The 70,980-nt window shown below is 35.0% G+C and overlaps 9 protein-coding genes across 12 annotated transcripts; 6 read left to right on the plus strand and 3 right to left on the minus strand.

Annotated features, from left to right (window-relative positions):
• The first annotated feature begins 805 nt into the window (after positions 1-805).
• Positions 806-3,018, plus strand: LOC139896331 (uncharacterized). The gene is made up of 2 exons (XM_071878958.1): positions 806-1,312; positions 2,288-3,018. The coding sequence occupies exons 1-2, from the start codon at positions 929-931 to the stop codon at positions 2,852-2,854; spliced, it is 951 nt and encodes a 316-aa protein (XP_071735059.1). The 5' UTR covers positions 806-928; the 3' UTR covers positions 2,855-3,018.
• A 22,473-nt stretch (positions 3,019-25,491) lies between these two features.
• LOC139896332 (probable galacturonosyltransferase 14) lies at positions 25,492-28,936 on the plus strand. Its single transcript, XM_071878959.1, has 6 exons — positions 25,492-26,096; positions 26,632-26,687; positions 26,774-26,929; positions 27,058-27,648; positions 27,739-28,041; positions 28,174-28,936. Exons 1-6 carry the CDS (start codon positions 25,886-25,888, stop codon positions 28,453-28,455), a joined length of 1,599 nt encoding a protein of 532 aa, XP_071735060.1. The 5' UTR covers positions 25,492-25,885; the 3' UTR covers positions 28,456-28,936.
• Positions 28,937-31,474: 2,538 nt separating this feature from the next.
• On the plus strand, positions 31,475-33,999 carry LOC139896333 (membrane-anchored ubiquitin-fold protein 2-like). Its single transcript, XM_071878960.1, has 5 exons — positions 31,475-31,603; positions 32,004-32,339; positions 32,846-33,010; positions 33,639-33,723; positions 33,820-33,999. Exons 2-4 carry the CDS (start codon positions 32,207-32,209, stop codon positions 33,692-33,694), a joined length of 354 nt encoding a protein of 117 aa, XP_071735061.1. The 5' UTR covers positions 31,475-31,603; positions 32,004-32,206; the 3' UTR covers positions 33,695-33,723; positions 33,820-33,999.
• Positions 34,000-35,778: 1,779 nt separating this feature from the next.
• Positions 35,779-38,020, plus strand: LOC139896334 (uncharacterized). The gene is made up of 6 exons (XM_071878961.1): positions 35,779-36,145; positions 36,299-36,448; positions 36,583-36,841; positions 36,937-37,155; positions 37,253-37,395; positions 37,488-38,020. The coding sequence occupies exons 1-6, from the start codon at positions 35,846-35,848 to the stop codon at positions 37,785-37,787; spliced, it is 1,371 nt and encodes a 456-aa protein (XP_071735062.1). The 5' UTR covers positions 35,779-35,845; the 3' UTR covers positions 37,788-38,020.
• A 1,827-nt stretch (positions 38,021-39,847) lies between these two features.
• Positions 39,848-43,505, plus strand: LOC139896335 (receptor-like protein EIX2). Of its 3 annotated transcripts, none has more exons than XM_071878962.1 (4): positions 39,848-39,985; positions 40,763-42,762; positions 42,876-43,236; positions 43,350-43,505. In XM_071878962.1, exons 2-4 carry the CDS (start codon positions 41,253-41,255, stop codon positions 43,354-43,356), a joined length of 1,878 nt encoding a protein of 625 aa, XP_071735063.1. In that variant the 5' UTR covers positions 39,848-39,985; positions 40,763-41,252; the 3' UTR covers positions 43,357-43,505. The 3 variants fall into 3 exon arrangements, 2 of the variants coding, with proteins under 2 accessions (XP_071735063.1, XP_071735064.1); XM_071878963.1 differs by having other exon boundaries at positions 39,877-39,985; positions 40,882-42,762; XR_011776211.1 differs by lacking the exon at positions 43,350-43,505 and having other exon boundaries at positions 40,763-42,962; positions 43,089-43,187.
• A 668-nt stretch (positions 43,506-44,173) lies between these two features.
• LOC139896336 (uncharacterized) lies at positions 44,174-45,552 on the minus strand. 2 transcript variants are annotated; one of them, XM_071878964.1, is made up of 6 exons: positions 45,457-45,552; positions 45,182-45,328; positions 45,013-45,086; positions 44,853-44,932; positions 44,599-44,750; positions 44,174-44,471 (listed from the first exon to the last, which is right to left on the minus strand). In XM_071878964.1, exons 1-6 carry the CDS (start codon positions 45,485-45,487, stop codon positions 44,398-44,400), a joined length of 558 nt encoding a protein of 185 aa, XP_071735065.1. In that variant the 5' UTR covers positions 45,488-45,552; the 3' UTR covers positions 44,174-44,397. The 2 variants fall into 2 exon arrangements, with proteins under 2 accessions (XP_071735065.1, XP_071735066.1); XM_071878965.1 differs by having other exon boundaries at positions 44,584-44,750.
• Positions 45,553-45,727: 175 nt separating this feature from the next.
• Positions 45,728-47,881, plus strand: LOC139900220 (pentatricopeptide repeat-containing protein At3g29290). Its single transcript, XM_071883012.1, has 2 exons — positions 45,728-47,361; positions 47,458-47,881. The coding sequence occupies exons 1-2, from the start codon at positions 45,907-45,909 to the stop codon at positions 47,620-47,622; spliced, it is 1,620 nt and encodes a 539-aa protein (XP_071739113.1). The 5' UTR covers positions 45,728-45,906; the 3' UTR covers positions 47,623-47,881.
• Positions 47,882-47,898: 17 nt separating this feature from the next.
• LOC139900219 (chaperone protein ClpB3, chloroplastic) lies at positions 47,899-56,092 on the minus strand. The gene is made up of 10 exons (XM_071883011.1): positions 55,600-56,092; positions 54,568-54,786; positions 54,230-54,467; positions 51,047-51,242; positions 50,874-50,928; positions 50,644-50,794; positions 50,213-50,521; positions 49,843-50,108; positions 48,821-49,747; positions 47,899-48,311 (listed from the first exon to the last, which is right to left on the minus strand). Exons 1-10 carry the CDS (start codon positions 55,846-55,848, stop codon positions 47,991-47,993), a joined length of 2,931 nt encoding a protein of 976 aa, XP_071739112.1. The 5' UTR covers positions 55,849-56,092; the 3' UTR covers positions 47,899-47,990.
• A 3,087-nt stretch (positions 56,093-59,179) lies between these two features.
• LOC139896337 (uncharacterized) lies at positions 59,180-60,377 on the minus strand. Its single transcript, XM_071878966.1, has one exon. It carries the CDS (start codon positions 60,271-60,273, stop codon positions 59,503-59,505), a length of 771 nt encoding a protein of 256 aa, XP_071735067.1. The 5' UTR covers positions 60,274-60,377; the 3' UTR covers positions 59,180-59,502.
• Positions 60,378-70,980: the final 10,603 nt, after the last annotated feature.

The following is a 70,980-nucleotide window of genomic DNA, read 5'->3' on the forward strand; positions in this document are numbered from 1 at the left end:
TTTTTTTGGAACTCATTTTTTTATGAAAGATGTGAGAAAAATGAATAAAAATGGATAAGTAATATGAAAGTTGTGTGTAAAATGGGGTTGAGATATGGAGTTTAAATAGAGTTAAAAAAGAAGGAAAAAAAAGAAAAGAAAGGAAAGTAGCCGTTTGAGATCCGTTGGAGGCAAAAGAGCCGTTGGAGGCAAATAACGGGAAAAAACACCCATTTTTTTTCGCCCACAAATATGCTCAGAATAGTAATGGAGCTGGACGATCGGGCCTGGGCGAGTGCTGGGCGAACCCTGGGCGGGTTTGGTGCCATCGGCGCCCAGCCTGGGCGAGTTTGGGCGGGTCTCCTGGACTAACCGTTGGGAGTGCTCTAATAACTTAGTTTAAATTGCAAATAATTTGTTGGGAACATTCAAGGATTAGAATTTACTTGTGTGGTTATTGTAAGACCACTCCCTACTCCCTCCAGTTCATTACCTGTTCATTACCCGTCATTACTCGTAACTAATTATAGGCACGAGCTAGCTACCCGTAGTAGTTATCCGCACTCACTATTAATTTAACGGAAGTGTTTAGGTTAGTTATAGGAATTGTAGGTCCTAATAACTTTTTATTGTTGGATTTGATGCTTTATTGCTTGTACGTTGTATATTAAGAGGAATATTGTTTTAGCTATGATATATATTATTTAGTTATGAATTAGTTGTAAGATATTAGTATTGATTGATGTGAAAGGTTAATATGATTAATAGTTTAGTTAGCACAGTAATAGGAGGGTCAAAGGACAACTTTTTGCGACTGATTATAGAAAAAGAAAATAAAATCCCAAATTCACAGAATCGTATCCGTCGTCGCCTTTTTTCCGTCGTCAAATCACCACCTACAACCACCGCCACCACCGTTCCAAATCTCAAAATTAGTCATTCTTAAACAATGCAACCACCAAACCCTTACTTATATAATCCCTACTCTTACCATCCTTCCCAACCGACCTCCCAATTCGGCTCTCATTCCCTTCCACAAAACCCTAACCCTAACCCTATCCCTAATTATCCCCCAATTCATTACGAATCACACTATCCCACAGCTCAAGTCGATCATAATCCACCGGGCGTTGACTCTTATTATCATTCTTCTTTGTATCATGTCAACCACGCCGGCGGTGTTTACATTGATCACCGTGCCGCTGCCCTGAGTTATTCTCACGCAGTTAGTGCCGTACCACCGTCTACATACGCTACGGACTCAGTGGTGTATGATTGGGCAGCAAAGGAGCCTGATCTGCGTTATGATTATTCAAACACTGTATATACAACAGTAAGGCATATGAATATGTAGTTACCTAAATTTTAATACTTTATTCTTTCTAAATTTTAATATGTATTATACAATAATTTTTTTATTATTATTATTATTATTATTATTATTATTATTATTATTATTATTATTATTATTATTATTATTATTATTATTATTATTATTATTATTGATGACAATTTTTTAGCTTATTGATTGGTTAGTGATATATGATCAATGTTAGTACTGCGATCCAGCGAAATGAGCTTCCTTTGATCGTACTTGTTGCTTTCGTTGCAAAGTAGATTGTTACAGATAGAACACCAAAGGATGACATTAGTTGCCATTCACATTTAAGTTCTGGTTTCATGGACATAATTAGAGGTTTCTAAAATCTGCTTAGTTTGATGTCTTTTTAGCTCCTCATATTATATGCTTTCTAGCAAAGTAGAATTTGTTGGTTGCAATAAAACTACCAAATTTAATTGTTAAAGACTTGCACACAGTAACTTCGGTGCAAAATTGAGATTCGGTTTTTTTTAGCTTATGAATTACAATGCAGACCCTTGTATGTATCATACAAACCGTTTTCAAGTTGCTTATTTATATTATCTTAAGAATCTGATATCTGATACTTTACTAATTTATATCATTCTCTGAATCAGATTATACCTTAAGATATAAATCTGTTTGTTTATGATAAATCTTGAGATGTTTATCTGTTTGGTGCCCGGACGAGTGAAGTTATAAAGGTAGCCTTTAATTTCTGTGTACAGACACTACCTGTTGTTCCTTTAGGCATAATGGAAAATTGTGTTGGGTTTTAGGTTTGCCATACCTTTTATATAAGTATAGTAGTTCTAGTCCTCTAGAGGCCTTCGAATAATGTCTTGGTCTTGCATAGGTCAACTTCCCATATTAAGTTTCACATAAGAGCTCACTAGAGACACACTGTGCATTTGATTGCTCAAGTAATATTCTTAATAACATTTGCAGGCTACAACGGTTTCTCAAGATGCATCACTACAGCATATACCTGCAATCGCCCACGTCCGTTGGATCGATCCAAATCCAAATCCAACTGTCCAACCTCGCATGGCATGGAAAAAGATTCCCAAAAAAGCAAAAATTTCTCAATCTGCGTGGTGTGAAGTTTGTAAACTTACGTGCAACTCTACAGACGTTCTTCTTAAACATAAAATGGGTAAGAAACACCTTAAAAATCTGGAAAGTTTAACCAAACCTACTTCCGTTGCTACCCCTTCCATTGCGACTACTTCCGTTACTACAAACTTTAATTTAGCTGTGCAAAGTAACAGAGTCATAGGACCGATGGAAAACCCGATGAAGGGTAATTTGGGGAAGAAAAAGAAGGTAGAGACTCCGCAAGACTTGGCCGCTAAGAAACGGAAGGTATTGGAAGGCGGGGCAGCTGCAAATCTTGTGAGAACTTGTCAAATTTGTAATGTTGTTTGCAACAGTGATACAGTTTACAGATTCCATATTGCAGGTCAAAAGCATGCGTCCATGTTTAAAAAATTACAGCAAGCTCCTGTGGTTTAAGTATGCGTATATATTTATTCTTTAATGTTTACCCTGGAGAGAATAAATATTTACCATATTTATATGCTTTTCTTCTAGGTTGCTATGATAGGGATATACAACATTGGAGGTCTTCTTGTTATAATTAAAATTGTATGTCAATTATCATCAGGTTAGTATATAAGTATATGTCCTTTTTATAATATAATAATAAAAATAAATAATGATATGGAATGTAGAATATTTCAAATGTATACTAATGAAATCCATTTTTATAAAATACTCCGTATCTTGTTTTGCCTTTCGATGCTTCATGCTACCTTGTGTACTCAAACCTTAACGAGAACACTTGTTTATATAGGAACAAGATACATTCCTTGTATTAAAGAAACAAGAATAACAAGAGAAGTATAGACGAGTAATACTCCGTAATACTTTTGTCTTATTATAAATTTTTTGTTGGTATTTTTTAGTTGTTTCAATATACTCCGCAAATGTCTATACCTATTTTATAAGAGTAATGAAATTAAAAACTCGTTTCTGTACATTTTTAAATATAAGTGATGCAAAGAAGAATTGAAAAAGGTTGTTTATATCATCGGATCTTCCAATATATATAGATTTGATTTAATAGTCAAGCGTGTAAAACATTTTTTTTAATAAAAACAGTTTATAGGAAAGGAACTTTTTAATATTTATAAATCATCAACAACGACACATGAACAATCTGAAAAGTGGATGTCTGATTCTGAATTGGCCTTTTGTTGTTTTGATATATCTAAGTTTCCGACTTACTGTACGAGCCGATTAATTTAAGTGCGACTTCTGAAGTCATCGTGGATGAAGCTCCATAATCATGAGGGGATTTATTTTTTCAATTTCATGGATTCGAACACATGACCTAAACTTTATAAAAATAGGCCCTAACGAATCCGCCATCACCTCGCGGTTGAATTAGACTTTTGTTATTTTATAGAAAAATTTATCTATCCATTTATTTTATATCTTTTATTAAATAACACACAAGGTAAAAGGTAGAAGATTTTTCATGTTTTGGACTATCTAGGAGGGAGAGTAATCCGACTATATACTCTGATGCACGCAGCCCATCAGGATTACTCTATGACTATTTTCAACTCATCACTGACCACCACTAAATATTCGTTATAGATAGGTTTGAACATGAAACCTCTTGCAAAGAACTCATGACCCATCTATCGGGCTATCTTGTGATGGTCCTATCTATATAGTCATATAAAGCTTTAAAATGATGATGTCATCATTAATCTAATTACCTTTTAATTTTCATAATGATGATGTCATAATTATATACTAATTTAATTAAAAAATATTACGAAATCTTTTATAAAAGGAAATATTAATCTCTCATAAATTGTGAAACAACCCAACCCGTATTCCATACGATAATTTTTTTTATTTTATAATACACATCTATGCGCCAATTAAATATGTAAACCATTCCACAAGTTCCATTTAAACGTACATCAATTTAAATGTTTACAAGAGGTACGAAAGCCATTAATTAAGTTTTATACAAGTTTGACCCACTACAATATTAGTTTATAATCCAAACGACACTCGAGCACGGTTTGGGGCTAAACTACCCAAAACGTTAGGCCAAACTTCAAAAGCTATGCCAAAAGCACCCCCTGTCAACATAAACGGGAGACAACTAATCCAACCGTATGCCCTTACCCTTGTCCAAGCCGGAACCTATAAAATGATAAACAACGAGAGGGTAAACAATGCTTAGTGAGTGCAACAATTATACATACATATATATAACCTATCCATTTGCAATCACAATACCAAATACCTCATACGAACTTGTAACTCAAATAGCATGTCAACATACCCGTAACACTAACAAGTCGTACATTATCACACCACTTCAATAGCATATACTCAACTCAGTATATATATAATATGCTAAACAAAACAACAATCTCAATATGGTTAACCAATAACGCTATGGTGCTACCGGCTCGTGGTTCACACCATACGCTTTTGAGTCATACTCGTGTATAGTGCTACCGGCTCGTGGTTCACACTCGATGCTACCGGCTCGTGTGTAACGTCCTCCCAATAGGGTCTGGAAGGAACGTCACTAATATCAAAACATACCAACATATTATAATAAACGAGAACAATACTAAATGATGAATTTAACTTTAATGAGTACGCAGCGGAAAATGAAATGTCTTTACAATGACAGGAATAACAATAACGTAAATGTTCACATGCAGAGGTAATAAATGCGATATCTCTTGATCCTATGTCCAAGTAGCATCACATAAGCAGTAAGTATAAGAGCTTGAATCAAACAGCACCTGAGACAAAACATGCTAAAGTGTCAACCAAAAAGGTTGAGTGAAGTTCATAGGTTTAACAAAAAGTTTGTCGTTGTTTTAGACCACAAGATTTAGTTTGTAAAGTTGATCTCCCGCAGGATCAAAAAGTTATGCCAAAGCGTGATATTTAGACTAAACGTTCAAGTTTGCCCCATGACAAGTTGTGTCTGTCCTTGTCGGTTTAATTTCATTAGCAAGTAATACAAAGACTTAGTCAAATGTATCGGGGACGTTACTCCCGATAGGCCTACCCCCAATAATTAAGCATGCAGCAGCAATTGAAAATATCACTGTAGGGACTTAGTCGGACATAGCCGGGTATAACATAGTTTAACAGTTTGGTACTTGTGTCTAAAATGTAAAAAGTAAAAACAGCATGTGTCTCACCCCAAGTAAAGTAAGTAAGTTTGCTAGCAATAAAGAGGGGCTATGAATTCACCTTAGTAAGTAGAGAGAGAGTTATTCCTCGGAATAAAGAGTTGAACGAGTGAGCAGGAAAGTCAACCTATTGACATTTAAGAGTAGTTAAGTGTTTTGCCCATGTTTAAGTTTAAGTATGTGTTTGTTTTACTAAGTTTCTATTCCTAGTAAGTTACTATTTTTATAAAGTTTTCATTTTTAGAAAGTTTCTTATTTTACTAAGTTTCTATGACTAGAGAGTTTCTACTTTTATCAGTGTTTTCCATTTTAGGATACTTGCCGTATTAGATAAGCTTCCAATCACCCCTTTCCCTTCGAATGGCTAATTTAGATCTAGGGGCTTGAGCCATAGGACCCTTTAAATCGGAAATCCAAACCCTCTGTCTAGAATCTCATAGAAATCATTCGTCAAGAAAGTTCGAAGATCTATACATCTCTAATACATATCCCAAAATGTTTTTATGTTACAATATAAGTAGTAGGTTATAGGTGCTAGTAATAGTAATAGTGTATACATGTTATTTATTTTATTTTTAATTGCATATAATTTATAACATTATTTACATGTTTCGGTAAAAATAATAACCGAAGTAAAAAGTAAAATGTAAAATGTAAAAAGTAAAAAGTAAAAAGTAAAAAAAAAGTAAGAAAAGAATACTTACTAGTAGTAATTCTTCAAAGAGAGAATGAGAGAAATTTTGGTGTGAGTTTGAATGAGAAATGAGGGGTATTTATACCTGAAAAAATTAGGTAAAAAGAATAAAATAATTAAAAGAAAAAGAAATATTTTAATTCTTAATGGGATTTTAAAATTAAAAAGTATTAAATGTTAGGTCATGGAATAATGCACAAAATAAAATAATAAAAGTAGTTTTTCCATTACAATTTTTAATTAAAAAGTAATTTATTTATTTATTTATATTTTTTTTTATTTTAAGGATTTTTTATATAAATAAACAAATTGATTTAATGTTTTTCCAAGAATATTTGTCAATAATATTTTATTTTATTTTATTTTATTTTTATATTTTTTTATTTAATTAATAAATACAAATTTTGCATAAAAATAATAAATAATTCGGTATTTTGTATTTTTAATAATAATTATGATTTTAATTATTAAACTATAGTTTTAGTAAGTTTTTAAATATTATTACATTTATATATAATTGGATTTATTATATAGTTAAATATATAATACATTAACTAAATAATAAAAGTGATACAAAGTTTATATACTTAGTTAAATTATGTCAAACTATATAAATTAATAATATATTATTTATTTAAGCGTACATTGTTGACTAAAAATTACTATTCGGTCAATATTTAATTGTATATAACAACCCTTAATACATATAGTCAGACATATAACCCTAGGGTTAATTCAGTAATTTAGAAGTCGAAAAGTGAGGGTTGTTACAGTACCTCCCCGTTAATAAAAACTTCATCCCGAAGTTTTAGGTAGACTTCTCGGATGCATCAGCGGTTGAGAAGAGATGGGGATATTTCTGTTTAATTTGGTCTTCACGTTCCCAGGTATACTCGGGGCCACGTCGTGAATTCCAACGGATCTTAACAATAGGTATGGTGCTTTGTTTTAAGCGTTTAGCAGATCGGTCCATGACTTCTACGGGTTCCTCTATGAAGTGCATTTTATCATCAATGCGAATGTCATATAAAGGAATAACGAGAGTGTCATCAGCGAGACACTTTTTAAGATTCGAGACATGAAATACGTCGTGTACGCTGCTAAGTTCAGCAGGTAATTCTAATCGATAAGCCACGGGTCCGATCCTTTCAGTAATCTTGAAGGGTCCAACAAAACGCGGACTTAGTTTGCTTCGTTTACCAAAACGAACGACGCCTTTCCAAGGGGATACTTTCAACATGACTTTGTCACCAACTTGGAATTCCAAATCTTTCCGACCTTTATTAGCATATCTCTTCTGTCGGCTGCGGGCAGTTTCTATTCGTTTCTTAATCTGAACTATCTTTTCGGTTGTCTCGTGTATGATTTCAGGACCAGTTAACTGTCTGTCCTCTAATTCATCCCAACACAGTGGGGATCTACATTTTCGTCCGTATAAGGCCTCAAAAGGTGCAGCCTTAATACTTGAGTGGTAACTATTATTGTAAGAGATTTCAACCAAAGGCAAATGTCTATCCCAGCCTTTGCCGAAGTCGATAACACAAGCGCGAAGCATATCTTCCAATGTTTGAATGGTTCGTTCACTTTGACCATCGGTTTGCGGATGATAAGCAGTACTCATGTCGAGTTGAGTTCCAAGAGCAGTTTGTAAGGATTTCCAGAATCTGGAAGTGAATCTACTGTCGCGATCGGATATGATTGATATAGGAACACCATGACAAGAGACAATTTCTTTGATATACAGTTGTGACAATCTCTCCATCTTGTCGGTCTCCTTGATCGGTAAGAAATGAGCAGATTTAGTAAGACGATCTACTATGACCCATTTAGTATCATTGCCACTAGAAGTCTTGGGCAATTTAGTAATAAAGTCCATAGCGATACATTCCCACTTCCACTGCGGAATATCGGGTTGTGTCAATAGACCAGAAGGCTTTTGATGTTCAGCCTTGACTTTCAAACAAGTGAGACACTTACTAACATAAGTAGGAATGTCGGCTTTCATATTAGGCCACCAGTAGAATTCTTTCACATCGTGGTACATCTTACTGGAACCCGAATGAATAGAATACCTAGTCTTATGCGCTTCATCCAAGACTAGTTCACAGAGATTACCGAAGCGAGGAACCCAAATTCTGTTGCCAAATTACCGTGTACCATTAGCTTTCACTTGGAGTTGGTTCTCAAAACCGATAGGTCCTTCACCTTCGATAAGTGTTGGTTTAATAGCTTCCAGTTGAGCTTCGCAGATTCATGATATAAGATTTGATTTGATTTTCAGGTTTAAGGCACGAACACGTTTAACATCGTCTTTTCGACTGAGGGCATCGGTAACTACGTTTGCCTTGCCAGGATGATATTCCATCTTACAGTCATAATCGTTCAATAACTCGAGCCATCAGCTTTGCCTCATATTCAGCTATTTTTGATCAAAGATGTGTCGAAGACTTTTATGGTTAGTGTACACCGTAAACTGGGTACCATATAGATAATGTCTCCATATCTTTAATGCAAATACCACGGCACCTAACTCAAGGTCGTGTGTGGTATAGTTCTCCTCGTGTTTCTTCAACTGTCTAGATGCGTAGGCAATAACCTTTTCACGTTGCATTAAAACACAACCAAAGCCTTGCTTTGAGGCATCGCAGTAAACAACAAAATCGTCAGTACCTTCCGGTAAAGATAGAATCGGGGCTGTGGTCAACTTCTCTTTCAGAATCTTGAAAGCAGATTCCTGTTCTTCGGACCACTCAAACTTCTTCCCTTTTTGAGTTAGCTTCGTAAGAGGTTTGGCAAGAAGGGAAAAATCCTTTATGAATCTCCGATAATAACCGGCAAGTCCTAAAAATTGACGAATATGCTTCGCAGTCTTTGGTATCTCCCAGTTCTGGATAGCAGTAATCTTAGCTGGATCGACATGTATTCCATTACTATCAACAACGTGTCCGAGGAATTGTACGGTTTTGAGCCAAAACTCGCACTTAGAAAACTTAGCGTAGAGTTGTTCCTTTCGTAAGAGTTCAAGAATCACGCGCAGATGTTGCTCATGTTCCTTCTTACTCTTGGAGTAGATCAAAATGTCATCAATGAAAACAATGACGAATTTATCGAGATAAGGTTTGCAGACACGGTTTATGAGATCCATGAAAACGACAGGAGCATTGGTCAAACTAAAAGGCATGACACAGAATTCATAGTGCCCATAACGAGTGCGAAAAGCAGTCTTAGGAATATCAGATTCCTTGACTCTAAGTTGGTGATATCCGGACCTCAAATCAATCTTTGAATAAACAATTGACCCTTGAAGTTGGTTGAATAGATCATCAATACGTGGCAACGGATAATGGTTCTTGATAGTAAGCTTGTTAAGTTCGCGGTAATCAATGTACATCCTTAACGTACCATCCTTCTTTTTAACAAATAGAATAGGAGCTCCCCATGGGGACGAGCTTGGACGAATGAAACCTTTATCCAATAGTTCTTGGAGCTTGTTGGAAAGTTCCTTCATTTCAGAAGGTGCTAAACGGTATGGTGCTTTAGCAATAGGAGCAGCACCGGGAGCTAAATCAATTTGAAATTCAACTTGTCGAGGAGGTGGAAGACCAGGAAGATCTTCGGGAAACACATCGGGAAAGTCTTTAACCACTGGTACATCTTCAATACACTTCTCTTTCGATTCGATCATCTTAACGTGGGCTAGAATAGCTGGATAACCTTTCATAAGGTGTTTGCGGGTTTTAATACAGGAGATAATATTGAGATTGGAACCACTCTTTTCACCTTGGATGATAAGAGTCTCTCCATTTCCCAATGGAACATGAATGGTTTTACCGTAACACATAATGGCAGCTCTCAATGGACGTAACCAGTCCATTCCAACTACGACGTCAAAACTTCCGAGCTCGACCGGTAAAAGGTCTATCTTAAATTCTTTATCGGCTAAGATTAGGTTGCAGTTTTTATAGATTTTATCGACTTGCATGACCTTTCCATTGGCTACTTCTACTAATCTTTTAGTTTCTAAGGGTTGAGGCTTTTCAGCAAATAGGGTACAAAAATCACTAGACACGTAACTTCTGTCGGCACCAGTATCGAATAAAATAGTTGCATAGAAATTATTGACAAGATACGTACCCGTGATAACTTCATCTTCATCTCGGGCTTCAGCAGCAGTAATAACAAACGCACGACCCTTCGCAGCAGTAGCATTAGCTCCAGTAGCGGGATTATCTTTCTTCTTAGGACAATTCGGACTAATATGTCCCTTCTCTCCACAAGTATAGCATGTAGGAGGAGCTTTGGCCGGAACAATAGCCTTATCCTTCGAAGGAGTCTTACACGTCTTAGCAACGTGTCCCACTTTCTTACACAACGCACAAACCGCAGTACACTTCCCCTGGTGATGCCTCTCACAACGAATACAGAAAGGATAAGTACCCTTATAATTCGACCTTGTACCATCCGCAGGCTTCTTATTATCATTCTGAGCCGAACCTTGAGATGGCTCAAACTTCCTCTTACCATCATTACCCTTGGTTTCAACTTGCTTATTGGTCGACGCCCTTCTTCTCTTGGCCAACATGAGATTTTGTGCCATGAGAATCACAACATCCAAAGTAACCTTCTCAGCAGCAATAACATTCCCTTAAACATCCTCGGGAAGACCTTCAATATACCGCTCAATTCTTCTAGCCTCAGTAGGAAACATTTCAGGACATAGAGTAGAAAGCTCCAGATAACGATTGGTATATTTCTCAATGTCAGTACCCTTGACCTTGAGTTCCCAGAACTCAGCTTCAAGTTTCTGAACTTGACTTTGAGGACAGAATTTGTTGATCATTATGCTTTTGAGTTCATCCCATGGAATTGCATTAGCATTATCAATTCCTACGGACTTGGCATGAGCATTATCAATTCCTTAAAATAAATGATTTTTTTTAAATAAATAAATTACTTTTTAATTAAAAATTATAATGGAAAACTACTTTTATTATTTTATTTTGTGCATTATCCCATGACCTAACATTTAATACTTTTGAATTTTAAAATCCCATTAAAAATTAAAATATTTCTTTTTCTTTTAATTATTTTATTCTTTTTACCTAATTTTTTCAAGTATAAATACCCCTCATTTCTCATTCAAACTCACACCAAAATTTCTCTCATTCTCTCTTTGAAGAATTACTACTAGTAAGTATTCTTTTCTTACTTTTTACTTTTTACTTTTTACTATTTACTTCGGTTTATTTTTTTTACCGAAACATGTAAATAATGTTATAAATTATATGCAATTAAAATTAAAATAAATAACATGTTATAATTAGTAATATATGTTACTAAAAATTATAAAAGTATTTTTATGAATTAATATATAGGAGTTATAATTAAAATCGAATTAATGAATATATATGTATATACGCACCTAACGTGAAGGTTATAATTAAAGATAGCGTACAAAGACTACAAACATCACCGCTACTTGTGGCCTAGGGTGATCCTTGTTACCATTATGGGACGCTTGTGGATCTCGAATGCCAAGACTTAGATTCTGGTCAAGAGATCCTGGGCCGCTCGGTAACAATAGATCATTCGAGTGACTTGCATGTTAGCGATGAAGTTTGGGCGAGATTGTACAACATCTTTGTTAAGAATTATAACCCGAACATTCTTAAACTAGAAGCTTACTATAAGTGGAAGTTTTTCATAAATAGTAGGTTTCCAAAAATAGAAACTTTTGAGAAATATGAACTTTTCTCGAAAACCGTCACTGTCAATATAGTTGCTATATTAATAAACATACTTTATGTCAAGTTAGACATTAACTAATCAAACGTTATACCTCAAGGTTGATATCCAGATCACTTACTTGCTTTACTTTCCTTCTTGCGTAGAATACTTCAACTGCTATTTAAGGTGAGTTTTCATAGCTCCCTTTTTGTCTATATTTTTGAGCTGAGAATACATGCGCTACTTTTATAACTGTTTTTATTAAATGAATACAAATACTAAAACTGATTTTTCGTGAGTTTCATATGCTCCCTTTTACTCTTTACATTTTTGGGCTGAGAATACATGCGCTACTGTTTTTATGAAATGAATACAAATACTAAAACTGATTTTTCGTAAGTTTCATACGATCCCTTTTACTCTTTACATTTTTGGGCTGAGAATACATGCGCAACTTTTATAACTGTTTTACACGTATCAACTATTAAACTGTGATATGTTGGGCTATGACCAGCAAGTCCCTAACCGACAAGTATAAATGATAACTTGTTATGGGGCAAACTTGAAAGTCTAGTCTAAACACAAGTACCAACTATTAAACTGTGATATGTTGGGCTATGACCAGCAAGTCCCCAACCGAAAAGTATAAATGATAACTTGTACGGGGCAAACTTGAAAGTCTAGTCTAAATATCAGTACCAACTGTTAAAACTATGCTATACCCGGCTATGTCCGACTAAGTCCCTACAGTGATATTTTTAATTGCTGCGGCATTCGTAATTATTGGGGATAGGCCTATCGGGAGTAACGTCCCCGATACATTTGACTAAGTCTTTGTATTACTTGATAATGAAATTAAACGACAAGGACAGAACAACTTGTCACGGGGCAAACAACGTTTAGTCTAAATATCATGCACTGGCATAACTTTTTGATCCTGCGGGAGATCAACTTGACTGGATCTGAGTGATCTACTTATGAAAACAAATCTTGTGGTCTAACACTATTACTGAAATCATTATTTATGACAAACCTATGAACTCACTCAATCTCGTGTTGACTTTTTAAGCATGTTTATTCTCAGGTACTTAAGCATTGCTTCCGCTATATATCTACTGCTTTGATGATGATTGCTTGCTATGCTTAGAGTCTTCATTACATATCATATCAATTAAAGACATTTATCTTCCGCTGCAAAACTCAACAAAACGTCTCATGTAGAGTCGTTCTCGTTTATACAACTGTGATTTGATATAATTAGTCACAAATACCCCAGGCCCTATTTGGGGGTGTCAAAGATTGGTATCAGAGCAGGTTGTTGTAGAGAACCAGGATTGCATTTTATGTGTGCCTTATACAATTAGGTACCTTAGCAATGTAGGACTACAACTTTTCTTGACCATAGTGCCTTTAATTGTTGCCTTTAATTGTTAAATGCTACACTATGCTTTAGGAAATTTATTTATCTTAGAATGCCGAGCCAATCTAAGAACTCTCCTAATTCCCCTAAGTATTATCCAATTACGCCACCGCATTTAAATGCGACACCATGATTTCTGAAATTCTTGACATTCCTATGTCATATATTATGGTTTTGTGTATTACATATGTATTACATGAAATATTATCCATGATTTTTGAAACTCCTATAATTGTTACTATTCATACTCAAACGTATATAACTCCCTGTTATATCACGTACCTATATGCCTTATACCTTTATGCATCGGTTTGCGAACCGGAAAATGTCATTGGGTTATCACAGTATATGAATTAAAAGTCTTTAATCGAAAGATTATTAGATTACATACTTATCATTTTATAATCTCGACACGTCATACTGCCATTATTGGAGTATAGACAAATCATATCTTATCATATCTATCCCAATAGACCTTGTCTACCACTTTTCCTAAATTTCCTCCGTAAATTACGAAAATCTTTTTGCTATAAATACGTATTCAAGGAGACGAATATATCATTCAGTATTCAATACCCATTTCATATCAAACCCTATTCCAAACACATAATATGGATTTCTCACCCGATTCTTCAAATTCCTCTAGTTCCGAAGACAGCATGATGGGGACCCACCAACCGATCAACTATCGTGATTTCTTTAGAAGATGGGGATGGGTTCGTGAAATACTCACCCTATGGAGAAACTAAGAAGGTGCTCCTTATCATGAGCCAAACTTACCACCAAACGTCGGAGTACTCGATCCACTTACCGGCGAACCTATTCGTAATACCGTTTACACTCTTTTCGCAAGGATTTTCCGCCTCGAAGGCTGACTCGATGTAGCCCAAGACAGTATTCGTCCTCTACTCCCAAATTCTAATCAGATAGGATTACCAGAAGAAGTTAGAAGACTTCGAACTAAATATCAAGAATTGACAAACCTTACGAAGGAATGGGTAGAACAAATCCATAGACTCGAGCGTAAAGTAGAAACCCTGTAGGAAACGGTGCACGATTTGGAAGCTAGGCTCACACCTACTACCCAAGTACCACAAGCAACACCAGCAACACCACTAGTACCGTCAGTACCACCAACATTACCAACACCACAAGAATTGTAAGCACCATCAGCATCACCACCAACAGCATCAGCTTCATCAACAACAACATCCGCATCTCACGCCTCAACATCACACTCAGTACCTCAAACATCAACATCATACGTCCATAGATACCAAGGAATATTAGTAATAATGAGTTAAGATGTATTGACTCATTCTTCGCGAAGAATTATATATGTATACTTTATATATATATATATATATATATATATATATATATATATATATATATATATATATATATATATATATATATATATATATATATATATATATATATATGATTTGGAACAATAATAAATCTTGTCGTACTAAGCAATTACGTGTGAATCTCAACTAGTATGTACTATTTGGTTAATTCATATCACTAATATGCTATGATGTACACCCTTCGTTAATGACTTAACAATTGTTAATCACTGCTTTAACACAATAAACTCCATTTCATAATAAATCAAGTGTAACGATGAATGTATTGATTCATAACTTCATTAGCGAAATATTTCACGACAATTATGAAATCTCTAAAGGTTTTGGAGATTATTCATTCTCGTTTCAACCGTAAATCAAATGAGTTTAATATTATATTAAATCCATGATTATATCTGAAGAATACATATATAAATGTATATCTTCATAAAGATTGTAAATTCTGTTGTACAAACTGTTAATTGTGAAAATATTTAACGGGTAGGTAATACCCGAGAAATATTTACATCTCACATTAATACACTGTACATTCTTCAATTTCGATTCATAAATCATTAATTATACACACTACCTTCACAATGATACACAATCATCTTCATACAAAATCAATTACACATTCTGAAATTAACATATCGAAATTCAAGTAAAGCTTTAGCAGGTGTTATCTTCCTAAAGATTACTACATTCATTCATTCGTATTCTGCAATGAATTATCACATCAAACCACCGAAATTATGACTCATCACTTTTAAAATCAATAACGTCTATTCGTTAACCATTAGATTCATTGACGATTACAATCAGCGTTTAATCATCTAAAAAAAAAATTCTTGAAACCATCTCGGATTGATAACCAATGATTCCGATATGGTAGCATTAAATGCAGAGGAAACAGAAGAATTTTCCTCGTCATTGGATCTTAGAAATTCTAAGATATCACCGTATCTTTCGTTATAAATATCCTCTATATTTCTGAAGATATCTTCATAACGATTCTTGACCGCAATTAATTATCTCCTTGCGATATCTTTATCACATCATAAAGGAAACTGTTTTAGTTTCTATATTCTGTAAAATTGAAGTTTAAATTTTGAATGATTTGAAGTAGTGTTGGGAATTGAAGCATGAGTTAGCATAATATAATGACGTCAGGCCAACGTGATTATATTACAGTAAGTCATGCTAAATTTTTAATGGAAGATGATGATTCATAAACTTTATAATCATCATTTGTCATGTTACACGACTCTTACATTCTATTTAACCTCTAAACATATCAAGAAAATATTTTTCTTGATGATTCGGTCTTTTCCAGATATTCTGATAATTTGACAAATCAAATCGTGCTATTACTTTTCCTTCTGCTTTGTATATTATGTTCATTCGAAACTTCATACCTACAAATTCTGGACCATTACTCGCTTTACTTAGAGTTGAGAGGAGAATAAAAAGGCAAAGAGCTCCGACATATAAGGGAAAATATAAAGCCCGATAACAACACTGAAATTACAAACCGTGTATATCAATGCATATAGCAATATAAAGACACGGGAGAACTAAAAATACAATAAATCCTAGAGCATAATAGAAGTAAACAGACTCCTCTGGTAGGAGTTGGAAAAGAAGGAAGATTGTGGCGATAACCAATATAAGGTCAAGAACAAGAACTGGATTGAGCATATTAACAAATCTTTTGGAAATATGAATTGAGGAAAGAAAATATAGAAGTGGTGAAGATAATGAAACGGAAGAAGCTAATTTATAGCGAAATTCCAGACACAACAATCGAGGCAATTCACCGCATTTAATTAAAGAAAATCCTAATTTCCTTAATTACCGGAGAATCAAATCCTATAGACTACGAAGATTTCCTCTAATTCCTTGAATCCCGGAAATCAATCGTGACTACGTCAAAAGTTAAGACGAACATTTAATTTCCTCATTTCAATCTTTTACGATAGCTTCGTTTATACTCTTTCTATAATCGAATTACTTTATCCATATTATTAAATGTCGATAAAACTCTAATTTTCAACTCATATTCATCATTCTTGTTGTAAAGAATGACGATCTCTATCAAATTTCATGACTATGATTTTCATGAACTCTTCTCTGTTTTATCTACCCTAATATTGTGGCATAAACGCTCAAGGTTTATATAAGCTCACTATTATTCATCACATATTTCATGTATATTGAAATGCTTGTATAACGTCATCATCTCTTTCTGAGGAAAACCTAATCAATGACACTCTTGTTAAATCTTTTAGATAACCTCCGCATTAATAATAAAATGCACTTCGTAGAATTTATGGATCGTAAGATTTAAACGCTAGAAACAAAATAATATCCTATTAGTTGGAATTCATGAAAGGCCCCGAGCATACCTGGGAACGTGAAGACCAAATAAAATGAAAATATCCTCACCTGTTTACAAACAACGCCGACTGATGGCAACAACTAAATTTCCGGACGAAATTTCTATTAACAGGGGGATACTGTGACAACCCGTAAATTTCCGGCAAAATTTAAACAAAAATCTTTATATGATTTCATTTAACCTCGACTAATTCCGACGATTCACGAACAATTATTTGTAAATAATTACGCATTAATTTGATATATTAATATTATAATTATTAATATCCTTTTTAAATAAGATATCAATAATTAATATCTTTATTATCAGTATTGTTATTATGAATAAAAAAAAATATTGAAAAATATTCTCGGAAAATAGTAAATCAATTTGTTTATTTTAAAAAATATATATAAAAAAATCCTTAAAATAAATGATTTTTTTAAATAAATAAATTACTTTTTAATTAAAAATTATAATGGAAAACTACTTTTATTATTTTATTTTGTGCATTATCCCATGACCTAACATTTAATACTTTTGAATTTTAAAATCCCATTAAAAATTAAAATATTTCTTTTTCTTTTAATTATTTTATTCTTTTTACCTAATTTTTTCAAGTATAAATACCCCTCATTTCTCATTCAAACTCACACCAAAATTTCTCTCATTCTCTCTTTGAAGAATTACTACTAGTAAGTATTCTTTTCTTACTTTACTTTTTACTTTTTACTTTTTACTTTTTACTATTTACTATTTACTTCGGTTTATTTTTTTTACCGAAACATGTAAATAATGTTATAAATTATATGCAATTAAAATTAAAATAAATAACATGTTATAATTAGTAATATATGTTACTAAAAATTATAAAAGTATTTTTATGAATTAATATATAGGAGTTATAATTAAAATCGAATTAATGAATATATATGTATATACGCACCTAACGTGAAGGTTATAATTAAAGATAGCGTACAAAGACTACAAACATCACCGCTACTTGTGGCCTAGGGTGATCCTTGTTACCATTATGGGACGCTTGTGGATCTCGAATGCCAAGACTTAGATTCTGGTCAAGAGATCCTGGGCCGCTCGGTAACAATAGATCATTCGAGTGACTTGCATGTTAGCGACGAAGTTTGGGCGAGATTGTACAACATCTTTGTTAAGAATTATAACCCGAACATTCTTAAACTAGATGCTTACTATAAGTGGAAGTTTTTCATAAATAGTAGGTTTCCAAAAATAGAAACTTTTGAGAAATATGAACTTTTCTCGAAAACCGTCACTGTCAATATAGTTGCTATATTAATAAACATACTTTATGTCAAGTTAGACATTAACTAATCAAACGTTATACCTCAAGGTTGATATCCAGATCACTTACTTGCTTTACTTTCCTTCTTGCGTAGAATACTTCAACTGCTATTTAAGGTGAGTTTTCATAGCTCCCTTTTTATCTATATTTTTGGGCTGAGAATACATGCGCTACTTTTATAACTGTTTTTATGAAATGAATACAAATACTAAAACTGATTTTTCGTGAGTTTCATATGCTCCCTTTTACTCTTTACATTTTTGGGCTGAGAATACATGCGCTACTGTTTTTATGAAATGAATACAAATACTAAAACTGATTTTTCGTGAGTTTCATATGATCCCTTTTACTCTTTACATTTTTGGGCTGAGAATACATGCGCAACTTTTATAACTGTTTTACACGTATCAACTATTAAACTGTGATATGTTGGGCTATGACCAGCAAGTCCCCAACCGACAAGTATAAACGATAACTTGTTATGGGGCAAACTTGAAAGTCTAGTCTAAACACAAGTACCAACTATTAAACTGTGATATGTTGGGCTATGACCAGCAAGTCCCCAACCGACAAGTATAAATGATAACTTGTACGGGGCAAACTTGAAAGTCTAGTCTAAATATCAGTACCAACTGTTAAAACTATGCTATACCCGGCTATGTCCGACTAAGTCCCTACAGTGATATTTTTAATTGCTGCGGCATTCTTAATTATTGGGGATAGGCCTATTGGGAGTAACGTCCCCAATACATTTGACTAAGTCTTTGTATTACTTGATAATGAAATTAAACGACAAGGACAGAACAACTTGTCACGGGGCAAACAACGTTTAGTCTAAAAATCACGCACTGGCATAACTTTTTGATCCTGCGGGAGATCAACTTGGCTGGATCTGAGTGATCTACTTATGAAAACAAATCTTGTGGTCTAACATTATTACTGAAATCATTATTTATGACAAACCTATGAACTCACTCAATCTCGTGTTGACTTTTTAAGCATGTTTATTCTCAGGTACTTAAGTATTGCTTCCGCTATATATCTACTGCTTTGATGATGATTGTTTGCTATGCTTGGAGTCTTCATTACATATCATATCAATTAAAGACATTTATCTTCCGCTGCAAAACTCAACAAAACATCTCATGTAGAGTCGTTCTCGTTTATACAGCTGTGATTTGATATAATTAGTCACAAATACCCCAGGCCCTATTTGGGGGTGTCAAAATTTCTGTGGAAGACCTTTCAGTATCTTTTTCGGTTAGCTTGAAAAGATTCATTTTGGTCGTTTGATGATAATTAGACATCCTAACATTAGAAAGGATATTTTGATTAGAATCTTTAAGTCAAGTTTATTAAAGCATAATCGTTAAGATTATGGGGAAATCCTAAGTGCTTTAATTCTAAGGCAGGAAATGTTATAGTTCCCTAGATTGCTAAGGCACCCTAGCTAACAAGTAAGGCACACATAAAAATGCAATCCTAGTTCTCTATAACAGCCTGGTTATGCTCTGATACCAATCTGTAACGTCCTCCCAATATGGTCTGGAAGGAACGTCACTAATATCAAAACATACCAACATATTATAATAAACGAGAACAATACTAAATGATGAATTTAACTTTAATGAGTACGCAGCAGAAAATGAAATGTCTTTACAATGACAGGAATAACAATAACGTAAATGTTCACATGCAGAGGTAATAAATGCGATATCTCTTGATCCTATGTCCAAGTAGCATCACATAAGCAGTAAGTATAAGAGCTTGAATCAAACAGCACCTGAGACAAAACATGCTAAATTGTCAACCAAAAAGGTTGAGTGAAGTTCATAGGTTTAACAAAAAGTTTGTCGTTGTTTTAGACCACAAGATTTAGTTTGTAAAGTTGATCTCTCACAGGATCAAAAAGTTATGCCAAAGCGTGATATTTAGACTAAACGTTCAAGTTTGCCCCATGACAAGTTGTGTCTGTCCTTGTCAGTTTAATTTCATTATCAAGTAATACAAAGACTTAGTCAAACGTATCGGGGACGTTACTCCCAATAGGCCTACCCCCAATAATTAAGCATGCAGCAGCAATTGAAAATATCACTGTAGGGACTTAGTCGGACATAGCCGGGTATAGCATAGTTTAACAGATTGGTACTTGTGTCTAAAATGTAAAAAGTAAAAACAGCATGTGTCTCACCCCAAGTAAAGTAAGTATGTTTGCTAGCAATAAAGAGGGGCTATGAATTCACCTTAGTAAGTAGAGAGAGAGTTATTCCTCGGAATAAAGAGTTGAACGAGTGAGCAGGAAAGTCAACCTATTGACATTTAAGAGTAGTTAAGTGTTCTGCCCATGTTTAAGTTTAAGTATGTGTTTGTTTTACTAAGTTTCTATTCCTAGTAAGTTACTATTTTTATAAAGTTTTCATTTTTAGAAAGTTTCTTATTTTACTAAGTTTCTATGACTAGAGAGTTTCTACTTTTATCAGTGTTTTCCATTTTAGGATACTTGCCGTATTAGATAAGCTTCCAATCACCCATTTCCCTTCGAATGGCTAATTTAGATCTAGGGGCTTGAGCCATAGGACCCTTTAAATCGGAAATCCAAACCCTCTGCCTAGAATCTCATAGAAATCATTCGTCAAGAAAGTTCGAAGATCTATACATCTCTAATACATATCCCAAAATGTTTTTATGTTACAATATAAGTAGTAGGTTATAGGTGCTAGTAATAGTAATAGTGTATACATGTTATTTTATTTTATTTTATTTTTATATTTTTTTATTTAATTAATAAATACAAATTTTGCATAAAAATAATAAATAATTCGGTATTTTGTATTTTTAATAATAATTATGATTTTAATTATTAAACTATAGTTTTAGTAAGTTTGTAAATATTATTACATTTATATATAATTGAATTTATTATATGGTTAAATATATAATACATTAACTAAATAATAAAAGTGATACAAAGTTTATATACTTAGTTAAATTATGTCAAACTATATAAATTAATAATATATTATTTATTTAAGCGTACATTGTTGACTAAAAATTACTATTCGGTCAATATTTAATTGTATATAACAACCCTTAATAAATATAGTCAGACATATAACCCTAGGGTTAATTCAGTAATTTAGAAGTCGAAAAGTAAGGGTTGTTACATCGTGGTTCACATCTTATTTTATAGTGCTACCGGCTCGTGGTTCACACTCCATCCCACACATGTTATGGCACTACCGGCACGTGGTTCATACCATAACATTCACAAATAAACATGCCATATACATGAGCGCATAATAATTCCACTCACCTTGTCACAAGGATGATGATTTAGCGCTTCCGAGCTTCAACGCAATGTACCTAAATCATTAAGTGTACATTCAATTTCACAACTAGTGGGATTAACCACAATACTCCCACTTGAGCATTTAATGACCCAATTTGCATTAAATGACTCAACTACCCACAACCGTCCATAAATGGCCAAGACTCGACTTTAATCACTAAGACTAGTGAATTAAAGTCTATTAACTTCAATTAACACAAAACTTAGGGTAATCCATACTCATTTCATCTAATTAGTTCAACTAGTACATTTTGACCCATTTTATTACTTAGACTCACAATCAAGTCAAACTTACACATTAACACTTCTTTCATTAATCTTAAAGTGCATTAGTGACTAACAACACCAATTAACACTTACAACCTCAAATCATAATGCCAAAACCCTAGATTGTGGCTATTAGGGTTTCATTACAACAACATAACCCAAACTCACCCATTTTACCACCAAATGGGTCTTACAAATCTCTAGTAACCAAAACCCTAGCCATTATCCAATTAAAACTCAAAACTTAAAGTTAGAACTTACCGAGACTATCAACGCGTAGCTAGAGACACAAGGAACAACTTTAATTCTTGCTCCAAAGATCAACCCTCAATCCTTCACTCTCAAATCACACTTTTAATCCAAATGGGTTTTAAGTTTTGGGAGAGAAAATGGAGAGAAAAGAGAAAAAGAAATGAATTAAATGGATATGTGGTGAAGAGTTAATGCTCCCATCAGATTCACATGCCAATTTACCATTTTGCCCCTTAAAATCCCTTAAATTGAGCTAAGTCCGACACCAGTTCAGCAGAACTGTCGCGGCGCAGCCTTAGTCGTCGCGGCGCGACACATAAAGGGAAAATAGGCCCTTCTTAACCCAATCCCTGATCCAGGTTTGCTTTGTTTGTCGCGGCGCGGTCACGCCCGTCGCGGCGCGGCGTTTGCCTGAGCCTGGTCACTTCGACCATTTAACACAAAACGATGGTTCAAACAACTAGCACACCTCATTCACACTACCTATGCACACCTAAGCTTTAACCTTAAGTCTCGCACGACTCAACTCCATCGCGACACATTATATATACTCATACGCACGCATTCACGTATATGTATAATTATACATTTACTCATAAACTAACACTTTGGCTCATTTAATCACATAAACGAACATGTATAATCGTGCTAATAATTTAGTTTGTACCTTTAAATATGTACGGAAAAAAACGGGATGTTACAAATTGTAATTTTAATTTTCTAAAAAATTTAAAAGACATTTATTATTACTAATAATAATTATTATTATTAAAAATATAGATACTTAACTTTGAGCGAACTTTATTATTATTATTATTTTTAATATAATAGTTTTAATTATAATTATAATTATAATTATTATATTATTAATATTCAAATATGGATTCCTTTTACGAAATTAATTACGTTATATATCTATGCGAAAATAAATGTCTCTATATATTTGTAAAAACAACGACAAGTTTCTTAGTAAAACGGATCATTAAAATAAATGAATTTAGCATTTACATTCACTTAATACCTAAAACATGTCATTAAATTGTTTCATTTAAACAAATCCGTGTTTTCACGGGTCATTTCACTAGTTAAATAATACACAGCTAAACAGATAACGACTTCGTAGACTCGTAGTTATCATGTCTCTTTTTGTAAAGGCAAATTCAGACACATCACTACATGAATTAACCACGAAATACATATACAAATTTACCTAAGTAAGTCTCGAACCCTCAACCTCTTGATTAAAAGGGCCATCTCGATATCGCCGGGCCATTGACCCTTTGGTCTCGTAGTTATCATGTCTATTTTAATGATTTCAAATTTCTTTCTTAATGTCATCTTCAAGTAACTTTGTAACATAAAAAACACATTAAGTTGATTATTTCCTAAAAATTAAACATATTATAAAACGATCCTTAATGTTTATAGTATCACATTTTAATTATATTTGTGACAAATTTTCCAGATTTTAGCGTTGGCGATACTAAAATTTCCGTATTTGTATAGAGCTCAAAACACCACTATGAAAAGGCCCAAAATAAACATATACCGACATAAGAGATTCTACTCCTAGGGTTGGGGTCCTTTGACCCGTTACTTTAAAAACATTATACAATGTATTGTTCAAATTATATGAAATCTCGTATAGTAATTGATATACAGAGTAGTATATGTAAAATATTAAGAGTATATGTTTGTGCACTATTTGTAATATCCAACTATTTGAAAATCTCATGTCGACGTTACGCATCTTATAGTTTACTAAAAACAATCATCACCTTTAGAAGTCAAACACAATAATCATTTTATGTTTTTTCTTTGAGGACCACTCACCATTTCTATAGTGAATACAACCTTGAGCTTCTTAACTACTCGTATTCCACTTTAACATCAAATTGATATTATGACCTAATGACTGATTCAAAATTGAACATTACCCATCGTAAGGCTTGCCTGAGTGGTCACCGAGTTGCCCAATGAAGCACACCACCCGGGTTCAATTCCTGACTATGCCAAATTGTTCAAAAAGGGAGTGTGACTAGAGGGTGCGCATAATGCGCAATTCACCTGGTACCAGGTCTCGCACTCGGGGGGGCTTGATTACCCGAGGTTTTACCTTCTATGAGGAGCTAATGTGCTTGTTCATAGGAGGTTTTCCTTGCATATCCAAAAAAAAAAAACACAAACAGGCGAACCACATAACACACAAATACATGAGACCTGATTTTCTTAATAAGAACAAAAAGCTCGAAGACATAGTGAAATCGAGACCGTGCATGTGATAACAAAGAGCTCGATGACATAGTGAAAGACGATACCATGTATGTGACAAGATCTTGATGACTAGGAGTGTGAATGAACAAAGTCGAGTTTAAGCTCAATTCGTTTCAAACTTAATAAATATATGTATATGTATACATATTACATAATCATATACTCCATATATTTATATTACATTCATATACAAATTAAAGTTAATTAATGTATGTATAAATAAAAGAGTTGTTTAATTTCAAGCATTTTCAAGCTTAATATAAGAAACTTGAGATGACTTATCGAATGAATTTTAAATTTTATATTTTAAAATATATTAAAGCTCGAGCTTAAACTAGTTTAAGAAAAGTTCGAATTAAGCTTTTAAGGAGTCAAATGCAAATAATTTTTTAGTAGCTCGTCCCCTCGGCTGGTTTATTTTTGTGCATGATGATGATCAAGAAGGTTTACATTATATAATATCATAATCTTTATAGATACATGTAGTTCACATGTTTTATGTGACACTCCCTTTTTTTTTTTTTTTAGAAACTTAAATTTTCACTTTCATAAAAGATGGACATTATTGGCTAAAATTAGCATTACCGTCTTTAATGCATTATCATTTATTTTAAAATGAAAATTTTTTTAGTAGTTGAATACGAGTAATATATATTCTTTTTAATTTTTAATTTTAGTTATGTTATTTAGAATCTCCAGCCTGATTCTGAACGCGCTTTTGACTAAAAGAATCATCACTGTAACTCAATTTTTTTTTTAATTAGTACAAGAAGAAAATAGATCGGACCGTTTAACGAATTTAGAACCATTTTTTTGCAACTCAAAATAAATTAAAAATAAATATAATATTATTAAAAATAAAAAAAATAATCTCCCTCCCTTTCTCTCTCCATCTTTATCTTTGATTTTGATAAAATCAATATCCCTAATTTTTTTCTTGTTTAAATTCTACATTCGTATACATTAATTTCCCAGATATATATATTTTTTCGTTTGTGTTCAAAACCCTAGTTTCACAAATATATCGTGTTAAAATCAAATCAAATCAAATCAAATGAATTCAATCCAAGGCATTGACGATTGTTGATTGAAATCGAATCAGTGTGGATCTGTTTATGATGAGATTCAGACCTGTGAGGTTTTTGTTTGCAATTTTAAGATTTAATTTGGCGGAATTTGTCGTCGGTGGTGGTGATATTGATATTAGGGCAAATATATATTATATATGTATATTAATAATAAGAGGAAATTAATTAGGGGATCATTATGCAGCTACACTTCTCACCTAGCATGAGAAGTGTAACAATATCGAGCAGCAATGGATTTATTGATTTGATGAAGATCAAAATCGCAGCTCGTCATGTTTCATACCGTACACTTTTTCATACAATTCTTATTCTTGCTTTCTTGTTGCCATTTGTTTTCATACTCACCGCTCTTGTTACTCTTGAAGGTGTCAATAAGTGCTCATCATTTGGTAACTATTTGCCTCCTGATCTACTTATATCTGTGTTATGTATTTCTCTTATGTATATATTATATATATGTATATATATGTAATGTAATGTATAGATGTGTGTTATGTGAGATTTGGATTGCATTGTTAGATCTTGCCAATGTTATATTGTTGCTGATGTTGTTGTTTTTGGTTACATCAACTACTGGTTCTAGATCTTGATCTGATCATTTGACACTATTGAAATTTGGACTCTTTTCAAGTTTAGCAAAGCAATCTGATTTGTCTCCTGATCTTGCTTATTGAAGTTATGGATCTTGTAACGTATGTCATTAATAGTAATTTGTACTTTTGTAGTGATTGCCAAGTTGGTTTTAGTTACACGTTACTTAGTTTAACAAGCAATCTGATTTTCGTCTGGATCTTTCTAGTTTCTTCTCTAGGTTTCTTAGTTTGGTTATATGTTTTAACAAGTTTAAATTATTTGTGATAATCTGATTCTTTGTTGCATATAGTTTATAGTTTAATAATAGTTATTCAAATTTAAATGATTCAGATTGCTTAGGCAGACGTTTGGGTCCGAAGCTTCTTGGAAGGGGTGATGATTCAGGGGTAAATATACTATTCTATTGTTTCTTTCATCTTTTAGCTTTTACGTTTATTTCAAGAAACTCAAATGCTGTTCTTTGGTGGAACAGAGGTTTGTTCAAGACTTCTATAGTATCCTTAATCAAGTGAGCACCAAAGAAGTTCCTGTTGACCTAAAGATCCCTGATAACTTTACACATCTTGTTTCTGAAATGAAAAGCAACACTTACAGTGCAAAGGATTTTGCTACTATATTGAAAGGAATGGTATGTTACCTCACCATGTTTGTGCTTTACACGTGTCTTAACCTGATTGGATTCCTTATAAATTTGTAATATTATTATTATGCATCTACATCGTATGGAGCTAAGCTCTGATTTAATGAAAATGACAGATGGAGAGGTCCGAGAGGGAGATTAGAGAATCTAAACTTCAAGAACTAATGAACAAACACTTTGCAGCTAGTTCAATACCAAAAGGAATCCATTGTTTATCTTTGCGATTAACCGATGAATACTCATCTAATGCTCATGCCAGGCGGCAGCTGCCATCACCTGAATTACTCCCAGTTCTTTCTGACAACTCATATTACCATTTTATCCTTTCAACCGACAATATCTTGGCGGCTTCAGTTGTGGTCACTTCTGCAGTCCAATCATCTCTGACCCCCGAAAAGATTGTCTTTCACGTGATAACTGATAAAAAAACTTATGCAGGCATGCACTCATGGTTTGCCTTAAATCCCATCTCCCCTGCCATTATTGAAGTTAAAGGTGTTCATCAGTTTGACTGGTTGACCCGTGAGAACGTTCCAGTTCTTGAAGCTGTGGAAAATCATCTCGGTATCCGAAATTACTACCATGGTAATCATATATCAGGGGCTAATCTTGTTGATACTACTCCAAGATCATTTGCTTCCAAATTGCAAGCTAGAAGCCCAAAATACATATCACTACTCAATCATCTTCGCATATATCTCCCAGAGGTAACCTAACTATAACTAAATTGCTTGCACATGTCCTTTTTAGTCATATCACATCTCAAATTGCTGAAGTTTTATGCTTTATTTACACAGCTTTTTCCGAACCTTGATAAAGTAGTATTCTTAGATGATGATGTTGTTATTCAACATGATTTGTCTCCACTTTGGGAGATTGACCTCAATGGAAAGGTTAATGGAGCTGTTGAAACATGTAATGGTGAAGATTCATGGGTTATGTCTAAACGGTTCAGAAACTACTTTAACTTTTCTCACCCACTGGTGGCTAAAAGTTTAGACCCAATGGAGTGTGCATGGGCCTACGGGATGAATGTCTTTGACTTACGTGCGTGGAGAAAGACTAACATAAGAGAAACATATCATGCATGGCTGAAAGAGGTAAACACTCAAAACCATCATATTATATACTTACAATAATTTTTGTGTTTTCTTATAATATCTATATGTAAATGTAATATGTATGTGTATATATGTATGTATTTATTTGGATGATGGGTGCAATTTTTGTAGAATTTGAGGTCAAATTTGACATTATGGAAGCTTGGAACTTTACCACCAGCCTTGATTGCATTTAGGGGACATGTTCATCCTATCGAACCTTCATGGCATATGTTGGGGTTGGGTTACCAGAAGAATACAAGCATTGAGAATGTAAAGAAGGCTGCTGTAATACATTACAATGGGCAGTCGAAACCATGGTTACAAATTGGTTTTGAGCATCTTCGCCCTTTTTGGTCAAAATACGTGAACTACTCCAATGATTTTGTCAAGAATTGTCACATCTTGGAGTAATGATTGCTCGTATACATACAACTGCATGAACAAAAGGATGTGACAATGATATGAGACCAAAAGTATTTTTGTCAATACATTCCATTAAATATAGAAGCAAGTTTTCAGCCAGAAAGACAATGAACGCTTTGAATGGGCTCATCTGCCGATCAAGGCATTATGCATCACAGGCACAAGTGTAAGAAGAAATATTCTTTTGGTATGTAATACAACACTTTATTATTTGTATAATTTCAACTTTTCCCCAAAAGGGGATGCGTATATTTTAGCCAATAGGAATTGTGCGCGGGCTGAAGAACTGTCGTCCTTTAGGATGTCCAAGTGGTATGACTGTAAAAGGCTTCCAAATATTTTGGCGCCTTCAAAATCATTAATAGTAGTAGAGTTATATTCAAGCAGGTATAAATTTGTTTGTCCTACTTCTAGTACCCTGTGTATGTGTTTGTGACTCGTTTTCATGTTAGAATGGATGAAGCTTACATTCAAACTTTGAAGCTATCGATACGTTAACCTAATATTTGCATCAGTAAGTAGAAAACTGAATATAGTTAATGTGGCTGGTCATAGAAACTCAAAAAAAATCCAAATTGATCTTTCAATTGTTGATTTTCCGGTACATTTATAATGAACTTCTCTTCACATACACATATTTATTGAAAAAAATTTACTCCCGTATATATTACTACAAACTACATGTACATTGGATAATTGATGTGATCCCGGTAGTGTAAGCATGTCCATGGAGTTTCCAAAAAAGATATTTGTTGCTCGAACTAGATCGTTGACCAAAAAAGAAGTCACTTTTGTCATACTTTTATCGGTATTGTAAGTCCTAATACAATCATTCCCTCTCTTCTTGAGATGACTTTAAAAATATCATCAATACTCCTCGAATCAATCTATTTTATCGAAGAAGAATCTCGATTGTAGGCAAGCCCCAAACCAAATATATTTTAGTTAAACAACTAGCAATTTTAATGTATGCATTACTCCGTATTATAAATGGAGCATTATATATAACATGTATACGTCGTAATATACCAACAGAAATTGTCACTAGTTTATCTCTCAAACAAATTAAATTGGCTAAAGGTGTGCGTTTATGAGCCCATGCTAAAGTTTCGATCAATTCCTGCCAATATCCACACCAGTATATTAAGAAGATAAATCGAGTAACTCGAAGAAGATATTCAAATAAAAACATTCATTTCCACTGATAATAAACTATTCATATGAAAAGGAATAATAATAATATTTTCAATAATAAGTTGTGAAGAGTTTAACCATAGTTAATGTTACAACGTATCAAATAAGTGAAAGATTCATTAATTAAATTGCGAAACATATAATACGGGGTATTTGATTTTTTTTTTCTTTCTAAAATACGGAGTAATAAATTTCTTTTCCTTTTCTTTTGTCTTTGTTTATTTTATTTTATTTGTTTTTAATCATTTGACACCACTGAAAATTGATTCTTTTGTTATTCGGGCCCATTATATGCATTGATGTGATCATGTTTAAGTCTTTTGACATGAAATATTAATTTAAACGTAATATCTTAAAAATGTGGATGTAGAAAAGCCAAGTTTCATGTGTATTTTTTATACGCAATCTATTTTATACTTTATACATTTTTAACATATGCATTCATATTACTCCTATAAAATTAGATCTATAAATTTGATCACGCCATTTAACCTGATAGTTTCGCACTGTACGACTTTCTTTCAATATCTTCGATCAAGCCATTATCAAACTAATGAGCGGATTCATTTTGAAGTTACAGTCCTTTACTCAACATTATAGCCCTTCTTATTAAGGCTTCAACCCTATTACAACTCCTAGCTAAAGTTCTAAAAAAGCAAAAAAAAAAACTACCACACTTTGATTAAATGAAGCGTTTTACCAGTGAGAATCTAGCTTCGCTAACGTTTGTTTAAGTCTTGAACTTTCGCACTAAGCGTTCACTTTCTCAGTAATAGAATGCTTATAGGATTTCTCACGAAGTTAAATTTGAAGTTTAAGAACTCCCATCAAGTTGCTCGATTTTTTCTGGCAAAAATAAATATATATAAATAGATCATAAAGATCAGGCAGCAGAACACAAATTACACAGTTGATCGATGATCTGAGGTTATTAATCGAACCCAATACATACAAACATTGACAATGCACAACTACATTAAATTGTGAGCAAACATTCCCCAAAAATAATAAAAACCATGAACTTCCATAACTCGGCCCATCTGCATTCCTGTCAAAATCCAAACCTATCAATATACAACCCCCGAGCCCGACCATGCTCGGGAAAGACCACCGGATTGAAGGATATTTTGGAAGATTCATTAAATTCAAGGGTACATGGTTGTTTCATTCGTGGTGCTTGTGGTCTAGGTTAAATGCCATTGTTGCTTTTGTTAGTCTATTTGGCTGTTTGTGAGCCTTCAAAGTGTCGCTTGGAGTTTTTATTTTTTTTATATCCATTTTTATTACTTTTAATAGAATTCATTAGGTACTTGTTAACAAAAAATATAGAAAATGCAATCTTCAATAGTTCTCCATACGAACAATAGAAATTGCTTGAGTGGTATACAATGAACGGTCTATTTATCTTCTAGGCACATTCTGATTCCAAGGGTCATGATCTAATTGATACGGCTAGCAATTAGCTCTTCGAAGGAATTTTTTCTCAACATTTAACTGTACTGACAGGATTATTGAGGATTGAGTTTTCTTCTAACGCGTGTGTGAGTGACATATAATCCGTTAATCACTTCGAAAGTAGCTTGGTTGATGCCGTTACTTCCATCAAAAAAGATGATAACTCATTCATGATAAAGTAGTTAAGTAGGTTTTTATTTTAGATATTTCTTGAAAAATAAATAAATAAAGGTGAAGGCAAAAGTTCGGCACAACTAATTTAGCCACCCCTTTGCAAGACTTTCCCAAACATCCTATTTTCAATTAAATCTTTATCTCCTTTATCCTTTAATTTTTTCTTTCGTAAGATTGACTTCAATTGTTTAATTAATCATCCCACCAAATTTTTTGTTGTTTTTATTGGTAAGTAATTAAGATTCCTACAGTCTTTATTCTTTATTGAAGTTCAAGGGTTTGAGAGACAACCCCAGATCATTTCCTGAAAAAAGTTAGGTTTTTTCTTTTCTCAATATTCTAATCATCATACATGTTAAATAAAGTTTTAATCTTGATTGTATTTTATTTATAATGATGCCCACTTGAAGATTTGAGTAAAAGTTTCATACTTTGGTGTTTGTTGACTTTAATTTAATCAATTTCTGTTATCTGTTGAAATGTTTTAACTTTTTAGTGTTTGTGCTATCATTTTTATATTTTAATTGAAATTTGTATTCAGTAAATTTATTTGATCAATTTCGAGATTCTTGCTTTAAAAAAAAAAAGGTTTTTTTTTTTGTTTTGAAGCTAGTAGGATACTGTGTCTAGTATTCAATTTGCATTCAATAGATTTGATTTATTCATGCTTTAAATTATTATTTTCAGTTTGTTTGTGTTTATTTGATTGCCAGGTGATTGGAAATCAATTAAGAGAGTATTCAATTTCAAAGATTGAGGGTTTCAGAGTACAGAACATGTACCATCTTTGATGGTCTTGATTTTAATCAGGACCATCTTTATATAGCTTCTGGGGGTCACAAGATTAGTTTGTAAAGATTGTTTTTTTTGGGTAAATAGTAATCACCCATAAAGTTGAAGACTTTGGGTGTGGAAGATGTCTGGGGTTCAAGATTCAGTTGAGATTAAATTTCGTTTGATCGATGGATCAGATATCGATCCAAAAAGCTTTCCAGCAGCTGCAAGTGTTGCAACATTGAAAGAAAGCATATTATCTCAATGGCCTAAAGGTCAGTTAATAGTATTGCCTTTTTGATTTTTTGAATACTTTCTTTTATGTGACATATTGAGAGTATAATGTATTGTCGAAATGTTTCCTGTGAGTTACCTTCTGGAATTGAAAAGTTGTCGATTTTGGCTGAAAAAAAGAAACTTTAATCCAATGTTCTGGTTGTTGTTCTTATCAAGCCAGTATCTAATTGATTTTGTTATCTCAAACTGTAGCTATTATGTATTCATATTCATCATAATCATTCACACATTACTAAGTTCTTGAGATTGGTTGTTGTAGCGAATATATTCTGTTTAAGTACGGAAAACTTAATACCTAGGTGCAAAGCCCAATGATGTATAGATGAAACGTCTTTATGACGATCATTGATAAATTACATGTTTATGGAGTATTTTTATTTTCTTGAAGTATACCGTATATGCTAAGATATTGTATTGATTATCTGTATAAGATATTTGTTATAAAGTTTTTAGCTTTTTTTCCCTTACTTTATTGGTGTAACAGATAAGGCTAATGGTCCAAGAACAGTTAAAGATATAAAGATAATTAGTGCTGGAAAAATATTGGAGAACAATAAAACAGTAGGAGAATGCAGGAGTGCTTTATGTGATGTCCCTGGTGGAATTACAACTATGCATGTCGTTGTTAGTCAACCTCCTCAAGATAAAGGTATCACTAAATTTCTTACAATTATTGCATAAGAGACTAATCATTAAGCACAAACATTTTTTTGTAAATATATTTTATTCGCACGTTACGGTAAATTTAGAAGATTCTTAGTTGTATCAGGATCATAGATAATCAACAAATGCTCAACTACTAAGTAGAACTCTGTAAAACACTCCGAGTCTCGGTTTTAAGATCGGTCCAAGTACTCGGTTCAATTACTCGGTCAAACTCCGTCAACCTTGGTCAAACTTGATCAACCTCAGTCAGAAGCGGTCAAAAATTGGGATTACAAGGTCAAACTAGGTCAAACCTCGGTCAAAACCCGGCCAAAACTGGGGATTACTCAGAAACTTAGTCAAAATGGATCAGAGTCAAACTTGGTCAACATCCGAGTGCTCCCCAAAAAGTGTCAACCGAGTACTTCCCGAGTTGCGAGTTCTCCAATCTTGAGATCGACTTAAATTTGTATCATTAATAGTTGGTTTACCAACGGTGACTACTCAGGAATAGAAATCTTGATATTTCATGAGACATGGAGAATATATGAAGAACTAAACTATATATGCGAGTTTGATAATATATTCTTGTTCTAACATTACACAACCTTCTTATTTTGGCCATTTACCAGAAAAGAAAGCGACAAATGAACTGAAACAAAACAAATGCATGTGTGTTATATTATGAGAAGCAGCCTCGGGTGATGCCGTTTGCAGGTTGGTTATCTTTGATTTCTTCATTTCTTTCGACAAAAAAAGAAAATAACTTATCTTACTTGAAATCATGTATTAATTAGTGTAACCATGTTGCAGATATAATAGTTGATGTAGTTTCAGCGTCGCTTGGCTTGAGGGTGTATGATTGTAGAAGGCCTCCAAAAACCTCCAAATTTGTTATTAATACAAGAATATTAGTGGGCAAAAGTTACAGTTCAATATATGTTGTTTGACGAAACCTTTAGTTGTCACATTAAAAATACTTTAATACTACGTACTATTTTCTTAGTTTGCATTGTGTTTGTGACCCGTTTCATTACTTCGTATTAGACTCAACTTTTTGTCAAATAGGCTAAAATCTTACACTTGCATATCCAAATTATAGATCAGATGAAATCACATCACAATTATATATACAGCAATGTATATTTGAGTGGCTTATGTGTGCTAATATTAGGTTGAGAACACGATATATTCCACAATCTTTATACGTCTTCTTTCTATCACTAACGTCGTCTCACGATCTCTCAAATTAGGTGGTGGTAGACTTATAAAAACTGAGTTTTTTTTAAGTAATTTTTTTTTATGAACGAGCACATTGACTGTAAATTCGTAATTAGACTTAAGATGACATTGTCAAGGATTGAACTCGAGATCTACAACTTCATTAGGAGTCCTGGAGGTCACTTGAGCACGGTGAGTTTCTATCACACTATTTCTCCATTCCCTTAGAGCATTCCAACCATGCACACCTTTCTTCATATTAACAAACTGTCACATCAGCGCCATATCACCGTTTCATTTCAATCACTAACCCATCATATTTTACTCTCAACGATAACATATACACTAAATTAATTAATAAAATCAATTTACAATTACTAATGCAACATGTACAAGTAAACCAAACAAACACTTCGTGGTTCAAAATGATAAATATGGACAAATTGGTTGGCTAAAAGGAATTGGCATGTAATTAACAATGCATTTCCAATGTTAGCATATGATCGACAATCTATTGGCACAAGATTGGCGGGAGTCCTCTTATAAGAGTATTCCCATCGTTGTTGTCAATCTAATGCCAATCCAAAGCCAATCTCATGTCAATCACATGCTATCCTTGGTGGTGGTTTGCCAAAGTTTAGCCAATCTTCATTGGTCTTCAATTTCGTTAATTTTGAGCATTTGTTATCACAAATGTAATTATAATAAACACTTGTATATTTTGTTTTAAGATTTGTATTGTGATTTAATTAATTAATTTAGAGTGGTTGAGGAATGTTGTGATGAGTTAGTAATGAGAAGGAAATAGTGATGTGACGCTAATGTAACATTGTATGAATATGAAGAAGGGTGTTATGATTGAAAATGGTCTAAGTGTTCACATTTTTATTTTGAATTGTCTCATTTCAAGTATTAACATTGTGATTGGTACGAAATGAACTTTGTAGAATTCTAAAGTTTCATGCAATTTTAAAGTTCACACTTCTAATGTACGGATGCATAGTTAAAATTTGATCGTGCACTAGCCATAAAAATTATATTTTCACTGGATAATAAAGTCAAAAGAACCACCTTTTTTTATACTCCGTATTTAAAATTTGCCACTAAACCAAGTACATTTCCCTTCACGAAATATATCAACAAAACAATTTTCATTGACCTCAATTCATTAAGAATCTTATAAATCACTAAAAACCTTAATCATATAGACAAAGTACATTTTAAAGATTCTTTTATGAAAGTCAATACTTGATAATCAATAATGGTTGCAATTGTAAACTTGCAACTAGTATTTCCAACCAGCACAAATACACAAATAGTTGACCCATATCATTTGTCTGCTCACGGGTAAAAGAACTACTCTCTCAATATGAAACCTACACCACAACAAGTAGCTCATATTTGCATTTTATTAACTACATCATATATTTATTTATATATTTTATTGACACAAAAACATGAAAAAATATGACACAAAAATCCAAGTGGGAAAATCCACCATATGGTCCTCCACGTGTCAAAACCTTAACCTTACCTTTCAAAAGTTTTTTCTTTTTCCTTCCGGAATCAAGTTTCAGTCTTTGATTACCAGACTAGATTTCAAGAAAAGTTAACAAAAATGGCGGCAGCCATTTCTGTTCTTTCACCTAAATCAACCATTACCCTTCAAAGCTCAGACCTTTTCAATAAACAAACCAATTCAAAGTTCCTTAACGGGTATCCATCAGACTGTTCTTATTTTAATTTAAAATCAATTGGTAGTAGTACTAAAGCTAGGGTTTTGCCTAATTTAGTGGTCTCTGCGTCTAACAGAACCACCACGACCACCAGTGCCGGCGCCGGTACCTTTTATTTCAACATTACTGGTTTCCCTTTTCCTCTTGGCCCTTTTCTCAATAGGCAGACTACCAGGACTGAGGTAAAATTTTTTTTTTTTTTTTTTTTTTTTTTAATTTTGTTGTTGTCTGCAATAAAGTTTTCACCTTTCTTTCAAAGTCATGTAATATTGCATCTGGGGTGTATTTGTTTATTTTGGAGTATGATTTTTTAATTATTTTTATCATGATTTTAGGCTGTAAAAGACTGCATATGGCTGTTTGAGCAAGAACAAGCATTAGGATTCAGCAGTGTGTCAACAAACATCAGGATGACTGTCATTAAATTAAAATCAGGTGGATTGTGGGTCCATGCTCCAATTGCTCCAACTGAAGAATGCATTCAGGTCTTATCTTTTAGTATTTGTTTGTCAATTTCCTGTGACCTTTGAATATATTTAAATCTTGATTTTCCATGATAAGTGTTTGTGTTCATTTGTGTTACCTTTTTTATTTATCTATATTTTTGGATTTTTTTCAGCTTGTGAAAGAGTTAGGAGCTCCAGTAGAGTACATTGTTCTGCCCACATTTGCTTATGAGCATAAAATATTTGTTGGTCCCTTTTCCAGAAAGTTCCCACAAGCTCAAATATGGGTGGCACCAAGACAATGGAGTTGGCCTTTAAATTTACCGCTTGAATTTTTCGGGATATTTCGTGCCAAAACATTAGAAAACGAAGACCTTTCGACCCCATGGGCTGCAGAAATAGAACAAAAGGTTCTAAGCTCTCCCGAAGTTGGTAATACAGACTTTACACACCATATTATCTAACTTTTTTTATTTTAGAATCAGCCCATTTTCAAAATTTAGGTAAGTTATTGGTGTTAATTGTAGGAATTGGACCATACGTCGAGGTTGCCTTTTTTCATAAGCGTTCAAAGACACTACTTGTGACCGATGCTGTAATATTTGTCCCGAAACAGCCTCCTGAGTGTATAAGCAATGAGTCATTGTTGGCATCTGCTAAAAACGGTTTGGCTGTAAAACTTCTTAGCAAAGGGAAGGAAGTTTCTCAAGAACCAGTCGTTGATAACATTGTAAATAGACAAAAAGGTCTGTTACTGTTTAAAGAAAATAAAGCTACTAGCTTTTTTACTTTTTCATTGTAATCGTTTTATGAATCTGATTCGTTGACGACCTTTTGTTTCAGGGTGGGAAAGAATGGTTCTTCAAATTCTATTTCTTGGTCCATCGAATCTTTTGGAGCCAAAAGCTAGTTTCTCACAGATGTCACAAAAGTTAATTGTTTCGCCCATTATTAAAACATTGGTCTTCAGTAAAGTTCCTGAAAAGGCACGTTCTTGAAACAGTTACTGTATTATGTATTGCTTATGTTTAAATCTGTTGTATTTTGACTTTTGAGGTCAAACTATTGTCTTTTTCAGGTAAGGGATTGGATTGACAGCATTGCAAGAGACTGGAAGTTTAAAAGGATCATCCCGGCACACTTTGCGGCTCCCGTAAACGCCAACGGGTCTGATTTTATTGCAGCATTTGGTTTTCTTGACGATCTTTTAGGCGAGCGTTATGTTACTCGCCCGTCACTTCAACTTCTGTTTACATCCATAATGGGAAAGGCGGCGAGTTACTTCCCTCCAGATGACATGAAAACTTTATCATCACTTGATCAGTTTTTAGTATCGGTTGGAGCAGTAAAGAAGACTGTTTCCGGTCGAAAACAGTGATAAAATGTAGATAAAAGAAGAGAGCATTATAAAGAAAGATGCTGGTGTGAATAGTGTAGTTATAATCTATATCTATATATAAATGGTATACACAAATTCCTGTTGCCCTGCTAAATGGGTTTCTTGTTCTCTGTAAAAAGTAGCATCTTGAAGTTGCACATAAATGACAATGGTAACTGTATAAGTGTATGAAAGAGCTTTGTTTAACAACCTGTGATAACTCTTATCTAGGGATGACTTCACTTGGCAATACACTTGCTCTTTTGTTTATGTGTATAGTCATAGCAAAAATGGGTCAATGGATAAGGTTTAACATGTTCAGGCTACCCGGGTAGGGGATTATCTATACTCAGATATATGCGGCTTTACCAGGTCACCTCGTGACCATTTTTGACCTTGTCTCGGTCACCTCAAAATATGCTTTTAGTGAACTTTGATCTTGAGATTTCACACTGTGAGGATATCGGGATTTCAACTACTGTGTTATCTTGACATGGTTGGTCGTATATATAGTCATAAAATATGTCAGTCACATGTTCTCTTAAGAAATGGTATAGATATATAAACTAGTTTAATACCTGCAAATTCACGGGATTATGACAGTAAAATTACAATTTCGATGTAATATAATTGGTTGATGTACTAAACTCGAGTTATAAATCATTTGTAAGTTAAAACTAACGTGTATTCACATGTAAGTATACAAGTGAATGATCGAGTTTAAGGTAATTTATGGAGATTTAAAAAAGGGATAGAAAGCAACGACATAATTAAATCATTACCGTATAAATAAACAGTTTATTTCAACCTACTAGATAGATTATTGACCTACTAGATCCAACCTTGTACAAAATGCCTGCTTGTGTTATGAGTTAGTTGCTACATGGATCACGTGACGGCCTAAAATACAGTGTCTTATATGCTTCCACATATTGCATGTGTCAATGACGCATAGTACATTAAAAAATAAAAAAAAAAATTAAAAAAAAAAAAAAATAAATAAAACTCTAGAAATAAAGCTCAAGTTTTCTGAACATATAAAATAAATGTTTTTACAAGCCCTTGTACTAATAAATATTATTGATATTGATTGGAATTGGAATGTTGTGTACTATCGATTAATTTCCACTGATCCTTGTGAGGGTGATTCATAATCCTAACTGTTCCACTTGGTATGTTTATTAGACCACAAATAACACTGACTCTGATGTGAGTCGGTTTGTGTACTTTTTGGTAAAAAAATGAGTTTTTGATTGTGACGTGACTATGTCATGAAGTAAGAGTAAGTTAAATAATGGTGAGTGTTAAATTTAAGTAGGTGAAAAGGTTTTGAATGATGTGATAAAATATGATTGAAATTTGGGTATAAAAGAAATAAATGAATAATATATATACACTCGTGTTAAATTCTGAAAGGTCTGAAAATATCTAACGCCTAAAAGATCTTCCGTCAGCACAGGAGGCCTGGAAGGGGAGTAAAGTGATCGACCGCTCAGAGCCCAAAGTTCTCAGGGGCCCAATTTTTTATATATACAGATACAATCAGAGATTTGAGAAACACGGGAACTAGAGAAACACAATTGAAACAACGAAGGTTAAGCATAATAGGCTCAAAACAACAATCAAAGGCCAAAAAAAAAAGAGAAATCAAAGTTCACCCGCATTCCTTCAGCCTTTTCTTAAATAGCTTATATTATTTGTTATGACCTAAAGGCCTTTTTAAATAGCTTATATTATTCGTTAAGACCTAAGGCCTTTCTTTTCACGTCGCTCTAGGCACTTATATTCTTGGGACCGGCCCGTCAGTCACCTGAGATCTCACGCCGCATTAGGGGCATCAGAGGGCGGAAAATACCCCTGGTGACGCTGTGTTATTTTCGGTCTTAGTGAAAAGCCATTCAATTTAACTTTGGTGTGAGAAAGGTAGTTATAGAATGATGAGGGACTTAAATTGACAAATTAAACAAACTACTGTGGCTGGCGATAAAATGGATTAAAACACGTAATATCATCCCATAATTCTCATTTCATCATATAACACGTGAAAGTAGCAAGTGTATTTTAAAAATGAAGAAGAAAAAAAAAAGGAAGGAAAGCTAAATTCGTGAAATTTTAAACAATTGATAGCGAATATTGATGCCAAAGTAAACAGAGAACACATCAACGATTGAAAATTTGTCAATCATAATAAACTCGAGGTATGATCTAACATAATTAATTATGAGTATTGATTTTTTTTTTTTTTTTTTTTTTCCTTTTCCTTTCCTTTGTTTAAAGCAAAATTCCGAGTGTTGATTATTCCATTCAAAGTTGATATATAGTTTATGCTTATGATGTAATTGATGGTTTATATGGTAAAATAAGTTAACACAAAGCTATAATCTACTGATTTCATTGTCAATCAAGTAGGAATTATGTATATTGTGTTGAAAGTTTAAATCTGTTAAATTAACACAAATGGGTTGAATTTTGAAACTGATACTGTATTTCTTTACTACTTAAACAACTATATAATCTGAACATATTTTTTGTTTACCTTTAAAGTAATTGGATGGAATATATAGATATAAATAAATAGATAATGGTTCATAATTGAGAAACGCTTTTGCGCAACTTTCATCAAGCCTAAGTGGGCGGTTAGAAGACTTATTGACTTGTTGTCTTCCACAAACTTTTATGGAAAAATAAGTAGTTCTCTAGTAAAAGTATTTCCTTTATATTTTTATTCACACACAGATCATTTCGTTTAGGAATAGGAGGCAGTTTTGTACGTGTTATATATATATATATATATATATATATATATATATATATATATATATATATATATATACACTGACGCACCTTCCTTGATAGAATGTGGTGAAACCGATAACAGTTTTTCTTGAAACCGTTTTAGTTATATACCTACTTTTTAACTCACTGCTTGTGCTAGTTAAAGCTTTAATTCCTTCTGGTCTTGATCAACACCTGAGGTGGTAAGCTACGCTCTCTTCAATCAGTTATCCATTTATGATCGAAAAATCATATATGATATATGATGCATGTTGTTTGTGTATTGGCTGCTATGCATACTGATACTATTATTTATTAGTGCTGCTAATCGTACTCTCGGGCTCAATGATGATGCCAACATGACGGTTACCCGGTCATGCATCGACAAGGAGAGAAAAGCTCTGTTGAAGTTTAAAGGAGACTTAGGAGACATAAAAGACACTCTAGTTAATGATTGGAGCAATGAAGAAGGAAAGAGTGATTGTTGCAATTGGTCGGGGACTCGGGTGTGACTTGTGACACTGGTCACGTAACCGAACTTCGTCTTTTAGATTATCAATTGGTATATAGAATTAATCCGTCAATAACTCTATTAAAGAAGTTACAAATCCTTGATTTATCTGAAACTGATTTTCAGGCCAATGTTATACCAAACTTTTTGGGTTCCTTACGACCTTAAAGTATTTGGATATGTCTAATGCTAATCTCAGTGGACCTATTCCTCGTGAGCTTGGAAATCTCTCCAACTTGATTGAATTAAATCTAAGAGGAAATTCATTGGTAGGGTCTATTCCTTTTTCCTTTGGAGCTTTAACTTGTCTCACCGATTTAGACCTCTCAGATAACCAACTAGAAGATGTTATTCCTTATCCGCTTGGAAATCTCTCCAACTTGAAAACACTTTACCTCTCTGGTAATCGGTTGAGTGGTGAAGTACCCAACAGTGTCGGTCAACTTTCAAATCTTGAATCTCTCGATATTTCATCCAACTCCCTTCATGGTGTGATATCCGACCTTCACTTTATAAATCTCTCCTCCTTAAGCATTTTACGCATGTCTTTCAATTCATTTTCCTTTAATTTCAGCTCCCATTTTGAATTTCCTTCCCAATTAGAGATCATAAATTTGCAATCCTGCAATCTGGGACCTAGTTTCCCAGTGTGGCTTAAATCTCAAATAATGTTCACTGATCTTGATATTTCAAGTAATGGAATATCTGATGGTGTCCCTGAGTGGTTCTGGAATCTACCACTTGGATTATTATCTTTGAATCTGTCTTCAAATGAATTAATGGGGACGCTACCTGATATAACATTAAGACTTGACCAATATCATGGATTAGATTTGAGTAACAACTGTTTTGAGGGTAGGGTATCACTATTGCCTTCTAAAATCGCCTCGTTAAACCTTTCTGGAAACAAGTTTAAAGGAAACCTCTCTTTCTTGTGTCACAATGATGGGAACTTAACTTTCATTGATCTCTCTAACAACTCGTTTTCAGGGAGCCTTCCTGATTGTTGGTCGCAATTCCAAAAACTGGTAGTTCTTGACTTATCATACAACAATTTATCCGGGAATATTCCTTTGTCTTTTGGATTCTTAACTCAACTAGAGGCATTGTATTTGCGTAAAAATGCATTTGTTGGTGAAGTGCCCATGTCATTGAGCAATTGTACAAATCTTAGGTTTATGGATCTTGGGGAAAACAATTTATGTGGCAAGATACCAGTGTGGATAGGGGAAAGACTTACGGGGCTATATTGTCTTGTTTTACGATCAAATATGTTCAGTGGTAGTCTTCCCCCCCAAATATGTTGGTTGTCCAATCTTCATATCCTTGATCTGTCTAAGAATAATTTGGCGGGTAATCTTCCTAATTGCTTTGGTAACTTTTCATCTATGTCAAATAGGTCTGGAGATGACGTTAGGACTAATTATTCTTCTTCTCACACGTACGGTTACGCTTTTTATATTCCTCAAGTTGGTACGCATGATGATTATCCTGCTGAGGAGATTGAAGGTTTCAATGACAATGCATTGGTTGCATGGAAAGGAACATACAGATCATTTGGAAGAACTAATCTCAATCTATTGAATATTATTGATCTTTCAAACAATAACTTATCAGGGGAGTTTCCTTTTGAGATCACTCGTCTTGTTGAATTAGTCTCCTTAAATTTCTCCCTCAACAAACTTCATGGTAAACTCCCAAAAGATGTTGGTCAGTTGAAATCTCTTAATTCTCTCGACTTGTGTCTAGAAATCAGTTTTATGGAAAGATTCCTTCAAGTTTGTCACACTTGGACAGTTTAGGTTATCTTGACCTCTCATACAATAACTTGTCGGGAAAAATACCAACTGGGACTCAACTCCAAGGCTTTAATTCAACCTCATATGAAGGTAACCCACTACTTTATGGACCTCCAATCACTTCAATATTTGGGCCTAAACCTGCTACTACCATTATTGAGGAGGATGACAACGACATACATGGAGATGACGGCTTTTGGAAATCATATTACACAGGTATGGGTGCTGGATTTGCAGTTGGATTTTGGGGAATTTGTGGTGCTATATTTCTCAACCGTCGATGCAGACATTTACTGTTTGCATCGTTGAGTCTTGCCAAGGATTGGATTTACGTTACAGTTGTGTTATTCCGGAAGTTAAAAAGGTAAGTGTTCAACTCTTCCATAATAGTTACGTAAAAATATATTGGATGTTACGTGTCAATTCTTTACTGCAATACTGTTATTCCAGTACAATTATATATCGTTTGTTTGGCAGGTTTTAGGCACGCCAACATTCAAAAGAAGGTTTTTATATAAAAGTGTTCTATGAGGTAGTCATATGCACATAGTAGCGAATCGATATCGTATACAAGTGTTTGTAAAGGCGTGAATGTATCAAAGTTGTCCATTCCATAGTTCATCCTGAATCTTGGTTGTTTACTACTGTGTAAAAGTCTGTAGGTGTCTTTATAATTTAATTATTAAATTATTATTCAAGGTTGGCTGCCATTCAGGCTTTTGACTTTCAATAATTTATTCTCTTTATCGTTGTGATTTATTTTTACTGATCAACAAGAACATGGACCACTTAATGGACCTCAAAGCTCAAACTGTTTGTTTACAAGTTTGGTGTGCCTGGACGCGCATTCCTTTGCAAAGATTATTGGTTCATCTTCGGATGTTCACAATTTTGCTTTGGTAAAGCCGTTTGCTAGTTATGTGTAGAAATTTGTTAGGTTCGTGTGGCTTGAGATTCGTGCTATCTCGCCAAAGTATGCTTTGGCCGATAATATCAAAATGATAGACGGTTTTTTTTGGTGAAGTGGTTATGGTGACTAATTCATCGGTTAAGCTAGGGAATATCGGGTTTTTCTTCACGTTTGTTAAAATCACTCATATTCAAGAGAAGGTCGATATTGAGTTTGATGATTCGGGTCAACCTTCCTCCCAAATGTGGTTAATGATATAAGTTGTTTATATATCTAGTAAAATCATAAAATCAAGGCCCAGGTATACAGGAAACTAAAACGTAGAAACATTAAAAAAAGGTTCCCTTCATTTCATCATGCAAATTGGACAGCTAGCTAAACTAAGCTGAAAAATTAGTTATCACTTCAAGTGAATAAAAAGCCATGATGACATGCATTCAGTTAACATACGATGGCCATTTAAATTCTACTTCCAACATGAATTCATATGAAATTATCCTAAATAAGTTTGAAATCCACTATATTAATAAGATGGTCAAAATAAACAGCAGGGTCTAACACAGTTATAGACGCAGACCAATGATCAGCTCAAAACTGCACCATGAGATCACAAGTTTAGGAACTTTGCTCTGCACATCCCACTTCTGCGTTGAAATCCAAGCCTGTGATACTCATTTGGCCAATATTAACTGCACATTTTAAATGTTGATTGGGATCAGCAAGGAAAAACTCACTTATCTAAAGCTGTATTCTATGTTAGAATTTGGAACTGTTAAAAAAAAAAAAAAAACTAAAACTGACTTTTTTACAGCTTACCAACAGCATCCATGCCAGTTAAATTAGGCATGAACCGCCTAATATGTTCTTCTGCTGTTTCATCCGCTTTTAGTGTTTCACACTCGAATGAAATCTTAATCTTACTCTTCTGGTGCTTCTTGTCAACCAGGTTAACAACGTCTTTCTCCCATCTGTCAACAAACGGACCACGTTAAGGATACCAAAAATTTTCTGAGTTCGAATTATTGTTTTGAAACCTAAAGTATCATGGAATATAATGGGTAAACGGTTACCCGTGAGCATGTTCAACGTTACATAACCGTGCAGCATCATGACCCCTTCGTTCAACAACTACCTCACGTTCTCTCTTGCTCTAAACAAAAACCACTCATTACAAGTAACAACCACCTATTAAAGGCTAAATATAAAAACCCTAAAGTATAAAAGTCTTACATTGAAGTCAATGATAGTCAATTTGACCAATCTATAATCCTCACCCCTGCTACATTCCCGTTCACATGCTATCTCTATTTTCATGGTTACACATTAAATAATTAACAGAAAATAAGTATTTTACAAGATATACTTCCATATGAATAGCACAAAAGGAAAATAAAAATACCAGTGCCATGAATGCCATAACAAACGGAATGAGGAAGATGAACAAAATGACCCGAAATTGACCCGTTTGGTAACAAAGCTATTGATGCCATTCCTTCCATTTTCAGCTCATCTCCTGCTACTTCTTCTTCGTCATCTTCTACTTTCTCTATATTTTACATATAACAGAACGATGTAAAATCATAACAGAGTTTAATTTTATATTCGTTGTTTTTATTTATCAAAATTGACCTAATTGATCATTGCTCAGATGAATACGAAATCAATTAACCTTACCAATTTGTGGAAGCTCATCCTTTTCTTCCATTTGATAAATCTAGAGTGAAAAGAGGGTTTTAGGGAAAGGTCGTTTAGATGTGTGAAAAAAAGTTTCTATTTTTTTGGAGGGTTTTAGGGAAAGGTCTGTTTATATGTGTTAAAAAAAGTTTCTATTTTTCGGTGGTACTTTGTGCATAATAAGTTGTACGCTGGTGAGATAACAAAAAAAGGAAAGATTTTTATTTGAATACAAATACATTCAACCAAAACCTTTCAGCATAGTGTCTAAAAATATCTCAAATTCATACCGCTCAACGTTGTATACTTCAGAAACATTCTTGAAATTTGGTACGTTTGTATTATATGTATATCTATCTGTATCTATATACTGTTCCTCTTCTTTGTTGGGTTGTCAATCTTTGTGAGTGAATAAGTGAAAGTTACAAACTTGGAATCTGGGTTTGATTCATGGCAGCATCTTTGACAACTACGGTCGTGTCTCATGTTACAGCCCTTGGGTTTTCTGAATGTTATCATACTCGGTTACACCTTTCGAGATTTTTTGAGAATTTTGGTTCAGACATTTCATCGAACAGTTGGAGGACGAAACCAAAAGTAATATCTAGAACCACTAGACTTGACAAGTTTGTACCCAAGGTTTCGATTGCATACGGTTCAGTTTCTAAAGAACGTGCCATGTGGAAAGATGAAGGCGAAGAAGCTGTTCATGATGTTATTGAGCCTTCAATTGGTTATGAGAATAGGCTGCAGTTTTTAGAAGAAAGAGATGAAAAGAATTTGTCATGGCGCCTTTTGAAGCTTAGCAGGGCCGATAAGGTTCGAAGCGCACTTGAGCTTTACGTATCTATGGATTACCTGGGTCTTAGACCTGAATCGCACGCGTTTAATGCTCTTCTCTCATGTTTGTTAAGGAATCGAGAGCTTGATGATGCTTTACATGTGTTTGAATCGATGAAATCATACGATCGAACAAGTGGACATAGTTACAATCTAATCTTACAGGGGGTTGCTAAAGCTAGAGGCTTTGAAGCAGCATTTGAAATGTTTGAGGCACTTGTAACCGATGACGATCACAAGAAGAAAGTTGATCAAGTTTTATTTAACATGATGTTAACATTTTGTCGTGATGAAAAAGATTGGATTAAAAGCGAGAGAGTATGGAGACGAATGAGGGATAATGATTGTGTCGGGAATTCAACTACTTACCGGTTATTAGTTACCATTTTTCTTGCGAATTGTCAGTACGGGCTGGCTATCGAGGCTTATTTTGAAATGGTGCAATATGAAATCGAACCGGATACTCGTACTATGGAAGGTGGTATAATGGCGTTTGCAAAAGACGGGAGATGGGATTATGCGTTGAGTGTTTTTCGTGGTATGATGAAAAGAAAAGAGAATCCGAATATTATCATATTTAACGCGTTGATTCATTCGCTTGGGAACAATGGTCAGGTTGGTTTAGCGTTTAAAGTCTACGACTGTTTGAAATCTTTAGGTCATGTTCCAACTTCGTACACATGGAATGCGCTGCTCGTTGCTTTATGTAGAGATGAGCAATATGGTGATGCGCTACGGCTTTTTGAACGAGTCCAACAAGAGAGCCGAGATGAGCTAGGGTTGCCTTTGTATAACACTGCGTTAACTGCGTGTAAACAGATTGGTGCGTGGAGACGGGCGTTGCAGATCTTATGGGAAATGGAGAATTTGGGATTAATGATTCCTGTAACGTCGTATTGTCGGGTGATTGGTGCTTGTGAAGTTGGAAACGAGCCGAAAGTTGCGTTGCAAGTGTACCAACGCATGGTTCATCAAAAGCAAACGCCGGATACTTTGACTTTGTTGTCACTGATTCGATCTTGCATTTGGGGTTCTCTTTATGACGAAGTACATGAGATATTGAAAGTAAGCTAAAACCTTATTATGAATAATTTGTTAGAATCATTTACACTTTTCGTGTCGTATTTCTGTATGGTATTAACCGGGGATCACTTTGTGCAGTTGGTGCCACCGAATGCGCATCTTTACAATGCTGCCGTTCAGGGTTTCTGTCTAAGAAAAAAGACCGAGTCAGCGACCAAGTTGTATCAGGAAATGCGTGAACTTGAGCTTACGGCTGATCATAAAACACGAGCAATGATGCTGCAATTCTTACCAAGAAGTTGATGACAAGCAATGATGTTGCAATCTTATCAACAAGCTAACATGTCAATACTGTTATGATGAAATCAACATCAGTAGATCATCACAGTTTCCAAATGAATTACTGGATTGTTATATATTTAGCTTAAAACTTTGATTAATTCTTGTTTAAGGGAACAACTCAATATTTGTAACAGTGATGATGGTAATATGTGATTAATATGGGCTTTACATATCAAAAGTCATCAAAAAAAGAAGACTCACCATAGCATAAGCAATTATTATGCTTACTAAATGAGTAAATGTACATGCATATTGCCAATGGTACAAAGTATGTTTATCTTTCGAATAATCTATGTATCAGTTCATAATTTTTAAGTCTTTTGCATAATCTATGAAGTTAAGGCTTGTTGATCCTCGAGTGCTTCATCTGATGACGAGGCTACTTTTTTGAAGACTAGTTTTTGTTGTGGTAGCTGACCATTTGAAAACGCAGTGACTTCTGTGTCGACTGATATGGTGTCTTCATCCTTGAAATCACCTCTTAATATTCCCTTTGCAAGCTCATTTTCCACGTATTGTTGGATCACCCGCTTCACTGGTCTTGCACCATAGTTTGGATCGTACCCAAGGCTTCCTAAAAGCTCAACTGCAGCTTCACTTACGTTAATCTTTAGCTTCCGATCCGCTATCCTCTTTTGTACACGTTCTAACTGATGATCACAATAAAATGACAATTTGTCAGATAACGATTTGTAAACATAAAACACTAAAAGCACTAGGAGCAAGCTTGAAAAAGACACGAGACGGCCGGTCATGACCTTAAAAGGCCGAATCGGTCAAGACGGATCAAGATAAAACGTTGAGCAACGTTGACTTTTGAATATAAATGAAAAATATTTCAAACATAAATAATTTTCAATAATGATGTGCTCTTAGTTTGGATAATATATACAGTATGTTTTTTTTATCATGTTTTCTATAATTATATTGTCATTATTAATTTATCTAGATACTATGCAAGTCGGGGTTACCCGAGCTAATTTTTAAATGGGCTTGGGAGTTTCATTTACACTACAACGTCACACGAAAAGTTGACTTTTTGACCGATTTTGACTTAACTTTTTAGCGTTGACCGACTAACTAATTAGACGTTTTTGGGCGAAAAGCGAAGGACTAGTGACCAAACTGCAATGACTAGGAGTAGAGCAAAGCAACTTACCTGTAATCGGACTATTCTGTTAATTTGTGAGCGGTCAAGGGGCTGGAATACTATATACTCGTCGACCCGGTTCATGAACTCAGGACGAAAGATTGACCTTGCTGCATCCATGACTCTTTGTTTTATCGTCTCGTAAGTTCGTTCCTTTGACACAGACGAGTCTTCTGTGTCTAATATATACTGCGAACCAACATTTGAGGTCATGATAATGACAGTGTTGGTGAAGCTGACGGTACGACCTTGTGAATCAGTAACCCGACCATCATCCAAAATTTGTAGAAATACATTGAACACATCAGCATGAGCTTTTTCAATTTCATCGAACAGGATAACAGCATACGGCCTCCTGCGTACGATCTCAGTCAACTGCCCTCCTTCCTCATACCCAACATATCCAGGTGGGGCCCCTATCAATCTAGAAACAGCATGCTTTTCCATGTATTCACTCATGTCAATCCGTACAAGTGCCTCCTCGGTATTAAACAAGTAAGAAGCGAGCGCTTTTGCTAGCTCGGTTTTTCCAACTCCGGTAGGCCCCATGAACATGAAACTAGCTATTGGACGGTGAGGATCAGATAGGCCGGCTCTGGACCGTTGGATTGCCTCGGCCACAGCTGTGACCGCAGGATCCTGACCCACGACCCGTTTATGTAATTCTTCCTCCAAATTTAAGAGCTTTTCTCTCTCAGATTGTTTAAGCTTCGAAAGTGGAATACCGGTCCATTTGCTCACTATTTCTGCAATGTCGTCACCTGTAACTTCTTCCCGAAGCATCGATTTCCCAGAGCTCATATACTCCACCAACGCCTTTTCAGCAGCGTCAAGTTGACGTAACAACGAGTTCAAACTCCCGTATTTCAGTTCAGCTGCACGGTTAAGATCGTACTCACGTTCGGCCTGCTGTATCTCCAAGTTGACCCGGTCAATCTGCACATCGAGAGCGATTAGGTTCGATACATTGAAAAGTAGATAAAAGTAAAAATAAATAGATAAATAAATAAATAATAATTAATGGTACTCACTTCTTCCTTGATTGATTGCATATTTGTCATGACACTCTTTTCATGCTCCCATTGTTCATTTAACTCAGATTGCCTCTCCTTCAAGAGCGCTAACTCAGCCTCGAGCCGGTTTAACCGATCCTTTGAAGCTTTATCGGTATCACTCGTGAGTGATAGCCTCTCCATTTCTAGTTTCAGTACTGAACGGTTAATCTCATCAAGCGCAGTAGGCTTTGAAGTGATCTCCATTTTCAATTTAGCAGCCGCTTCATCTACCAAATCAATGGCTGCAATTCACGAGATACACGAATCCTTTATGAGAAAATGATAACAGAAAGAAATGTATGTTGTTATCAGGTGAACTTAGACTTGATAGTAAAAAAAGGAATACCTTTATCCGGTAAAAAGCGTCCACTAATGTAGCGATCCGAGAGAATTGCAGCTTCAACGAGTGCACTATCCGAAATGCGTACTCCATGATGCAGTTCATATCTTTCACGTAGTCCACGAAGTATCGAAACTGTATCTTCTACAGTAGGCTGGTCAACATAAACTTGTTGAAATCGACGCTCCAATGCAGGATCTTTTTCAATATATTTACGATACTCATCCAACGTTGTTGCACCAATGCATCGCAACTCTCCCCGACCAAGCATCGGCTTCAAGAGATTGCCGGCATCCATTGCACCATTGGTAGCTCCTACAAACACAAGTTGTGAGAATAAATGATCATGCACTTGAATTATGCACTTGAATTATGCACTTGAATTAGACCCAACGATATTTCACAAAACAAAAGACTATTCAGACTTCAAAAATTACCTGCCCCAACAACAGTGTGAATCTCATCGATAAAGAGAATAATCTGCCCATCTGATTCGGTTACCTCCTTCAGAACTGCCTTGAGTCGATCTTCAAATTCTCCACGATATTTTGCTCCAGCGATAAGCGCACCCATGTCAAGTGATATCAACTGCAACAAACAAACAAGTCAGTTAATGTACACACCATATCGATAGATGACTGATAGTCCAGAGTGTAGTACTACGCACCTTTCGATTCATTAGAGCTTGAGGTACATCACCTTGTACTATTCTCTGAGCAAGCCTGCAATATAGGAAACGGTGGTTCAATGGATTTGCAATAGAAAATTTTACACGTGTTGTTTCCATGTATAACATAGGATCCGAGAAGAAAATAAAAACGCGTTAACTCGGTAGCTTACCCTTCAGAAATTGCAGTCTTTCCGACACCCGGTTCACCGATAAGCACCGGGTTGTTCTTAGTTCTCCTCGAAAGAATCTGAATGCATCTACGAATTTCATCATCTCTTCCAATTACAGGGTCAAGCTTCCCTTCCCTTGCCATGGCAGTCAAATCTTTACCGAACTTCTCTAATGATTCATATTTCCCCTCGGGATCTAAAGTTTGACAACAAAAAAGCACATGATTATCTTATGCACTATGTTAAATAATAGCAGGCAGATAATTATATTTAGTAAATAATTGTAATTAGAGTAGTACTTGTGATGCAAGGAGGATTGTGATGCAAGTAATTGTACTTAGAGAATGATTGTGTTTCCTAAATTAGATAAAGGCTAGGTCTATGTAAACACCTCTATAAATAGAGGGATTCAGGGAATGGAATGCAACAATTACGAATTATATCATGGTATCAGAGCAGTTGCGGCAGAGGTTGCTGCTGTGGAAGATTGGTGACGTTTTCTTGTTTCTTCTAGTAGCAGGCGTGAACGAACCTCGTAAAATTCAGGTAGAGGTGTTGTTTGGTGAATCATCGTTCCAATTACTTCATAACTCTCAGTTAATCCAGATATTGTTTGAAGAACCAATTGAGGATTTTCAATTTTGACTCCAACGTTGGCTAATTGATCTACAAGCATCTTCAATTCTTGGCAATAAGAAGATATATTCGAAAAATTTTCTAAACGGGTGTTGGAAAATTGATGTTGAAGATAAATTGCACGTGAATTCTGGTTGTCTCGAAAAATATTGGACAAAGAGTTCCAAGCTTGCTCAGCTGTAGCTCCTGGTTTGATGATGGTATGCAGCAAAGCGTTCGATATGGTACCATATATCCACTGAAGAACTATTGCATCGATACAGGACCATTGCTCGGGATCATCAGTTTTGAGATTTTTAGAGGTTTGGGTTTTGGAAGGGATGATGTGATCGATAACTCTGTATGCTCGACAGTGTATTTGAAATAACTCAGCCCACGATGTGTATTGTCCGTTTTCCATCTCTAAGGTGATAGGGATGAAGTTACGAATGTTGTTGATGGTTAGAGCAGGATGCAGTTTTGATTCTGACATGATGATGATGAAAGGTAGAAGTTTGGCTAGGAAATTTTAGAGAGAAGAAGGCTGCTGGAGAAAAGAAAGATAACAGAATAAGAAGACAGAGGAGAGGTTGCAGCCGTGAACAACCTAAAGAAGCAGGTGTTCGGCAGAAAAAAAAATTGTAAGTCGTAATTTAGGATCGTGTTTTGACTGATACCATGATACCTTAAACACTGATCCTCGCCCTTCTCGTCATCCTATGACCACTCGAAGCATGGCTAAATCTTCGCAATCTTCTTCTCTCCATGTTTCTACTCTCTCTCCCCTACCGAAAACTCCTAAAGATGCATTTTCCGATCCTAATTGGCGAAATGCCATGAAAGACGAGTTTAACGCTCTTCTTCAGAATAATACTTGGGAACTTGTCCCTCGACACTCTAACATGAATATTATACGGTCTATGTGGATTTATCGTCATAAAAAGAAATCTGACGGTTCTTTTGAGCGATATAAGGCTCGTCTTGTTTGTGATGGCAGGTCTCAACAGGTTGGCATTGATTGTGGGGAGACATTCAGTCCAGTGGTTAAACCGGCTACAATACGCGCTGTTTTAAGTATTTCCCTTAGTAAGTCATGGCCTATTCATCAACTTGATGTCAAGAACGCTTTTCTACATGGAAATTTACAGGAAACAGTGTACATGCATCAACCTATGGGATTTCGAAACTGTAATTTTCCGGATCATGTTTGTCTTTTAAAGAAGTCGTTATATGGATTAAAGCAAGCTCCCCGTGCATGGTACCAGCGTTTTGCAGACTACGTGGCTACAATTGGTTTCCAACATAGCAAATGTGATCACTCGTTATTCATCTACAAGCATGGACAGGATACTGCATACCTCTTATTATATGTTGATGATATCATTCTCACAACCTCATCTGATTCACTGCGACAATCCTTCTTGAATTTATTGGCATCAGAATTTGCTATGAAAGATTTAGGGCCACTGAATTTTTTCCTAGGCATTTCAGTAACTCGGGGTCCACATTCCATGTTTCTCTCACAACAAAAATATGCCGAGGAATTACTTGAACGTGCAGGGATACCAAAATTGCAATCATGCCGCCACCCCCGTAGACACAAACACAAAGTTAAGTACCACAACCGGCAAACCGTATGGGAATCCGACCTTTTATCGCAGTTTAGCAGGCGCCCTCCAATATCTTACTCTAACACGTCCCGATATTTCGTACGCGGTTCAACAAGTTTGTTTACATATACATGCACCCACTGAGGCACACATGTATGCGTTAAAAAGAATTCTTCGTTATGTTCGTGGAACGATTTCAAAGGGATTACATCTATATAAGTCTCCTCTTTCGAGTCTTATCTCTTACACAGATGCCGATTGGGGTGGGTGTCCTGACACTCGTAGATCCACCTCGGGATATTGTGTATTTTTTGGGGATAACTTGATCTCCTGGTCATCTAAGCGCCAACCCACTCTTTATCGATCTAGTGCAGAAGCGGAATATCGTGGTGTTGCTAATGTCGTCTCTGAAACGTGTTGGATTCGTAATCTACTGCTTGAGTTACAATGCCCTATTCACAAGGCCACTCTTGTCTATTGTGATAATGTCAGTGCTATTTATCTAGCTGGGAATCCGGTTCAACATCAACGTACTAAGCATATCGAGATGGATATACACTTTGTTTGGGAAAAAGTTGCTCAAGGATTGGTCCGTGTTCTCCACGTTCCTTCTCGCTATCAAATTGCGAATATATTCACCAAAGGCCTTCCTCGCGTATTATTTGATGACTTTCGTGACAGTCTCAACGTCCGTCCACCTCCCGCTTCGACTGCGGGGGTATAATAGCAGGCAGATAATTATATTTAGTAAATAATTGTAATTAGAGTAGTACTTGTGATGCAAGGAGGATTGTGATGCAAGTAATTGTACTTAGAGAATGATTGTGTTTCCTAAATTAGATAAAGGCTAGGTCTATGTAAACACCTCTATAAATAGAGGGATTCAGGGAATGGAATGCAACAATTACGAATTATATCATTAAACATGAATAAAATGTATACAAACATAGATTAATACCTTGGTCTATTACAGTTTGCCGTCCTCTAATGGATTCTACTGCATTCTTTAAGGTTTTCAATGAAATTTGAAAATCCTTAAATAATTGTTTCCCAAATCGGTTATCTTGCACAAAACCTAGCACCAAATGCTCAACAGAAACAAACGAGTCACCATATTCTTTCTTGTAATCCCTAGCTCTCTGCATCAAGCCTTCCAAATCCCGCCCTAACATTGATCCAGCTGACTCACCAATTACCTGCACCATATATAGCAATCAAAACCGCAGTATAACCAGGATGAACTGATGCAACAACAAAAAAATAGCATTTGTCCATCTTATGTAAATAATAAACTACCTTTGGTTGACGCTGAATGAACTTATCAGTGGCTTCTAGAAGGCGGGTATTATCCACACCAGCCTTGGAGAATATTCGACGAGCTAAACCATTTTTCTGTTCCAATAAAGCTTTCATCAAATGCTCGGTTTCCACAATCTGATGCTTGTTCTCCTTTGCCACTTCCGGTGAAGACACTATTGCTTGCCATGCCATCTCCGTGAATTCGTGTTGAGTAATCTGACAACACATTGTTCATAATAAGTGACACTACAGAGACAAGTAACAAAGTATTGACATGTAAAATCATTAATTGTATTTGTAAGTTATACTGAAACATCGCTAATACAAATCTAAAAAGGTAGTAGCAAGTAAATACAACCGTACAAGATTACAAGATACAGAGTTGTGATCTATTGTAACCATGGTCACCTCATATTAATGAAGTCATATTCAGAATCCTAAGTTCCTTAGTGGATAATCATCCTCTAGATATTGAGATGGCCAACCATAAGCATCAACAGGGAAGGCTTCGATTAACAACTACAATACTAGTAGTCTAGTACGAAGAACTTCTCAAATGTCACCATATGATAAGTACACAAATTCACAAACTTGACAATTGTATCGTGCATTTTTATTCAAATGTTTGATGGTGTTTTGGAACCACTTTATTAACTGATGCACAACCATAACACTTATAAATTTGTCTAACTTAGATGCTTCACAGTTTTATTTGGGATATACAATGTTAAATTTGTTAATTTGCTAACTTATATTATCCAAACATTGAATTTTGAGAGTTCTTACCAAAGTTTAGGTTCTTATTAGATTCAATATCGATATACCTAACAAGTTCAAATTGTTTATCCAACTCGAATTTCACAAGTTCAATAATCAAATCCTACAAATCACACCCAATCTATGTTAATTTCCAAACTACTACCATCTTTCATATCCAATCAACTATAAGCATTTATATGAATCACTAAGAAGCTTAAAATCATAAAAAGAGCTAACTAGGGTTTAGTTAAGTAAATTATCTATAATTACCCTTCCATTAGAAGAAGAAGCATCACAGCGAACAACAAGAGACCGGCAGCCTTTACCACTGCGTAACAAAACATCATTACTAATCCTGGTCTTCAATTTCAACGACCGCACGGTACTACTTCTAGAAAAGGAATTGAAGGATACTGAAGGTTGAAAACATAATGATGTTCTATCGATGGATTTGGATGACGGAACTTGGTGGATGCGGATGCCGGAGAACGCTGCTAACGCCGCCGTTGGAGTGGCCATGTATAACGGATGTTGTGCGAGTTAAGTGAACTTGTATTACTTCAGGTACTTTATGCACCAAGTACTTGCAGGAATGGAAAAAGTATAGAGTGGTAGAGTGAGAATATGGGAAAGATAGGGCTTTTGTAAGTCGTAAGGAAACACAATTTAGTACAATAAATTATATATAAAAGAAAAGAAAAAACAAATTTTATATATATAAAAGAAAAAAATAGTTGAGGAAGAAAGAAGATGGTTCAAGATGGCGCGAGGTTTGTCTGGTTGTTTCTATTTCAGCCACCGCACATTATAATTCACCACAAAAATATAATTATGATTGTAATGATTAATAATTTGGGTTTTTTTTATAGGAATGTTTTAAGGGCCAAGTCGGGTAAGTGTGGTAATCTGCAGATAGATGAAAATGTTGGGACATTGGAGGTTAATGCTCCCAATAACTGTTTTGACGTTATTTTATTATCAAAGATGATGATGATAACTTAAAGTTTTTGAAAGATTTGTCCGGTTGAAGATGGAGAAGAAGAAAAAGAAAGAAGAATTGCTAGTTAATCGGAACTAGAATTGAACGAAGATAGGCCGGTACCAATATTAATTAATCGTAGTGGAAGAAGTTATTGCGATTGCGATGACCCCTCGTGTGAAGGTTTTTGTAGATCATGGTTCGTCTTGAATAAAGATGTTTCTAAAAGTTTACTTGGTGATGTTAATCCGAGGTCTAGAAAGAAGATTAACGATACTTCCACTTCGGGTACTTATAAACTTAAAGATAATATTGATGACTTAGTTAACGGGGACGCAATTCAAGACTTGGTTATGGGTACTCAAGACGATAAAGAAGGTAGTTCATCGGCATTCGGGCGATGTAATATGTCCACGGAGGCTTTTGCGGCTTTCGATGAAATGATGACACGTTTGGCCGACAAGAGCGCACCGGGTGACGCGTCTGCTAATGTTTTATCGTACAACATAAAGAATCGGTCCGGGAAGAATTCCTTGAAAGGGACGATTAACTGTAAATTGAAGAAGGTGGGACCTCGAGGTTGAGTGGTCGGGTTCGTCTTGTTTGTTAGTTTGGTGTCATTTCTTTTTGTCGTGTTGTATTCGGTTTTGTTTGGTTAGTTTGTCTTTTTTGATTTTTCGGCTTGTCAGGGAGGCTCGTTTATAGATAATTTCTTTTAGATAGTTGTTTTCTAGGTTCGATCTTCCCCGTTATCCCGTCTTTTTTGTTTTTCTTGTTGATGGCATTTTTCTTTGGAAAACGACCTTGTTTCTATATGAGTATTCGTTTTTTTCAAAAAAAAAATAAAAAATTGATTGTAATGATTATTAATTTGGTAATTGATAAATATATAGATGATATATTCCCTTCGTCTTAAAATTATTGTCTGAGTTATATTTTTGTTGAATTTAAGATACTTTTATAAGTTGCTATTATGCCCTCGATTGAATGATTTATTTTAAGTAAAGAGATTTATTATATCTAAAGACATGCCCATCTATGGTCCGAAACTTGTTGAAGCATTGATCACAAACAGTGGTTGGATCGGATAACTAGACCAATTTCTATCAGAATGTTAAACTCTCCATGAAAGAAATTTGACAGCCGCCAATTCTTGTCGGATCCTTGTTGAGGCCTAGGAGGGCCATAGTCATCCTATGTTTTTGGGTCACTAATGATATTTTCATAACATTCAATAGGCTAAGAGAAAATTATATATGGGAAATTGATCAAAATACACTTTTTTTTAGACTTCAAACAAAATACACTTTTTTTTAAAAAAATTGTCTTTTTACACCATTCAGTAGACAGGATTCCGTCTACCACCTTTATCTGTCGTCTACTACCATTTTTACAAAGTAGTCGACGGTGAGATAAATGTGGTAGACGAATTCCCGTCTACTGGCAGGGTTAGTAGACAGCGAGAACAAAGCAGTAGACAGACATTTACAAAGTAGTCGACCGTCTACTGCCTTGTTGTTGCTGTCTACTGCCTTGTTAGTGTCTACAAGGCAGTAGACAGCAACAACAAGGCAGTAGACAGCAACAACAAGGCAGTACCACCTTTATCTGTCGTCTACTACCATTTTTACAAAGTAGTCGACGGTGAGATAAAGGTGGTAGACAGAATTTACAAAGTAGTCGACCGTCTACTGCCTTGTTGTTGCTGTCTACTGCCTTGTAGACACTAACAAGGCAGTAGACAGCAACAACAAGGCAGTAGACAGCAACAACAAGGCAGTAGACGGTCGACTACTTTGTAAATGTCTGTCTACTGCTTTGTTCTCGCTGTCTACTAACCCTGCTAGTAGACGGGAATTCTGTCTACCACCTTTATCTCACCGTTGACTACTTTGTAAAAATGGTAGTAGACGACAGATAAAGGTGGTAGACGGAATCCCGTCTACCGAATGGTGTAAAAAGACAATTTTTTAAAAAAAAAATGTATTTTGTTTGAAGCCTAAAAAAAAAGTGTATTTTGAACAATTTTCCTAAAACTTAATGGGTCATCCTAAAATTTACAAGCCTTTTATTTTTACAAAAAGGTGACCTCCACCGTACATATTTATCTCGGTAAACCTAAGTGTACACGTTCTAAACTTCTATTGACAAATTTAAAATTCAATTCTATCACTTTGGCATATTCAATTTTGGCATTTATTCAGGTACTTTTTTCTTTTATTATGTTACTCTGAAGTTATTTTTTCAATCAAGTTAATTAAATAGGCAATTAATGATGTGTTAGGACTTAAGATAATGTTTTATAATATGTAGAAAAAGAAGAGATGTTTTGAAGGTTAGGCTACTATTGATGTTTTGAAATTGTTTTCGATGATTTGAAAATGCTAAAAAACCGCCCAACTTTAAACTATATATATTGCGGCTGGTTGGTTATAATATACCACACTAAAAGTTTTTTAAATATTTATTTTCGGCCCTCCCAATTAGAAACTTCACGTTCCGCCACTGTCTACAGGAATGTGAGATTTTACCGTAGAAAGATGGTTACAGAAAGAACGAAACTCGCTTATTTTATTTATTGCACAGTATATTTTTTTTGCCATACATTTTGTATATTTGTAAATATTATTTAATTGTATTAGACGGTGTTTACTGTTTATAAATTAGTTAATAGGAGTTGCAAATGTGACAAGAGAGTTCTTCAATAAAAGAAGTTAGGATAGTGAGTGGTTTTAGTAGATATATGGGTCTAAATGATAGTACCGTGTTGAAGGAAACGTTGGAAGGTATGACAACTTTGCGATGGTTGTATATTTGTAGAACAAATTGAGGAAGAGAAATATGAGACAAGTTAACCAAAGTTACTCTTAATATTTACACGTTCCATTGAACAACTAAATTCTTTTCTAAAGAGAAAATAAAAGAAATAGATGGATCGATCCGAATCGTGATCCAATTCACTTATATTAATTTTATATGGATCTGATAACTATCCATTTTTATCCATCCATCATCAGGCCTAATATCAAGTCACATAGAGATGGCAATCCCATACAAGATGTCAGCATCCATGAGCAACAAGAAGCACCCATGTACAACTCTACTCAGCCAAACATATACACAAAACAGGCAAACAGCTGATATCAAATATTCGCATCATTTGTAATCAAACATCCAACTTTTATGAACAAACCCTAACCCATGATCTCCTTCACCAGCCAATCCAAGCTAGGATACGAAAAATACAGAATGAGAAACGAAGGGAGAGCAAATAAAACAGTAACCAGAACATACAAAGCCAATATTGCAGCACTAGCAGGTATTGCATATAACACAATCAAGAGAAAGATCAGAACCAAAGGGAACTTAGCAGTCAACTCAACAAACAAAATCAGAGCCTTTCGAAGGTAAGCTTGTACGCCAATAAGACGATTTTGACCGGTGATGTTCCCTGACGGTTGACCCCTTTGGACATTCAAATGACTTGCACTTACTTCACTTTTTAAAGCCAACGTTGATGGTTGACAATCAGCACAAGAACCGGTGTGAGACTTCATTTTATCACTGTTGATTCTCTCAACCATCCAAAGAAGAAAGTAGTTCTTACGAGGGAACTTAAGGTTACCTTTTAATACGAGACGAGGAGATAATAAATTGCACCAAGGGCAAGATATTAAAAGGGGTAGCTGGATTGGTAAAGGAGGGATCTTAACAACGGCACGTTGAAGAGCTAAGACACAATTTTGACAGAGTGAATGACCGCACCATAACACGTAAGGTATGTTTTCGACAATGTTGAAGGATTCATAACATATTGGGCATTCCAAACCATCGTCTTTACTAAATGTGGAAGAAGCTTCATCATCTGACAATTCTTGAAAACGTTGTGTTAGTTTTCTGAAGCCACTTTTAAAGTTCATGACACCAGTGCCGCCTACTAGACATTTGGATGCAAACTTCCACATATTATAGATGCTAAAGTTCCTCCAAAGATTATCAGTTGGTACCTACACAAGCGCACAAACATCAAGAAATGTTTAAACAACTTAAACATTGTTTAAAGAGGTTAAACTATGATTCAAAGTATGAGTGCCAATACAGTGCATTTTCAGGCACATCAAGCCTCATTAACATCGATATAGAATGCAAATATAGTACCCTAAAAGTATTCATCACTTGTTTTAAACATATAGAACAGATTGTGTTGATCCATTTATGTAACAGTATCATACAAAAGACGTAGATTATTAACTACATCTAAGCCTCAGAATCACAATATGCGTTCAACTGATTCACAAAAAGCATGAATAACGATAATAATCTCTACACATGAGCCCAATAACAACTTTTTAAACTCCAAAGAGTGATTAGCTAAAAGTATGGATATACAGGGCACAAGTAATCTAAGTGTGTTTTTTTAACAAAACAAGCGTAAATACATATTGGTTTCCACCTCATGATGCTTTATTATCTGGTTCTGAAGCATCAGAAAACATAGAAGTAAATTTGTTATTTTCCATTTATCAATTGTAAACAATCAAGTAGTTTTAGCAGCAACAAAAGATAGTCAATAAGAACATGCAATACATTATATAGTAATCCTCAGCCCCTATCACTTATTGGAAATATAATCAGCTTTCAAAATTAATAATCGTGCGGATAATTAGCGAATAGTCTCCCACGGCCCACACAAAATAAGACTTCAAATGTGACGAAAATTAGATCTCAAAATCAACATCAATATAATTGAGAATGGTTAAATTGCAACCAAATCAATAGTAATTTTACTACTTTGAACTGAAAAACAATTAGATTTTAGAAAAGTGTCATTTTAAGTCGTATGAAACCCTAAAAGTTGGTGTAATGATCATGATAAAGGGATTACTTACAGATACAGGATATAAACGGAAAATCAGGGCTAACGAGTGGTAAACGGATATAAAGATGTAGCGAGAGAGTAAGATGTCATCTTCGGCTGCCCATAGAAAAGTCGGCAATGAATGGGGGCGTTTGGAGGTAAAGACACGGGTCACATGAATGAATGCCCGTAGAGACGTCGGCAAATGTACTATTTTTTAAAGTTAATTGATTGATAATTAAAATTAAAATCATTAATTAATTTTTTAATATAAAAATTAGAAGAAAAAAGTTAAGAGGTTTCAGTTCGATTTTTAGTTTTTGGATTTTTTTTGGTTTTGAAACTTATAAAATCAAAACCAAAAATCAAACCAAAACCAAATTTAAATATCAAAACCGTAACCAAAAACAAACCGAAAATCGAATATGATTTCGGTTTGGTTTCAGTTAAAATCGAAAATCACTAAAAATAAAAAATCCTAACCAACATAAACTTACATATAAATTAGAAATAACGATTGTGGAATTAATTTAAATATACAAGATATATAACATGTTTATTGTTTAATAAAAATGTAATAATACATCAAATATAATATAAATATATAAATATTAAAATTATAAATTATGTTTTAATATATTATTATTTTGAATTCTGTCACGACCCTACTTTTTTCGTTATCTTTTACCGTTTGTTATTTAACGTCCGTTAATTGGTATTCGTGCCACGTCATTTCTATGATCTATATTATTATTTTAGTAATAATATATTAATTATTATGTGTTATGTGAATATTTGTATTCATATTTTAAATCGTATGTTTCTACGTCTTGTGGATTTATGTCCGACGAATCCTTTTGGTTTTCAAATCAACGGTCAGACTTTTAGGATTTTTAAATCCAAATTATTTTAAATATGATATTTTGATGTCATATGAATATATATAGTGTTTATATATTTTATTTGTCGCGTATATGTTTTCTCTCCGAATAATTAATCGCGTAATAGCGTTTTCGCGTTTCGGGCTTCGATCGGGCATTCGGGCCACAAGCATTCACTCTTAGCATCAAGTTGGCCCACAAGTGGGGCCCACCTATGACGCCCCGTACAAAACCATCGTGTACGATTCGTCAACAACAAGATCTTTACACGGTCAAATACTACATGCTGTTTGAAAACCAGTTTTGCATTCATAAAAAGATAGCGTTTACAAAAGATAACGTGACACAAAGGTCGTTACAAAGTCATTATTTGAAAATAACATAAGTTACGAATGCAAGATAAAAGTTTCATGATTGAGACATCTCTAAGTAATGCAGCGGAAATCAAACACAGCCGGTCCATAACAGCAAGTCTATAATACCAATACAGCAATTCTATCAGCGGAAGCAACATCGTCTAAGCACCTGAGAAATACACGCTTAAAAAGTCAACACGAATGTTGGTGAGCTATAGTTTGTTTGTAATCAGTAATGTAATGTAGACCACGAGATTTCAGTGCTTCAACCAGCAGTTTAAATCAATAATTCAAATCAGTATGATAAAGTATATGCTTATCCGTGGGCACCCGGTAACTAACTTAACGTAATAGTAATACCCCCTAAAAGTACACTTGGTGAGTGCGTATGTCCTCAAAGTATCAAACACCCGCTAAATGCTAGAATGACTAGCCCGAGTGGGGATGTCAAACCCTATGGATCCATATCTAATATTCGCGTTCACCAGTTCAAAAACCAATGATTAAACGTTACCGTGCTAAGGGGAAAGTTTATGCCGTTATATAACCCACACATACAATAAGTTTAAGTTCTCGTTTTGTAACGACCCGTCAAAATCGCTATTGACGCGGCACGTTAATCATTGATTTCACAGTGAGGTTTTGACCTCTATATGATACGTTTTGATAAAATATTGCATTCATTAAAATAAGTGACTTTCTAAACATAGAAAGTTATAAACATGTGGGCGAGTGCTTAGGTATAAGCAAAACCCCGAAATACATAAGTCTTTAATTTACAGGTTGACATCACAGTCCAGTTATTTATTACACAACGCAGTTTTATTTTGAATGCAATAAACTTTGTACAAAGCATGAGAGACTCCATGCAGGCAACAAGCACATCACAGCGGAAGCATTATAAGGACCTGAGAATAAAACATGCTAAAAAGTCAACACGAATGTTGGTGAATTATAGGTTTAATTGCTCGAGTCATAAACATATATAAAGATAGACCACAAGATTTCATCAAAAGTTTATCAATAGATTCTACGTAACAGAGCACCCTGGTAACTAAACTTAACGCTATAGTGATAATTACCCCATTCGTTTTAATACACGCAAACCAACGTGTCTTAAACTCAAATAACATACGTCCGTTAAAAGGCTAGCGCTCTAGCTCGGACGGGGATGTCAAGCCCTATGGATCCATATACAATTATTCGTGCCCACCAGTCCATATCCTATGTACTGGCAGCTACTAGTTACCAAAGCTAAGGGATTTTCGGTTTAACTCAGTGTAGAATTTTGTATGTACTTGTGTCTTATTGCGTTTAAAATAAATTGCATGTATTCTCAGCCCAAAAATATTTAAAGTATTTAAAAAGGGAGACTATAACTCACAGTTCAATATTGCGATTCAATATTGTAGGCAAATTGCGTAGACGTAATGATGGTAGATGACTGTATGGTTGGCCTTGGATTCAAGAACAATACCCCGAATAATACCTAATATTTCCTTAGCTTAAAGCGGTTTGAAACCCGAATTAAAAACACCCTCGTATATACCTTATTATTATTAAACTTAAATTTAAAATTATAATTATAATATAAATATAAATATTAAGAGAAATATGAAAAACATTCGTCGAACGAACTGCGTATTTATATTACTTTTCGATTTACTGTAGCTCATGCGATCGCATGAGTTTTCAGTGTTTTTGCCATGCGATCGCATGGCCGCCTTTTCTGTTTCTGTTTGCTAGTTCGTCGACATCAAATAGTGTTTACTGTAGCAAATAGTGTTCACTGTAGCAAATAGTGTTTACTGTACTGTAGCAAAATACGGTTTCACTGTAGCAAATAGTGTTTTACTGTAGCAAATTGTGTTTTACTGTAGCAAAGTAATTTTTACTGTAGGAAAGTCGTTTTTACTTGTACATATATATATATACATACATATAATTGTTCATGAATCGTCGAGAGTAGTCAAAGGTAATTGTATATATGTAACAGTTCTAAAATTTTGAGACTCAATCTAACAGACTTTGTTTAACGTGTTAAAATAATAAATCGTATAGAGAATTGGTTTAAATAAGTCAAAAATTTTCGGGTCATCACAGTACCTCCCCGTTAAAGAAAATTTCGTCCCGAAATTTTGAGTAGTACCTGTTTTATGAGCGATATCAGTGAACAAATGTGGATACTTTTGCTTCATTTGATCCTCACGTTCCCAAGTAAACTCGGGTCCTCGTCTTGCGTTCCAACGAACTCTAACTATCGGTATTTTGCTTTGTTTTAATTGTTTGACCTCACGGTCCATGATTTCAACAGGTTCTTCGACAAAATGGAGTTTATCATTGATTCGTATTTCGTCAAGAGGAATTATGACATCCTCTTCAGCTAAACATTTCTTCAAATTTGACACGTGAAATGTGTCGTGAACACTACTAAGTTCTTGCGGTAGCTTTAATCGATAAGCAACTGTTCCAATTCTTTCGGTGATTTCAAAGGGTCCCACGTACCTAGGACTTAGCTTTCCTCGTTTACCGAATCGTACAACGCCTTTCCAGGGTGACACTTTCAACATGACTTTGTCGCCCACTTGAAATTCTAGCGGTTTTCTTCTTACATCAGCATAACTCTTTTGGCGACTCATGGCCGTTTTCAATCGCTGTTGTATTTGAATGATCTTTTCGGTGGTTTCATGAATAATTTCTGGTCCAGTAAGTTGTCTTTCTCCTACTTCACTCCAACAGATAGGAGATCTGCACTTTCTACCGTAAAGTTCTTCAAATGGCGCTGCGTTGATGCTCGTATGATAGCTGTTATTGTATGAAAATTCTGCCAACGGTAAGTGTCGATCCCAACTGGTTCCAAAGTCAATCACGCATGCCCGTAACATGTCTTCCAATGTTTGTATTGTTCTTTCACTTTGACCACCTGTCTGTGGGTGATAAGCGGTGCTCATATCTAATCGAGTTCCCAATGCTTTTTGTAATGATTGCCAAAAACGTGATGTGAATCGGGTGTCACGATCAGATATGATAGAGATGGGTACACCATGCCTGGAAACTACTTCCTTCAAATATAGGCGTGCTAATTTCTCCATACTGTCTGTCTCCTTTATTGGTAGGAAGTGAGCTGATTTAGTTAGACGATCAACTATCACCCAAATAGTATCATGACTACTTGCAGTCCTTGGCAATTTCGTAATGAAATCCATGGTTATTCTTTCCCATTTCCACTGCGGAATTTCTGGTTGTTGCAGTAATCCTGACGGCTTTTGGTGCTCAGCTTTGACCTTTGCACACGTTAAACATTTGCTTACATAAGTAGCAATTTCTGTTTTCATATTAGGCCACCAATAAAACTTCTTGAGATCGTGGTACATTTTTCCATTTCCTGGGTGAATTGAGTACCTCGTTTTGTGTGCTTCATCCAGTACTAGTTGCCTTAGTTTACCATGTTTTCTTACCCATATCCTACCAGCAAAATACAGGGTTCCATCGGCTTTTACTTCAAGTTGTTTTTCTAACCCTTTGCTCATTTCGCCTTTTTCGTTTTCTTCTTTTAAAGCTTCTAACTGTGCTGCTTGAATTTGCTTTGTGAGATCAGTACGAATTGTAATATTCAAAGCTCGAACCCTAAGAGGTTTTACTCTTTCTTTTCGACTTAAGGCATCAGCTACAACATTAGCCTTTCCGGGGTGGTAACGGATTTCACAATCGTAATCGTTTAACAACTCTACCCAGCGACGTTGCCTCATATTGAGTTGTTTTTGATCAAAAATATGCTGAAGACTCTTATGGTCAGTGTACACCATACACTTGGTGCCATATAGATAGTGTCTCCATATTTTGAGTGCAAAAACTACTGCTCCAAGTTCTAAATCATGCGTCGTATAGTTCTTTTCATGAATTTTTAGTTGTCGTGAGGCATATGCGATGACTTTTGTGCGTTGCATTAATACACATCCTAAACCTTGGCGTGAAGCATCACAATAGATCACGAAATCATCATTTCCTTCCGGTAATGACAAAATGGGTGCAGACGTTAACTTCTTCTTTAATAACTGGAATGAGGATTCCTGTTCTGTGGACCAATCATACTTCTTTCCCTTTTGAGTCAATGCAGTTAAGGGTTTGGCGATTCTAGAGAAATCTTGAATGAATCTTCGGTAGTAACCAGCAAGACCTAAGAATTGGCGAATTTGTGTTGGAGTCTTCGGGATTTCCCATTTACTAATGGCTTCGATCTTGGCGGGGTCAACTTTAATTCCATGTTTACTGACAACATGGCCCAAAAATTGTACTTCTTGTAACCAGAAATCACACTTCGAAAATTTTGCGTACAATTCTTCTTTCTTGAGTATCTCTAGTACCAGTCTTAAGTGTTGCTCATGTTCTTCCTTGTTCTTCGAGTAAATCAATATGTCGTCGATAAAAACAATGACAAATTTGTCTAAATACGGTCTACAGATGCGATTCATTAGATCCATGAATACTGCTGGAGCATTAGTCAATCCAAAAGGCATGACTAAAAATTCATAGTGACCGTAACGGGTTCTGAACGCTGTTTTAGGAACATCTTCTTCCTTTACTCTCAGCTGATGATATCCGGAGCGTAGATCAATCTTAGAATAAACCCTTGATCCTTGCAATTGATCAAACAAATCATCAATCCTCGGTAATGGGTACCGATTCTTGATCGTTAATTTGTTTAATTCTCGGTAATCTATGCACATTCTCATAGATCCATCCTTCTTCTTGACGAACAGAATAGGAGCACCCCAAGGTGAAAAACTAGGACGAATAAATCCACGGTCCGATAATTCTTGCAACTGGTCTTTTAATTCTTGCATTTCTGAAGGTGCAAGTCTATATGGAGATCGGGCTACAGGTGCAGCTCCTGGTATGAGATCAATCTGGAATTCTACACATCTGTATGGAGGTAGCCCCGGTAATTCTTCTGGAAATACTCCGGGATATTCTCTTACAACCGGCATGTCATCAATGCTTCTTTCTTCAGTATCGATCTTCTTTACGTGTGCCAGAATAGCATAACAACCTTTTCTTATAAGTTTCTGGGCCTTCATACAGCTGATAAAGTTCAGTTTTGAGTTGTTCTTCTCCCCATAAATCATTAATGACGTTTCATCCTTACGAGGGATGCGGATTGCTTTCTCAGCGCAAACAACTTCCGCTCTTGTTTTGGACATCCAGTCCATGCCAACGATTACATCAAAACTTCCTAATTCTACGGGTATCAAATCAATTTTGAAGGTTTCACCAGCGAGATTCATTTCGCAACCATGGCAAATTTTATCGGCTTTTATCAGTTTACCATTAGCTAATTCAATAGTATATTTATCGTCTAGAGGTAATGATGCACATTTTAGTTTAAAACTAAAGTCTTTACACATATAACTTCTATCAGCACCCGTATCAAACATAATAGAAGCTAGTTGATTATTAACGGTAAACGTACCCGTGACAAGATTAGGATCCTCACGTGCTTTACTGGCACTAACATTAAATGCCCTCCCACGTGCGGGTTCTTTGTTCTTCTCCTTATCAGGGCATTGATTTATAAAGTGACCAGACTTCCCGCATCCATAACATTTCTTGACATCGGTCAATTTTGTCTTTACTTCAGAAACGGTGGCATAACAATCTTTCGCCACATGTCCTTTCTTGTTGCACTTATCACAGACCACTTGGCAATATCCTGCATGATGTGTGTAACACCTTTTGCAGAACGGATGAGGTCCCTTATAGTTTGGACTTGCAGTTGCCCCATCTTGTTTACCTTTAAAAGTTTCTTGTTTCTTCAGGTGAGTACTTTTTCCCTTATAGTCTTCCCATTTCCTCTTTCCTTCAGTTGTCTTGACTTCGGTAATTGGTGCCTTAATCGAACTCTCTGTGATCTGGTCCATGAGTTGGTGTGCCATTGTCATGGCTTCCTGCATCGTATTTGGTTTGGACGATGTAACATTTCCTTTTATATTGATCGATAAACCATCAATATACATTTCTATCTTTCGTTTCTCATTTGGCACCAATTCGGGACACAACAAGGCTAGTTCCATGAAACGCTTTTCATAGTTATTGAGATTCGCGCCGATAACCTTCAGATTACGTAACTCCGATTCCATTTTTCTGATCTCGTTTCGAGGACAGTACTCCTCGATTAGCATCTTTTTCAGTTCTTCCCAAGAGATATCATATGCCGTATCTATTCCTTCTGCTTTAGCATAATTGTTCCACCAAGTAAGTGCACCATCTTGCAACGTGCACGAAGCATACTTTGACTTGTCTCCATTCGCACAATTACTGATTTTGAAAACGGACTCCATCTTTTCAAACCATCGGGTTAGACCGACTGGTCCCTCAGTTCCACTAAACGTCTGTGGTTTGCATCCTTGAAAAGTTTTGTATGAGCATCCGTTTCGTGAATTTGTGTTTACGGCTGCTGCTTTGGCTGCTGCTTCGGCTGTTGCTTTTGCTGCTTCGGCTCGACTAGTTGTTCAAACTCAGCATCCGACATTTGAGACATGTTTCTTCAATAAACACAACAGATATAATTTAATCATATAGAATTTTATAGGTAAAATGAGTTGTCAATAGTTAATCGTAGCATATTAATAATATGAACCGATTATTATAAAAGCCTTTTCTTCTTATTAGCATTTTATAATTATTTCTAGGGTATTACCTACCTGTTAAGTTCATACATAATAGCTAGTACAAGGAATTAACTACTAAAATCCTAATAATATTCCACTATGAAAAATTATAGCGAGTTACTACATTATTATGTAATAATAATAATAAGAAGTAGTAATAATACAAATAATCATTCCATGCATTTATTATTAATAAACCAAAATAATACAATATCATACAATACTGATATTTTACATATGCTTATTTTACATAACAAGATAGAGTAGCACACATAAGCAATAAAATAGCGCATGGAAGATTTATGGTTGCGAGGTCGTTCATTCAGAACTATCAGAAACTTCTTCCCATTTGGTTCTCTCTGCCAATTGTTTGTGTGCACATGGTCCGACAGACATTCTGGCAGTGTATTTTATTTTTAGTTGGGGTTTTGAGGTACCCGTTTCCTCAGTGGGTTTAATACAATAAGGGTGGTTACGGATCGAATGGTCCTGTTCTTTTTTAATAATTAAGGGCATTTTATTATTGTGGTTGTTTTTATTATCTATAGCAAGTTGGAATTTCTCCTTAGTGATCTCTTTTATTTCATTAGCGAAATCCTCCTCCTTACTGATCTCGTCTGATGACGAACTGTCTGAGTCATGTGTAGGAGAATATGATGACGAACTGCAAGAATATGTACCGGTGGTCATGAACCGAAATCTGCCAGGCGTAATCGGCACAACCCGCCCGTCGGCGGTATATCTGGACCAATGTCCAAATTTGTTTAGAAATGGACGATCCTCGTTTACTCCAGGGATCATGGGTCCATGCCAACGATACTGTGGCTCCGGAAAACTAAAGCTGGGTGGAGCTGGAACCTCCTCTGGGTTTACCGGGCAGTTGAGATTCCCCGGCTAACACAATTTCTTCTTTAATAGGTATTGGAACGCCCTTTTCAGTTGTGGATAGAATAGATTCAGTGTCCGATTCCGAGTCGTACAAAATGATAGGATTAGAAGAAGTCATCTATCACATAATTGAAACAACAATTACGTTAGCATATAAATATATCACATATAATGTTTTTGACCAAATAATAAGCAAAAATCAGTAAAAACAGATATGGTCATAGTCCAGACTCACTAATGCATCCTAACAATTACCAGTTAAACACACTAATGTAACTTCTGGTTCCCTATGACCTCAAGCTCTGATACCAACTGTAACGACCCGTCAAAATCGCTATTGACGCGGCACGTTAATCATTGATTCCACAGTGAGGTTTTGACCTCTATATGATACGTTTTGATAAAATATTGCATTCATTAAAATAAGTGACTTTCTAAACATAGAAAGTTATAAACATGTGGGCGAGTGCTTAGGTATAAGCAAAACCCCGAAATACATAAGTCTTTAATTTACAGGTTGACATCACAGTCCAGTTATTTATTACACAACGCAGTTTTATTTTGAATGCAATAAACTTTGTACAAAGCATGAGAGACTCCATGCAGGCAACAAGCACATCACAGCGGAAGCATTCTAAGGACCTGAGAATAAAACATGCTAAAAAGTCAACACGAATGTTGGTGAATTATAGGTTTAATTGCTCGAGTCATAAACATATATAAAGATAGACCACAAGATTTCATCAAAAGTTTATCAATAGATTCTACGTAACAGAGCACCCTGGTAACTAAACTTAACGCTATAGTGATAATTACCCCATTCGTTTTAATACACGCAAACCAACGTGTCTTAAACTCAAATAACATACGTCCGTTAAAAGGCTAGCGCTCTAGCTCGGACGGGGATGTCAAGCCCTATGGATCCATATACAATTATTCGCGCCCACCAGTCCATATCCTATGTACTGGCAGCTACTAGTTACCAAAGCTAAGGGATTTTCGATTTAACTCAGTGTAGAAT

This window comes from Rutidosis leptorrhynchoides, chromosome 3 (genome assembly GCF_046630445.1).
Source record: "Rutidosis leptorrhynchoides isolate AG116_Rl617_1_P2 chromosome 3, CSIRO_AGI_Rlap_v1, whole genome shotgun sequence".
Classification (NCBI taxonomy): Eukaryota; Viridiplantae; Streptophyta; class Magnoliopsida; order Asterales; family Asteraceae; genus Rutidosis; species Rutidosis leptorrhynchoides.

Bases quoted from the DNA above. Each gene is read 5' to 3' on its own strand.
- LOC139896333 (XM_071878960.1), top strand. From the start codon at position 32,207: ATGTCTGGGGTTCAAGATTCAGTTGAGATTAAATTTCGTTTGATCGAT. The intron at 32,340-32,845 runs GTCAGTTAATAG...TTGGTGTAACAG, and splicing joins ATTATCTCAATGGCCTAAAG to ATAAGGCTAATGGTCCAAGA. The intron at 33,011-33,638 runs GTATCACTAAAT...GCCATTTACCAG, and splicing joins TCAACCTCCTCAAGATAAAG to AAAAGAAAGCGACAAATGAA.
- LOC139896332 (XM_071878959.1), top strand. From the start codon at position 25,886: ATGCAGCTACACTTCTCACCTAGCATGAGAAGTGTAACAATATCGAGC. The intron at 27,649-27,738 runs GTAACCTAACTA...TTATTTACACAG, and splicing joins TTCGCATATATCTCCCAGAG to CTTTTTCCGAACCTTGATAA. The intron at 28,042-28,173 runs GTAAACACTCAA...CAATTTTTGTAG, and splicing joins ATCATGCATGGCTGAAAGAG to AATTTGAGGTCAAATTTGAC.
- LOC139896337 (XM_071878966.1), bottom strand. From the start codon at position 60,273: ATGTGGAAGTTTGCATCCAAATGTCTAGTAGGCGGCACTGGTGTCATG.
- LOC139896334 (XM_071878961.1), top strand. From the start codon at position 35,846: ATGGCGGCAGCCATTTCTGTTCTTTCACCTAAATCAACCATTACCCTT. The intron at 36,449-36,582 runs GTCTTATCTTTT...GATTTTTTTCAG, and splicing joins CAACTGAAGAATGCATTCAG to CTTGTGAAAGAGTTAGGAGC. The intron at 37,396-37,487 runs GCACGTTCTTGA...TGTCTTTTTCAG, and splicing joins TCAGTAAAGTTCCTGAAAAG to GTAAGGGATTGGATTGACAG.
- LOC139900219 (XM_071883011.1), bottom strand. From the start codon at position 55,848: ATGGCCACTCCAACGGCGGCGTTAGCAGCGTTCTCCGGCATCCGCATC. The intron at 54,468-54,567 runs GTAGTTTATTAT...TATATGGTGCAG, and splicing joins TCATTCAGCGTCAACCAAAG to GTAATTGGTGAGTCAGCTGG. The intron at 50,109-50,212 runs GTATTCCTTTTT...CGTGAATTGCAG, and splicing joins ACGCTTTTTACCGGATAAAG to CCATTGATTTGGTAGATGAA.
- LOC139896335 (XM_071878962.1), top strand. From the start codon at position 41,253: ATGTCTAATGCTAATCTCAGTGGACCTATTCCTCGTGAGCTTGGAAAT. The intron at 42,763-42,875 runs GTAAACTCCCAA...TGGACAGTTTAG, and splicing joins CTCCCTCAACAAACTTCATG to GTTATCTTGACCTCTCATAC.
- LOC139896331 (XM_071878958.1), top strand. From the start codon at position 929: ATGCAACCACCAAACCCTTACTTATATAATCCCTACTCTTACCATCCT. The intron at 1,313-2,287 runs GTAAGGCATATG...TAACATTTGCAG, and splicing joins CAAACACTGTATATACAACA to GCTACAACGGTTTCTCAAGA.
- LOC139900220 (XM_071883012.1), top strand. From the start codon at position 45,907: ATGGCAGCATCTTTGACAACTACGGTCGTGTCTCATGTTACAGCCCTT. The intron at 47,362-47,457 runs GTAAGCTAAAAC...CACTTTGTGCAG, and splicing joins AAGTACATGAGATATTGAAA to TTGGTGCCACCGAATGCGCA.
- LOC139896336 (XM_071878964.1), bottom strand. From the start codon at position 45,487: ATGGAAGAAAAGGATGAGCTTCCACAAATTG. The intron at 44,933-45,012 runs GTAAGACTTTTA...GTTTTTGTTTAG, and splicing joins TGACTATCATTGACTTCAAT to AGCAAGAGAGAACGTGAGGT. The intron at 44,751-44,852 runs GTAACCGTTTAC...GTTTGTTGACAG, and splicing joins AACGTTGAACATGCTCACGG to ATGGGAGAAAGACGTTGTTA.